At 49.3% G+C, this 64793-nt stretch overlaps 5 protein-coding genes and 1 pseudogene across 6 annotated transcripts; 1 reads left to right on the top strand and 5 right to left on the bottom strand.

Moving 5' to 3' along the window:
• Positions 1-12388: 12388 nt before the first annotated feature.
• Positions 12389-15905, bottom strand: MOGAT3 (monoacylglycerol O-acyltransferase 3). The gene is made up of 8 exons (XM_054589160.1): positions 15823-15905; positions 15333-15658; positions 14978-15085; positions 14820-14890; positions 14336-14540; positions 13881-14055; positions 12633-12835; positions 12389-12543 (listed from the first exon to the last, which is right to left on the bottom strand). Exons 1-8 carry the CDS (start codon positions 15903-15905, stop codon positions 12389-12391), a joined length of 1326 nt encoding a protein of 441 aa, XP_054445135.1.
• A 118-nt stretch (positions 15906-16023) lies between these two features.
• Positions 16024-17826, bottom strand: LOC129083445 (2-acylglycerol O-acyltransferase 2-B-like; annotated as a pseudogene).
• Positions 17827-20746: 2920 nt separating this feature from the next.
• On the bottom strand, positions 20747-28249 carry PLOD3 (procollagen-lysine,2-oxoglutarate 5-dioxygenase 3). Of its 2 annotated transcripts, XM_054589773.1 has the most exons (19): positions 27766-28249; positions 27316-27407; positions 27032-27168; positions 26764-26927; positions 26508-26620; positions 26276-26339; positions 25697-25794; positions 25265-25366; positions 24966-25091; positions 24657-24778; positions 24288-24392; positions 24049-24174; positions 23622-23763; positions 23424-23537; positions 23166-23234; positions 22567-22671; positions 21913-22059; positions 21527-21652; positions 20747-21175 (listed from the first exon to the last, which is right to left on the bottom strand). In XM_054589773.1, exons 1-19 carry the CDS (start codon positions 27902-27904, stop codon positions 21020-21022), a joined length of 2247 nt encoding a protein of 748 aa, XP_054445748.1. In that variant the 5' UTR covers positions 27905-28249; the 3' UTR covers positions 20747-21019. The 2 variants fall into 2 exon arrangements, with proteins under 2 accessions (XP_054445748.1, XP_054445747.1); XM_054589772.1 differs by having other exon boundaries at positions 23424-23763.
• Positions 28250-28868: 619 nt separating this feature from the next.
• Positions 28869-39885, top strand: ZNHIT1 (zinc finger HIT-type containing 1). Its single transcript, XM_054589771.1, has 5 exons — positions 28869-28932; positions 37477-37647; positions 38107-38186; positions 38315-38484; positions 38582-39885. The coding sequence occupies exons 1-5, from the start codon at positions 28911-28913 to the stop codon at positions 38601-38603; spliced, it is 465 nt and encodes a 154-aa protein (XP_054445746.1). The 5' UTR covers positions 28869-28910; the 3' UTR covers positions 38604-39885.
• Positions 39886-43900: 4015 nt separating this feature from the next.
• Positions 43901-48791, bottom strand: CLDN15 (claudin 15). The gene is made up of 5 exons (XM_054589282.1): positions 48543-48791; positions 45690-45854; positions 44507-44588; positions 44301-44417; positions 43901-44215 (listed from the first exon to the last, which is right to left on the bottom strand). Exons 1-5 carry the CDS (start codon positions 48757-48759, stop codon positions 44089-44091), a joined length of 708 nt encoding a protein of 235 aa, XP_054445257.1. The 5' UTR covers positions 48760-48791; the 3' UTR covers positions 43901-44088.
• Positions 48792-50781: 1990 nt separating this feature from the next.
• On the bottom strand, positions 50782-54521 carry FIS1 (fission, mitochondrial 1). The gene is made up of 5 exons (XM_054589281.1): positions 54363-54521; positions 53349-53481; positions 51939-52015; positions 51409-51514; positions 50782-51083 (listed from the first exon to the last, which is right to left on the bottom strand). Exons 1-5 carry the CDS (start codon positions 54405-54407, stop codon positions 50986-50988), a joined length of 459 nt encoding a protein of 152 aa, XP_054445256.1. The 5' UTR covers positions 54408-54521; the 3' UTR covers positions 50782-50985.
• Between the last annotated feature and the right edge of the window lie 10272 nt (positions 54522-64793).

Raw genomic sequence — 64793 nt, 5'->3', positions numbered from 1 at the left:
AAAACCTTATGATTCATTAGCTGGCTGTAAATTGTTCAAATTATTTGGACTTGTTTAATTATTTTGTCTCAGTTTCACTTATTACACTTGTCAAGGAATCAATAGCCAGCTGATGGGCAAAAGCTAAAAATGTTTTCCCTAAGATCAGGAACAAGACAAAAATGTCCACTTCGCCATTTTTTTTCAACATACTATTGGAAATCCTAGCCATAACAATCATACAAGAAAAAGAAATAAAAGGCATCCAAATTGGAAAGGAAGTAATAAATTGGTCATTATTTGCAGATGACATAATGCTATATAGAGAACCATAAAGATTCCATCAGAAAACTACTAAAACTGATAAATGAATTCAGTAAAGTAGCAGGATACAAATTAATATTTTTAAATTGGCTGCATTTTTATACAGAAATACATTATAGGAATAATAAACTAACAGAGAGAGAAAATAAGGAAAAAAATCCCTTTTTAAATTGCATCAAAAAGAATAAAATACCTAGGAATAAATTTAGCCAAGGACGTTAAAGACCTATACTCTGAAAATTATGACATTGAAGAAAGAAAATGAAGAAGATAAAAACAAATGGAAGCATATACCGTACTCATGAATAGGAAGAATTACCACTGTTAAAATGTTCATACTACCCAAGGCAGTCTATAGATTCAATGCAATCTCTATCAAAATACCAATGGTATTTTTCACAGAGCTAAGAAAAAATAATTCTAAAATTTGTATGGAACCACAAAAAACCCTGAATGGACAGCAATCTTGACAAAAAAAAAAACAAAACAAAGTTGGAGGTATCATGCTACCTGACATCAAACTATACTAGAAAGTAATACAATAGTAATGAAAATGAAATGGTAGTGACATAAAAACAGAGACATAGATCAATGGAACAGAATAGAGAGCTCAGAAATAAACCCATGCCTATATGGTCAATTAATCTATGACAAAGGAGGCAAAAATATACATTGGGGTAAAATCAGTCTATTTAATAAATGCTGTTGGGAAAAATTGAACAAATACATGCAAAAAGAAATAAAACTAGACCACCTTTTTACACCATATCCAAGAATAAACTCAAAATGGGACAAAGACTTAAATGTGAGACCCCAAACCACATAACTCCTGGAAGAAAACATAGGCAGTAAAATCTGACATTGCTCCTAGTAATATTTTTTTTCTGATATATCTCCTTGGACAAGGAAAACAAAAGTAAAAATAAACAAATGGGACTACATTAAAAAGTTTTTACACATCAAAGGAAACTGTCAACAAAACAAAAAGACAACCTACTGAATACAAGAACATATTCCCCAATGATACATCTGATAAGGGGTTAATATCCAAAATTTATAAAGAACTCATACAAATTAACACTAAAACAAAAAAAAAAAATTCACTTAAAGAAAGGACAGAGTACCTGAATAGACATTTCTCCAAAGAGGATATACAGATGGCCAATAGACATATGAAAAGATGCTCAATGTCACTAATCATCAGAGAAATGCAAATTAAAACCACAATGAGATATTGCCTCACACTTGTCAGAATGGCTATCATCAATAAATCAACAAATAAGTGTTGGTGAGGATGTGAGAAAAAGGAACTCTAGCATTGTTTGTAGGACTGCCAATTGGTGCAGCCACTGTGGAAGACAGTATGGGGTTTCCTCAAAAAATTAAAATTGAACTACCTTATGTCCCATCAATTCCAAAGAAATCCAAAACACTAATTTGAAAAGGTATATGCACCACACACCCCTATGTTTACTGCAGCATTATTTTTCATATTTTACTGATTATGCTATTATAGTTGTCCTGGCTTTTTCCCCTTTGCCTCCCTCCACCCAGCATCCCCCACTCCCTCAGGCAATCCCTTCACCATTGTTCATATCCATGAGTCATACATGTAAGTTCTTTGGCTACTCCATTTCTTATACTGTACTTTACATCCCCATGACAATTCTATAACTCCCTATTTGTACTTCTTAATCCCCTCACCTCTTCACCTCTTCCCCTAAACTACCCTCCCGTCTGGCAACCATCAAAATGTTCTCTGAATCCACGAATCTATCTCTGTTCTTGTTTGCTTAGTTTGTTTTTAGATTCAATTGTTGATAGATACGTAATTTTTTGCCATTTTATTGTTCATAGTTTTGATCTTCTTTCTCTTAAATAAATCCCTTTAACATTTCATATAATAATGGTTCAGTGATGATGAATTCCTTCGGTTTTTTCTTGTCTGGGCAGCTCTTTATCTGCCCTTCAATTCTAAATGATAGCTTTGTCGGGCAGAACAATCTTGGCTGTAGATCCCCGCTTTTCATGACTTTGAATATTTCTTGCCAATGCTTCTAGCCTGCAAAGTTTGTTTCGAGAAATCAGTTGACAGTCTTATGGGAACTCCCCTGTAGGTAACTAACTGCTTTTCTCTTGCTGCTTTTAAGGTTCTCTCTTTATCTTTAACCTTTGGCATTTTAATTATGATGTGTCTTGGAGTGGGTCTCTGCATGCATCTTGTTTGGGACTCTCTGTGCTTCCTGGACTTGCATGTCTATTTCCTTCACCAAATTAGGGAAGTTTTTGTTCATTATTTTTTCAAATAGATTTCCAATTTCTTACTATTTCTCTTCTCCTTCTGGAAACCCTATGATGCAAATATTGGGCCTCTTGAAGTTTTCCCAGAGGCTCCTTACACTATCCTCCTATTTTTTGGCGGGGGGAGGATTCTTTTTTCTTCTTGTTCTTCTGATTGGTTGTTTTTTTTTCCCCCTTCCTTATATTCCAAATCATTGATTTGATTCTCAGCTTCAACCACTCTATTGTGTTTCCCTGTAAATTGTTGTTTATTTCAATTAGTGTATCCTTTGTTTCTGACTGGGTTTTTTTTTTTATGCTGTTGAGGTCCTCACTAATTTCCTTGAGCATCCTTAAAACCAGTGTTTTGAACTATTTGAACTATCTTTTAGATTGCTTATCTCCATTTCATTTCATTCTTTTTCTGGAGTTTTGATCTGTTCTTTCATTTGGACCATGTTTCTTTGTCTCCTTGTTTTGGCAGCCTCCCTGTGTTTGTTTATATGTATTAGGTAGATCTGCTTTAACTCTTTGTCTTGGTAGTGTTGCCCAATGTAGTAGGCATCCTGTAGGGCCAAGGGGCACAGCCTCCCCTGTCACCCAAACTGAGTACTTGAGGTGCACCTTTCATGTGGGCTGAGTATACCCTCCTCTGGTAGTTGAGTTTTGGTCCCTGTTGGCAGATCAATGAGGGGAATTACCCAGGCCAGTCAACTGTATGGATTGGCTGTGACCCCTTACCACCAACCTCCACCCTCTGTGAAGGATCAGCTGTGTAGGGGTAGAGTAGTGGTGCTCCGACGTGGTCTGTAGCTGTCCACTAAGTGTGCTGACCCTGAGGTTCCCAGGTGGTACAGGCCCGGGTCAGCCCCAACCTGTGTTTTGCCCAGGGCCACATTGCCTGAGTTATAAAGCAATCTGAGATGGCTGCTCTTTGCGCTGGGCTTGGAGAATACCAGGCGAAGCCAAGCCATGAATCAAGACTGGCTGCTGCTAGTGCTGGGTCTGGGGCTCACTGAGGCCAGCTGTTGCCTGTTTGAGAGGATTTAGGAAGTTTTGAAGCATGAGCTAAGATCAGCCATTCATATGGAAAAGCAGCTTGGGTGGGCCTGAAAGTTGGGTGGGGCAGAGTCTCTGCGGATCTTCAAGGCTGGTCAAACAGTGTTAGCCAGGTTGATGGAGTCTCAGATATGGCACCAGCTTGTTGGCTCTGTGAGGGTAAGGCCCAGAAAAGGGACAATGGCCTCAGCTTGCCTTGATGCCAGGTGCTTCAGTCTCTCCCGGTATGCCACTTGTGCCCCTCAAGCTGCCATCCTGGTGCCAGAGTCCAGAGGGAATGAGTCTGAGTAGGTGGGTCTATATGTGGGTTTTTTAAGAGGAACTGCTTGCAGAAGTTTCTTTCACCGATTCAATCCCTGCTGGTTTTTGCAGTCAGAATTTGTGGGGACTTATGCTCCTGGCAATGGAATCCTGGTGCAGAGGGGGTCTGGTATGGGGCTGGGACCCCTCACTCCAGACATATCCCTCCCAAATTTGTATCCACCACACATGGGTGAGGGACCAGCCCGTTCCACGTCTGTGCCCCTCTTACCAGACTGGATGGATGTGGTTTCTTTAATTCTGTAGTTGTCAGACTTCCATTCAACTTGATCTCTGATGGTCCTGAGTGATGGTTGTTCTATATTTTAGTTGTAATTTTGATGTGGCTGTGCTAAGAGATGGGCCATGTCTACCGAAGCATTATTTACAATAGCCAAAATATGGAAGCAAGCCAAGTTTTATCAATAGATGATTGGATAAAGAAGATATGATACATATATTCAATGTAATAGTACTCAGTCATAAAAAGAATGATATCTTACCATTTGCAACAACATGGATGGACCTAGAATGTATTATGCTAAGCAAAATAAGTCAGACAGAGAAAAACAAATACCATATGATCTTGCTTATATGTGAAATCTAAAGAAGAAAATAAACAAACAAAATAGAAACAGACTCATAGATACTGATAACATAGATACTGATACTGAGTGTTGCCAGATGGGAAGGAGATTGGGGGACTGAGTAAAATAAATGAAGAAAGGCCCTGGCTGGCTGGTTGAGTTGATTAGAGTGTCATACTGATACGCCAAGGTCGAGTTTTCCATTCCCAATCAGGGCACCTACAGGAATAAACCATTGGGTGCATAAATAAGTGAAACAACAAATTGGTGTTCCTCTCTCTCTCCTGCTCTCTCTCTAAAATCAATAAATAATTTTTTTAAAGAGGTGAAGGGATTAGGAGGTACAAATTGGTAGTTACAAAATAGTGACAGGGATGGAAAGTACATCATAGGGAATACAGTCAATAATATTGTAATAACTATGTATGATGCCAGTGTAACAGTGGATAATTGTTAACCTACCCCATTCTTCTTACACTGTTTATGTAAGTGCAGACTCTGACTAATATGTAGCTGTTTCTATAAGTGCAGACTCTGACTAATATGTAGCTTGCATATGAACAGCATGTTTGTATAAGAATTCTAGGAACTAACTTTAAAAGATACAGACTCTGACCTTTAGGCATCCCAATTTCAGGAGATTTGCTGACCTTCAACCATGGAGTCAGGATGATGTGAAGCCCAGATGATATGAAGCCAGGATGACATGAAGCCAGGATGACTAAATCACGATGACGCACACTGGACCATCACTTGCCTTATAGGGATGGACTGTGTTCATCTACATGTAGAGAACTTTTCAGCCCCCTTCCTTGTTCTTTTTGTTCTGTTCCCCTCTCCCACCTTATAAAAATCCCTGCTTCCACTGAGATGTGTAGATGGGATTTGAGACATGAGCCCCCCATCCTTCTAGGAGATAGGCTTTGTGCTGTGAATCCCCCATCTCCTAGACGGCCACCAGCTGGATAAACCTCTTTCCTTTACATCAGCACCTGCCTCTAGAATACTGGCTTTTGTAGCAGCAGGGAGCCAGACCTGCTTTTGGTTACACCAGGTAAGTGCAAGAATTATCAGGGGATTACTTTGTAAACTATATCATTGTCTGACCACTATGCTGCACACCTGAAATTAATCTGAAATAAATTGAATGTTAACTCCAATGGAAAAAAAAAGTCTCTTGTAAGTTGAATTGTGTCCCACAAAAAAGATATGTTGAAAGCCTAATTCCTAGCACCTATGAAAGTGACCTTATTTCAAATGGGTTCTTTACAGATATAAACAAGTTAAGATTAAGCCATAGTGAGTAAGAGTGGGCCCTAATCAAATATGACCGGTATCCTATAAGAAGGGGGAAATTTGGACACAGACATAGAGGGAGAATGCCATGTGACAACAGAGGCAGAGATGGGGTGATGCAGCTGTAAGCCAAGGATTGATGACCAACTCCAGGAACTAGAAAGGGAAGGAAAATTTCTCTCCTAAAGATTTCATAGAGAACATAGCCTTGCCAACACCTTGATTTTGACCTCCAGAACAGTGTGACAATAAAATTTTGCTGTCTTAAATTTCCAAGTGAAATACTTTTTTTATGGCAGCATTAGGAAACAAATTTAGCACCCCTCCTTCACAGGATGGATGCAGCCCCACTTCCAGCTCAGTGAAGGTAATGCCTATTCACTCCCACCCCCACTGGGTATCTGAAGCAGGGCCCGACCTGCAAACTGCATTCCCTCTACTCTACGTCTGTTGGACTCATTTCATTTGTTCAGCACTTACCATGCACTAGGCATCAAGATCCCCAAGACACAATCAAAATGCAAAAACATACAAGGCCCACTTCCTGCCCTTAATGTTGTAATTTAATAAGAGAGATGGTAATAAACAAGCCATATGTTGGTGCTGCAGAACAATGGCTTGCATAATGTGAGGGTTTGTTAGGTAGAAGTCAGGAATGAGTGGTCAGAGGGGAAATGAAGCAGGACCCTACCCAGTACCATCTAATAAAGAACTTAAAACAGTAGGCTAGGAACAAAAGGGAGACATTTCTCACCCATTGATTCAGCATCCCTGACCCTGATCCAATAAGATTGTCAGGTGTTCCAAACATTACAAGCAAAACTATGATAGTGCAGGAGGAAGGGAGCCCTTGAAATTCTGTGTGTATCATCTCCACTAGCTGGGAAAGAAAGTCTTTGTAACTGTCCCAAGGTCTGGCAGGGAGAGAAGGAGAGGGAACCCAGAAACTGATTAGGGTATGTAACTCCTAGGCCCCAGTAGTCTGTGCACTCAGATTAGCTGGGTACCTACTTGCAGCTTTGAGGTCCAGTGTATAGAACAAACTTACTGAACAACTTTATTTCCTCTACACATGAGGCATTTAGACTAGCCGGTGTCTGCCTGTAGTTTCGTGCTTGTGTGTATTTCATAAGTATACTTGCGATCTCATTTCCACTATAGGTGCTGTCTCTCACCTAAATTCTTCTCTTGCAAGCAAGGCAAGAACCCATGAGGGGGAGTCCCCTAACTCGGGTCTCCCCGGTAACAGGTTCACATAATGTGATTACATAATGTAATTCTTGTAATATGGCCATGGTTAGGAAAAGATCTTGTGGAATGATAGTGAAAATAGCTAAAATTTATTGAGCACTCTGCCAGGCACTGTGTAAAGCTCATGGTGTCGGTGACTAAGGCTTAGAGAAGTCAAATAAGTCTAACAAAGTCTACACCTATTAAGTGCTGAACACTGAAGATGAGCCGTGACTTGATGGTAGGAGTTCCAAGGATGGTGCACTGAACTCCAGTTAAGGAAGGAGAGTCACGTTAAGGGTGGATGGGAAATTGGGCAGGGCTCCGGTTGTGGGATACCTCAAATGCCCTGCTGGGGAGTTTACACCTTCTAATAATGAGGATCCTGTGACAGCAAGTAGGAAGAATGACATGATGAAACTGTTTTAAGAAGAGCATCTTGACAGCATGAGAAGGTGTTAGATAAAAGATGAGAGGCAAGACCTCTGACCTCTGAAGAGTAGTCCCAGAGGGAGTCCATGGGAGAGGGAAGGGGTGGAGGCATGGAGTAAGGGAAGAAGCTAAAAAGAGCTTAGAAGAAAAACAAGAGGCTAGGAAGTCTGAGGGTGGTTCTGAAAAGTGGGGAGAGAGGAAGAAGGTACAGGTGATTCTAGCATCTCCAACATGCAACTGGGCAGTGATAACCACTGGTGGCGGCAGGCAGTTCAGGATACAGAGCTCATTGAATACACAGATAAGATAGGATGCGTCTTCAGTGCCAGAGGGATGAGCAGGTGGGGAGGACCCACGGGGTGGAACTTGGAAGGAAGGGCCAGCAGGACTGGGGAGGAGCCCACCTCTGAGAGGTTATGGTGGGAGTCCCAAAGCACATTAGGGTCAGCATACGTGGCAGATGGATAGGAATGGCACAGGGCTCAAGTCTGACCCCAGCAGGAGTCTCACGGTCTGGTCTGGATCTTCCAAAACAGCGACAATGACCTGCTCTAACCATCTTTGGCCTGCTGGGTTGACTCCTCTACCAGTCCTGAGGGCTCCTCCCTACCCCAGCCCTCTGTGGTGCTAACTTTTCTCCTCTTTCTCCAAAAAGGCTTCCAAATGTTCTCTTCCAGCTGCATTGTGGATGAATGGGTACCCACCCAGCAGAGAAATTAAGGGTAGGGAGTGGTGGGAAGCCAGTGGATGACAGTCTTCCTCAACCTAAACACAAAGACATTTGTGCAGCTGTCGCATGAGTTTGCGTGCATCTTACTCACTTCCCAAAATAACCCTGTGTATATTCAGTTGGTGAAAATTCAAGCTGTGTCTTATGATCTGTATACGTGTCTGTGTTGTGTTTCAATAAAAAGTTTTTTTTTAAAAAACCCTAACTCTGAAATAGTTAGCCCCATGTTACCAGGGGGAAATTGAAGTTTAAAAAGGTTGAATGGCTTGGCTAAGGGTCAGGGTCAGTAGCTGAGAGTCAAAGCCAGGTCTGTGGGTCCTTCTCCCTGCTGCTCCCCTGAGGCGCTAAGATGGACATGGACAACGTTGGGTCTTTAGACCCAGGTTTTCTGTCAAGCCTCCCCTTGAAATATATGCCTTCCAACTCTGTCCTACTTCTGTTCCCAATAAATGTCCGTTGTCACAGCACCAGGGCAGCCATGTGGCACATTTCTTAGTCAGAACCCAGGACCTGGAGGCAGGAACTGGAAGGGACAGTCCCCCTGATTTGGGGGCCTGGGCTTGAGCTCATCCTGTTTTGAGCCTTGATTCCTGCTGGGGGCTCCAGCGTGGCCGGTTGGTGTCTGAGGCTGACCCCCATCAGCCAAGTTTAGCTCAACGGCCAAGCTGACAATTGAGTTTGGGGGATTTAGTTCCAATATGAGATTTAGTTGGAATCCGTATGACAGCAGCTTTGGTGAAATAGTTGATTGATGTGCAAAAGGCCCTTCTGAGTGTCTCACCTGGTAGCTCAGCCTAGCAGGCCGTACCCATTGTCCGGACATCGTGGTCTGGGGTCTGCACAGATTGGTGAGAGGGCTATGACACGAACCTGGCACCCGGACTCCACTCTCCTCTTTATGAGGCTCCAGCCTCTTAGACCAAGTCTCACCCAAAAAGGTGCTTGACGAAGGAAGTCTAGAAAGCAAAATGACAGGAGGAAAATGGGGACCAGAGGACCTTTGCTTCAGTGAGGCTAAGATCAGAGCATGACAGCAGAGGTCACCTGGGGAGGCTCAGGGAAGCGTGGGAGTCATGGCAGGAGCTTCCGACGCCTAGGGCTCCCTCCCAGTCTGGGCTGGATGCCCGGAGAGGACAGCACCCTCAAGAGATGGATGATGGTGGGGCGAGGCTGCTTGCGGCCTGTCACATTGGTCAGCAAGGATGCCAAGGTGGCATGACTGAACAGGGAGGTGGCACTCACCTTGCCCAAGGGACCCTGGAGGAATATTAATGGAAGGGTACACCAGTCATTGTCCAGGGCTGTCATTTTTGTCTCCTTCTGCCCTGCAAGTCTTTCCACAACCCTCAGAAGTAACAACACATTCTACTGGCCACATTCCATCCCCAATACTCATATATGGGTGCCAAGTCTCTCTCCCAGAGATAGAAACCTGATCTAGACCTTCCTATACCTTTATAGTTTGTTTTGTGGTCTCTCCTCCAACACAGATGTTTCCACATGGAGGATAATGTCCCCTCCTAATTCTTTCTCTCTCCAAGGTCAGACCTGGCATATTTCCTGAGAATCTTGCCCTATTGGCTTCACAGGAACTGGGAGCACTTTGTCCTTTTGGTCATATCTCTGGCCCCTGAGCCAACACCATTTCTTAACTGAGCTTCTTGGCTGCTCTCATTCCTCTCCAACCCCAGGCCAATTCGCTCCCTTCACCGTGATTTTACTGATCTTGGATTTCGGACAGGGACCTTTCCCTTCTTCCCTGTCTCCAAGTCCCACACAAAGGTCCCATGACTTACCTACTATCCAGCCCAAGCCCACCACCCTAGAGAGAAGCACCCACTGCTCATACAGGAACAAAAGAGCAGGTGTCTTCTTGATGAAAGGCCCAGAGTGATCTAACCCCTGCACCCTTAGCTCTTAGTGGCCAGTTTGTGTCTTTGCCCCTCTGGGCAAAGTTTGTGTCTCAGGAAGAACCCAGAGAAAAACACACATGATGCTAACACTAAAGTTTGGGCTGAGGCATGGAGATGCAGTAAATAGGTCCTCTATTCCATAAGTGTCCAGACAAGACCACATGCCACATTTTTCAAGCAAATGATTGAGAGGTGTCCCTTTAGCCCTTCATCCATAACAAGAATCAGTTTGGAGATGGAGGGGAGGGTTGGGGAGGACTTTGAGATTGCTTCAAGCCGTGCCCTCACAGGGAAGGATTACTTCAACAAGGTCTGTCACAAAAGGCTTCAAGACACAAAGAGTTTGATATGTCCCAGCGTGTGGGGGATGTGTCCATCAGAGAAATCCAGTGGCCAGATTGTGGCTTCCCTCTTCCACCCAGGCTAGAGGGAAAAACAAGTGGCTGCCTCAAGGCTGGCCTGCAGTCTAAAGGTGTCAGAGCCAAGGATGCTTGAGGCTGGAGCTGTTTTTTCCCATTGCTCTTCCCACACTGCAAACTAGAAGAGTAAAGAACTCCTACAGATAAACATATATCGAGTGCATGGGCAGAAAACTCAGGACAGATAATAAGACAGAGAAAGTGCAGAAGCTGGAGAGGGGCCTTAAAGGGAAAACTTCAAAGAACCCTTCCCCAGCTGGCGTGGCTTAGTGGGTTGGGCATCGTCCTGCAAACCTCAGGGTTGCTGGTTCAATTCTGAAGAGGGTACATGCCTGGGTTGCGGGCCAGGTCCCCAGTTTGGGCTTGCGAAAGGCAACACTCTCTTTCTTCTTCCCCTTCTCTCTAAAAATGAATAAAATCTTTAAAAAAAAAAAACCCTTCAAATAATTCATGAGAGTACCAAGGGGGAAAAGACTTTGAAGATCTGGAGGCCCAGAGAGCACATTATTATCTTATGACAGTGCAGTCAAGAATTTGTGGGCCCCCTTTCCCTCTTCCGCACCACACTTCAACCCCATGAGGATCAGCAACAGTAGCGAGCAAGGGAGGGGGAGGGAAGAGGTTGATTCAACCCCTTTCTACTCTGCTGTCTCCAGCTGCCACTTCTGGGCAAGCAGGAAGCCCACTTGCAACCAGCCCTTGCAGGAGAGGGGATTGTTCCTACCCCTAGATGAAGATCCAAGTGTTGATTATGAACTAATTATTTCTATGTACTAAGTTAAAGTGAATATAGAATTTATCACTTGAAAATGACCCAGATAAGTCATGGGACTACCAAAATTTTTATCCAGGGACGAGAGAAACTTCTTCCACTGAATAAGTTTTAGGAAAGTGGGAGATTAAATATAGTTATATTCCAACAAGTTAATGTTGTTTAAATCCTAGATACAGACACAAAGCCAGTCAACCAATAGGACTGACAAAAGTCAGTGGATGCTATGAATACATAAGGACCCTTAGGCTGTTTGACCCTCTCATTTGACTGGTGCTATATCTATAACGGTGATGATGATAACAAACTCTCTTTGACTTATATTTTGCCAGTCTCTGTTCTAAGCCCCTAAATCTTAATTCTTTAATTTTCACTGCAGTCCTGTGCTTATTAAGCAAACGAGTAAATGGTGACTTAATGCAGGCTTGCGGTAGGGCTTAACGCTGGTAAAACAAATCCTTGCTTCATCTGATCTCCCAGCTCCAAGGAAACTTAAAGGATGAGGAGGTCGTACAGAAGCAAGCTATGTACTTAACTATCTTTTCTACTACTGGGATCATTCTACTCTCCATACTGTCAGGTATCCTTGACCAAGCTCAGCTTTTCTCACAGTATTCCACTATCCATGCCATCTTTTCCATTTACCTAAATCCTGCTTCATCTTCAAAGCCTACCCCTCCTGCAGCCACCTTGCCCAACTCAGTCCAAATGCCTCTTAGCTAAGCAGATGACCCCATTTACAGAGGGAGAAGGGGCTCAGCACAGGGGAGAGACTTATGCAAGTTCACGCAGCAGAATTAATTCTCACTGGAAGAAGAATTTGGGGTCCTGATACCCAATCTAAGGCAGCAACTCTGGAGCACGTTAGCATGGGAGCTGATTATGCCTGGGCATGATCACTCCCAGGGTGAGGGCATCAGCCCCGAAAGCATCCAATTCCTCGAAGTAGTGGTGGGAGAGAACTAGCTTTTATTGGAGGACTAGATGTGGCAATAGGTGATGGAGGCAGTTCTCAGTGCACTGGAGTCAGGAGCTCAGGGCTGGTGGGGGGAGGGGCAGGGCTAGGGCTATATGATGGTGAGGTGAGTAGAAGCAGGGACACCACAGCTTTCCTTGTGTTCCTCAAACAGTTGCTGCAGAGCCTTCATGTAGAGCTCATGGTAGTGGTCAACCTCCTCTTCAGTGGGGTGGAAGCGCTGGGGCACCGGGATGGGGCGGCCCACTGCAGGGAGAGGGGAGATAGGTGAGGTGAGAAGCCTCTGCTGCCCATACAGCTGATGGCAGCTTTCTTCCCTGGAAATGAGGACTCACCCACAGTAGTGATGGGCACAGGGAAGGGCAGCAGGCCCCAGGAGTTGGCAGAGAAGAGACCGCGGCCCCAGAAGATGCAAGGAGAAAAACCCATGATCTTCTTGAAGGTGATCTGCCACAGATACTGCCAGGAGTCTTTGGCAAAAACCTTAAGTCTGAAGACATCATTCTCCCCAAAGGAGTACACAGGCACCAGGGAGGCCCTGGAGGGGAGGCAATAGAGGAGAGGGGTGGTAAGACCAGCAGCTCTTGGAGCCCCAGAGAACAGCATACCCCTCCCCACACCTCATGATTCCACTCCCCAAGGTCTTAAAAAAATGACAATGGCTACAAAGAAAGATATGGAACATGGGACTCACATTTCTTGAGAAATGGTTGTATACTCAACCTCCATGTACACATTTCCTCATCTAGTTATTACAACCACATCATTGCAAGACAGGTGTTAACTATTTCATAGGTGAAGAAATGTGCCTATGCTTGCTTTTCAAATAGTGTCAGAGAAGGATTTGAACCCCACGCTTCTGATCTGAAGAGTCTGCTATTTGCACCATGACCTTTACTCTCTTGGAGTGAGAGGAAGCCTCAAAAGTGGTCAGAGTGCTTGGCACAGAGTGAACTCAAGCACTAACACAAATGCCTCTGGTTTAGGGCACAGTGTGAACTGTAGGAACACACAATCTGACCTACAGGGACCTGGATGTGTAGAGACAGAGAGTGTGCACCCTCAGGCACACTGTGGAGTTCTAACCATTAAAAGCAGACTTGACCTTGGCTGGTGTGGTTCAGTGGATTGAGTGCCAGCCTGTGAGAGTCAATCTCTCACACACTGATGTTTCTCTCCCTGATCTTCTCCCTCCCTTCCTCTCTCTCTAAAAATCATAAATAGTCTTGACTGGTGTGGCTCAGTTGGTTGGAGCACAGTCCTGCAAACCAAAAGGTTGTGGGTTCAATTCCCAGTCAGGGCACATGCCTGAGTTTTGGGCCAGATCCCCAGCTGGGGGTGTGCAAGAGGCAGCCAATCGATGCTTCTTTCCCTCTCTTTCTTCCTCCCTTTCCCTCTCTCTAAAAAAATAAATAAAACCTTTTTAAAAATAAAAATAATTTAAAAATCTTAAAAAAAAGAAGAGTAGCTTTGGTCCGGGCACCAGCACCGCACTCCCCTATGCCTCAGTGCCAGGCGTGTGCTCCCCCAGCCTCAGTGCCAGGCGTGCGCTCCCCCAGCCTCAGTGCCAGGCGTGCACTCACCCATGCCTCAGTGCCAGGTGTACAAAGCCTTTGCGATTCCGGAGAACGAGGTGATGTTTTCCTGGGATTGCACTCAGGGACTCCTGGGCACCCCCAACCAAGATGACCACAGCCTGCCCAAGCTGGGGCCGTGACAGAATAAAGTCCAGGCTCTGGCGCTTCACAGAACATATTCCTGCAGGTATGAGGAGGTGGGGAGTAGTCACCACCTCCTCCTTGGCTCCCCAGCCCTTCACCTCATCCTTTAGAATCTGAAGGGGGAGCCCCACATCCCATTCCTTCCAACCTCCCTATCCACCATGCCCATGTCACTGTACCCTGTGGTATCTGTTCCAGCAAGGACATTCAGTGATGCCCTCTGTGGGCCTGGCCAGTGTTCAGGCCAGGTCCCTGAGCTGAGTGGGTGGGGTTACCCTGGCCAGAGGGTACCTCCTCCCACTCAGCTGGAGGCTCACCGCTGGACATGATGTAGTCCCGATAGATTGGGACGTAGAAGAGAGAGTTCAGCGCAGTTAGTGAGGGCCGAAGCCCAGGGAACTTCTGAGAGAAATTGGTGCTCTCAGTGGAGAAGTTACAGACGCTTCCGATGCTCATGATCCCATGTGGGTGAGAGCCAAACACATAGTTCCGGTCAGGGGGCAGCTCTGCTGTTTTCACCAGCTTTGGGGTGTTGGGCAGAACGAGAGGAAGAAGGCATAGACGTCAGGACACCTGTGGAAAAGTGTTTTCCCTCCACCCCAACAGACTGCGGAGTTCAAAGTCCTAGGATGGGGTCAAGGGCACAGGGGGTCCACTCTGGAACACCACTCCAGCCCCTGCCCCATTGCCTTAGCTTTGGCAGCTGGGGCTCAGGCTCCAGCACAGGGAGTGGTGAATAGGTGGGAGAGAAGGGAGGGAGAGGGAGGAGGCAGAGAGTCTCTCTCTCGAGTAACCAGTCACCTTGATAGGATAATAATCCCTTAGGTGTTTCCACAGGGCCCAGTTCCTTATCCACTCACACCGCCTTCCACCTGGGGGCAGAGAGACAGGGGTGGAAGAAGCCCTGGGGCCTCCGAGCTGCCATTTCTCATCACACAGGCCCTCTTTCCAGCACTCACCTTGGTGGGGTGTGTCCCAATCTAGGAAGAGCCATGTCAGGTAGAGAACAGAGAATAGCCAGAAGGATGTGAAGAGGAGGTAGAAGACAAGAAGGGATAAGAAAAGACCTGGGTGAAAGATAAGAAAGAAAAATGAATTGACTTCTGAAATCAGTCATTTCATCCAGCTTCCTTTCCTCCACCCTCAGGGAGCCTATCCTCCAACTATCTCCCATCCTTACTTACATCCACCCTCTCCCCTTCTCTTTGCCCTTGGGCATCCAAGTAAGTGGAGCTCCAGCCTTCCCCCCCGCCGCCCCCCGACCTTTCTCCCCCTGCAGACCCCAGGCACCCATGCCTCTCCCACTCCTCGCACCCATGAAGAGGAAAGTGAGCACGAATTGGTAGGCGAACACTGCTTCCAGCCACCGCTTCTGCTGGGTTTTCATGGTGCAGGAGGGCCGCAGGAAGGTGGAGACTCCTATCCCAGTAGCTGCCCTCTGCCAGCAGGGCTCCAGGACCCAGAGGACAAATGATGAAGGTTTTCCGCAGGCGCCTGGGTAGGCTTTCTCGCCCAGGGGTCGAGCCTTTGGGACCTCCCGGGATGCGTGCGTGTGCGCGCACGGGGAGTTGTGGATGAGGAGATCCTTGGACCCGGAAGTCTCCAAGCTGTTCTGAGACTGATCTTTGAGCTTCCAGAGTCTGCTCAAAGACGGCAGGGCGGCAGGGCTGGTCTGGGAGAAGGGAGGGGCTGTGCGAGGAAGGTGAGGGAACTATTGTGCAGAGAAGACAGAAGACGCTGGGCAGCTCGAGGACTGGGCCCCAGCCAGTGTCTGATCTCTAGTGAAGCAGAATAGGCCCTTGACGCGTCCCTGGGATCTGTTTGAAGGTCTCCCGGAGTATCAAGGCCACCAGGAGCTTCGGCCAAGAGCGGCGGGGGCGCGCGCATACCTCCCCTGCTGTGCACAAACACACACAAACACCAACGGTCTGTTTCGCCTTTAATATCAATATCCCTTTCCCCAGTCACCGATGGGTCCGATAAGTGCTGAGAGGCGGCGGCGCGCTTAGGTGAGGACGAGACGCCGGTAGGCCGGGACCCCGTAGCGCCCCTTGTGCTCTTAGAACAGCCGGTGAGCCTCTCCTTGTACAGCGCGTGCGGCGCGGCCACCTGCGCCGGGCTGGGCCGGGGGCTCCGCTGCACAGGGATTGGGGCCCCGACTGTGTGCGGGCCTCCTTCCCGCCCGCAGCGACCGTCCGGAACAGAGGTCACGGCCCCGGCTGCTGTCAAAGGCCAGCCGCGGGGGCGAGGCCGGTGAGGCCGGCGTGGCTGACAGGCGGCGGGCAATCGGGCCCCAACCAGCGACCTTCACCACCCGGCGCGGGAAGCATGCAAGGGGGCTGAGCACCAGAGGATCACCAGGCTCACCCACGGAGTAGATGAGCCTGCGGAAAGGCAGGAGGAGGCCCAGGCAGCCGTGAAACTGTGGCAGGGCCACGCTCCGCACCCGCTGCAACCCTTCCTGAGCCCTCCACACCCAGGAGCCCGATGGGTTTAGAAACTGCTGGAAGACCTCGTTCTCTCCAAAAGAGAAGACAGGCACCAGAGAGGCCGGGGAGGGGGGGGGGGCGGGGAGGCAGAGACACGCCTGATTCCGGGCCCAGGGAGCACGCTATTCTCCTCCTGCACAGGGCGTTCCGGGGCGTGCCCCGAGGGCCACCTGCGCTTCCTCACCCGTATTTCAGCGCCAGCTTGACAAATCCCTTCTGATTTGTATCCGCAGACTCAGCGCTCCGGGCTTTGCCTCCAGCACCTCCGGGGGCCCTCCTACCTCCAGGACTGCCACCTGGCCGCCCCCAGGCCGCGGCAACAGATAAGCTGCGCTGGCCTTGGCAGAGGACACCAAACCTGGGGAAAGGCAAAGGCTGAGGAGGGGTGAGGGGCTGATGCCTGGGTCCCCCAGAGGAGAGGAAAGGGAGAGGAGGAAGGTAGTGCTGGGACCAGGAGCCCCCAGAAGGAAGGAATGCAGGTAAGAGGTGACAAGGGATTACAGCTCCAAGCTCTGGCTCCCCACTCCTCTCCACTACACATGATGTAGTCCTGAAAGAGAGGAAGATGAAACCAGCAGGGCAGCATGAACTGGTGCAGGCAGAGGCCGGAAAAGATGCACGAGAAGCCCGTGGCCTCTGTGCAGAAGTTGCTGAAGCCTCCAATGACCAGGATGCTGTGAGAGTGGAAGCCGAAGAGATAGTTGTGGGAGGGATCCAACTCTGTGGTTTTAACCAGCTGGGGAGCAGAGGATGCACACTCAACCCTGACGACAAGATTGGACTTTTGGGGATGATGATCGGAAGGGTCTATTCTGTATCCCTGACCCCAACCCAGCACCGGGTTCCTGGGGACCCTCCCTGAGATGGGGAAGTAGTCCCGGAAATGTCTCCAGATGGCCCAGTCGCAGACCCAGGCAGATAGGCAACCTCCTGTCTGCAGAGTGTGCCTATTTCCATAGAGCCAGACCAGGTAGAGGACCACTGATATCTAGGCTCAGCCTAGAAGTGCAAGGAGCAGGAAGGCCAGGCACACCTGGGCTGGACAATGGGGAAGGGGTTTCAGGACCCAGGTGTTTAAGTCCCAGGTTTCTCCTTTGTCCCCCTTTCCTGTCCCACCTAATTCCTCCTCACTCCTTCAAGGACCCCAGAGATCCTGCCCCACCTCCCTCCTTTGTAGTAATGGGGAAGCAGAGCCCCGGGTGTGCGTGAGGAGGTTAGGTCCAGTGCTTCAGGGACTCACCTAGTCCCAAGAAGAAGACCCATTGCAGGACAGCGAACACTTGGAGACACCTGCGGAAGCAGCTGGAGGAGGCTGGCATTTTTTGAGCAGAGCCACACAGCGGCCACCATGGGCTCTTAAACACACTTCTTTTTCGCCCAACCCATTGTCCTTGACCCCTAGCCCTGGTTCCACATCACTTCTGTCCCCTTTGCTGGTTTGCACACTAGGCTCTGACGAGCCCCAGCAAGGAAGGGTTAACCACTACCAGAGCTCTTGGAAAGAGCAGGGTGGGGGGGGTGGGTTGAGGAAGATGTTTGGACTCTGTGGCTGTCAGGGCCTCCCCCTCTGTGAAGAGCCAGTGAGCAGAGGTCTGGGCAAGTGAGGGGTTGTCAGAGTGCGGTGCACAATGAATGGCGGGGCTCCCAGCGCGAGTGAGAACGGCTTGAAAGCCTAAGACTAGGTGGGGAAAAGCTTAGTATCCACTCCAGAGCCACTCCAGAGGGCCCACTGTGCAGTGGCCACGCCCTCCAAGTGGGCTGGAACCGCTCCTCACTATCACCACGGCCCTAGCAACAGTGACCAGCGGCCTGTGGGAGCTGGCACCTTCTCCAGGTCAGGGAATGTCACTTTTTTTTAAAATTCCAATTGTGCTAATGCCAACATCACTACTATATTTGAGTCTGGTTGTGATGCTTGCTGTCTCTTCAAGCTGTGCTTTTTGCCTTTTAGTATGTCCTGTATTTTTTAAAATTTTTGTTTAAAGATTTTAATTATTTAATTTTAGAGAGAGGAGAAGGGAGGGAGAAAGAGAGGGAGAGAAACATCAATGTGCAAGAGATACATCCACCAGTTGCCTCTTGTTGCCCCTAACTGGGGACCTGGCCCGCAACCCAGGCATGTGCCCTGACTGGGAATCAAACTGGTGACCTTTTGCTTTGCGGACTGACACTCAGTCCACTGAGCCATACCAGCCAGGGCCAGTCCTGTATTTAAAAAATTTTTTTGCTGTTGTTGAAAGCCAGACCTCATGTACTAGGTAAAATAGGCCTTTAGCGATGTGGTGGGAAGATGTGAGGAAGGGGAAGCATTCTATAGTCCTCTGACTAAGGTCCCAATCATTTAGTGAGCCTCTATTCCTGGGCCATGAACTCCACACGTGCTTCTCAGGAGAGTTAGAAGGGGCCGAGTAGGACATTTTCCTTTCTCTAGGTTTGTCAAGCTCTGATAAAACTCCACTATATTAAGCTCTGGTAAAATAGTTTCTCTTGAGGTCAGGCCTTGTTAAGGACAGAATGCACTGGCATGGGGACTGTCACTTCTTTAGGAAAGTCTGACACACAGCCTATCAAGTGCCTCTGCCGCATACTCTCCTAGCATGAAACATTTCCCCTCCATCATGGTGATTTTCTGATTAAGGTCCACCCTAAACTAAGCAACAAGAGGCAAGTAATGTGCTCATCATTGCAGCCCTGGGATGGGTGCCTGGCAGTGGGAGATGCTTTGTAAGTAAATGGACCCACTGTAGGAGACAGGATATGCCAGCTTGCAAAGCCCAGGACCAACTGCTCAGGCTGGCACACCCTTTCTGTCCCACTCTTGTGCGTGCTTCCTCATCCAAGGACCTTACCAGGAGGTATGCTGTCCCTGCTTAGCCCACTTTCATCTACAGGGCACGTGGTAAAGCCAGTGGGGATCAGGGTGAGATGAACTTAAGAGTCTGCCCAGAGAAGTGCTCAGTCCACATGGTAAGGTGACCCACCCACTCAGGTGGCTTGCCCCACCCCACAGGAAAGGCTTCTTAGGGAAGTTTTCCTGGGGTCTAGGCAAGAGGCAGGAAATGTCCTGGGACGACAGGCCTTCTTGGTTTTTAAAAGGCTTCTTCTGCAAGGGAACAGTTGGGAGTTAAGTTCAGGAAGGTGGGCTGGTACAAGGCTGGGAAAGACCAAGCTGAAGGGGCAGGCCCAGCCTGCTGTCCTCAGGGTTCCTGGGTGGAGGGGTCTTGGCAAGAGCTTGACAGCCCCCTAGAGGCTGGAAGCAAGACCTGCTCTCAGGAGGTCTCGGGGTGGTGGGATATGGTTCCAACATTTTATTTGGGACACTGAAATTTGAATGTAGTATCATTTCCACCTGTGACAAAATATGATTCTTCTGTTTCTTTTCAATCATTTAAAAATGTAAACACTTTTGGCCCTGACTGGCGTGGCTCGATTTGTTGGGCATCATTCAGCAAAGCAAAAGGTAACCGGTGCAATCCCAGGTCAGAGTGCATGCCTGGGTTGCGAGTTGGGTCCCAGGTCGCCCCAGGTTGAGGCTTCTGTGAGAGGCAGCTGATGGGTGTTTCCTTCTCACATTGAAGTTTCTCTCCCTCTCTTTCTCCCTCCCTTTTCCTCTCTCTAAAAATAAATAAAATCTTTAAAAATAATAAATCAAAATATAAACTTTTGTTAGCGCACAGGTTGTGAGGAGGTCTCTTTTCCAAAGCTACTCCACATTCCTCTTCCAGGAAGTCTTCCCTGGAATGACCCACCAGGGCTTTCCCTTTCCTGATACGCCCCAACTACAAGCTCAGGTCCCAGCAGTGGCAGGTGAGGCCCCTGCCTGCCTTCCCTCATAGGGAAGCCTCCAAGGAGCCTTCCTTCTCTGAGCACTGTCCCTGGAGCTCAGCTCAGGGATATGCTACCCCACCCTTAATGTAAAGATGCCATCACGTGATGAGAGAATCAGGGAGAAGAGTGTGGGGGCTGGGTGGGGCGTGACTTTCAACTGAACCTGACAGAGAAGTCTTTTTGGTTTGGCCCTTCTAAGGTAATTCCCCAGCTCAGTCAGTAAAAGGCAGTGAGAAATGCGACCCAGGGAAGCTTGCAGGTTCCCATACATTCTGCTTCTGCCTTTTCCTCTTCTCTGTTCTTTTTCTTTGGATTAACTCCAGTCTCTCTGCTCTGGGTAGCAAGAGGGGTACAAGGTCAACAGGTCCATGAAAGACAGTAAATGGACTCAAGAATTACAAATCCTCCTTTATTGGGAGTGAGGCTAAGAAACAATAAGTTATCACACGGGGAACCCCCCGAGAAATTCTCTCCTCATGAACCCTTGGGGGCTGAGGGAAGGTTCGAGGGGGCTCCAGGAGCTTCCTGAGAGAGCTGTGTGTGTGGGGAGACAGTGGGGGGAGACATTCAGTCCCAGACACACTGAACGTACACTCAGTAAGCGAGGAGCCAGACAGACCCCCTCTGAGGAGTGGGGCACAAGAAGGCACAATGGCAGGAGACATTTGGCAGAAGGGTTGAGTGTCAGGGGTCGACAAAAGACACCATGATGTAGCGAGTACCCCTCGTGGTGGGCAGCCCCTCATGGTAGTGGGTGAGACGGCCAGGGTGCAGGAGCCCCCAGCCCTTCCGTGGGGCCGAGATCACACAGTCATAGCGCAGGAAGCGGCAGCCACCTCCCTGGGAAGGGGACAGAAGGGGAGAGTGAAAAGACATGGGGTTGGAGGCAGACAGATACAAGGACATAAGAGGCAGACCAAAAAGATAAGGGAGGGAGGATGCAGGGGGCTTGGGGTGTCAGCAGACAGGGAGACACAGGAGGAAGGGGAAGGCTGCCAGCCTAGAAGAGACCCAAGAGAGGATACCAGCAAAGTAACTGGGAAATGTGCAGAGGACAGGCTCGGGGCAGGCAGGGTGACTGAGGGCTACGTGCAGGGTTCTAAGAGGGCACACACAGGGTTCCAGGGGAAGAGTGCGTGCATGTGTAGAGGCCTGGTGGTGCCCTGAAATGGGAAGACACTAGGGGCTCACCTCATAATCCAGGCCCTTGTGGTTAAGAGCAACATTGAGAGTAAAAGTGGATGAGTCATGATGTGGCCGTAGAGAGGGCTGTTCATCTGGCCGGTAGCGGACCACGAAGTTCATCACTGCCCGGGTCTGAGGGGACAAGAGAAAAGAGGCTGCAGGGCTGACCCTCAGGTCCAGAGTACCTTCTAAGGAGGTGACAGCCCCTGTCCAGGGAGTGGGAGGGGCTGCGGGGGTCAGGCCAGCTCCTCCAAGGGCTGCCTTCCTGTGGTGTCTCTTTCCATGGGGCCCCAAAGGCTACAGCGGCTGAGAGGGTGCTGCGTGGAAACTTCCAGTTTGGACTGAGGTGTGGGAAGGCTGAAGGGGCAAGGGTGGCAGGAGCAGCGGCCCACCTTGGTGTGGTAGCCTGGGAAGAGCTTCTCAGTCATAGGCCCCACGTACGTCCTCAGCAGCTGCAGCCACTGGTCCTCATAGCCCACCTGCTTCATGTGGATGTCCACAGTGGGCACGTTCTCATAGCCTCCAGCCAGTCTTGAGTCCTGTGGGCAGTGGGCACTGAGCCCCTGACAGCACTGCCAGCCTCCCCTCTCCTCTTGCTCCCAGGCCTTAAAGCCTGTGTTCCCTCATCTGGAGCAGCCTCAACCACTTCCTAGCTTGACCCACTCTTATTGTCCCTTCAAGTCTCAGCTAAGATGTCACCTCTTCTGTGAAGCCCCTTGGTCCCCCACATCACATCTGCGCCAAGGGCCCTCCTCTGGCTCCCACAGTACCTGGGCTAATGACAGCCACAGGTGACAGGGCAGTTTGGCCTGCACAATTCATCAGTGCGCCTGCACAACCTAGGTCAGTGGCTGGCCTCTAGGACTTGCCCAGTAAGGATTGCTTGAATGATTTAGTGAATGCAGTTGTGACCCTTATGGGCCCCTTCCCCCTTGGGGACCCCTCTCTGTCCCCGCTCTCCTGGTAATATTTTCCCTCCATCGGACCCAGCACCTCACCCCTCCTGGACGGGGCCCTCCCTCCTCCCTTGCCCCCGCCCCTCTCACCTCATGCCGGCCTCCTGACCACTGACCATAGTGCTCCATTTCCTCCACCAGCTCATCACACATTTGGTCTGACAGCAGAGGGAACCAGTATACATCTGGGCATGGCTGAGAACAGTCAGGGGAAGGACACCGGGCTGGGTGACACTCAGGGCTGGAACAGGCAGCCAATGAAGGAGAGGAAAAGCAGGGAGCAGAAAGGGAAGCCAGGAGATGGAAGGAGCTAGGAGAATGGGGATCCGACTGGAGACGGGCCATGGCAAGGGCTCGGCCAGGAGAGACGGGCCAGACACAGAGGGAGCAGCACTGGGAGCGCAGCACAAATAGCAGGAGAGCCCTGGGCCCCAGATGCTGGGACAGAGGTTTTCAGACTTCTTTACAAAAATGTCACTTTGCCTGTGACACTCATAAAACCAACAGACAAGAGAGGCTCACTGACTAATGCTGGAGTGGGGTTATCTGCTCAGCCTTTGCCTTCATGTTGCCCGAGCAGGAAACCCTAAGCCACCTGGGGAAAGTCAGTTCGGAAACCACTAACCCAGGCAGTGGACCCAAGGGCGTGACAGCCATCAGAGCGATCAGGGATCCTGAGTGGGGCTTACCTGTTCCACGAGTCCCTGCCCTTCAAGGGCCCGGCTGTAGTTCTCGTGAATATACTGCTCCTTCCAGTCCTGGGGAGGAAGCAGGGGAGCACAGCCTGATGTGTCTTTTTTACTTCTTCTGGTCCCACCCAGGAAGCCCCAGCACCTGGACGGCCCCTCCCCGGGCAGTAGCAGGTCCTACAAGGGCGTGCATGCCCATATGCGTCCCCCTGTAGAGAAGGGCATTCACATTTTTTGACCAAGGGGCCCACTACTCACGAGGGGGTTGTCAAAGATCTGCCAGAGGTCAGGATGCAGGTGGTCTGTGTCATAACGGGAAGTGGCGAGGAGTCGGCCAAATTCATGCTGATTGCTGAGGTGGAGGAAGATGCCCTGGAGAGGGGAGAGGATGTGAGAAGAAGGCACAAGGTGGCTGCCTCCCAGCAGCCCAGCATTGGGTCCTACTGCCCTGCTCACCTTCTCCCGCAGGCTCTTACAGAAGGCCATGTCCGGGTCGGTGTCGCTGCCTGAAAACACCTCCTTCTGGGGCAGCTCCGTCCTTAGGGTCTCCCCTCGGATGACATATGCCTGGGAAATGTAGGGCACATTCCACACGCCCCTGGAGGTACCCACACTAGGGTCAGCTAGGCGGGTGGCCCCCACAATTCTGCCCAGTTCAGCCTTGGAGCCCCTCCCCTCAGGGTACCCCACTCTGTAAGCCAGGAGGCCCTTTCACTTCCTCTGCCAGACACTGCTGGTTACAACCCCCTCATGTCCCACTCCAGTCAGTTCCCACCCCACAGCCACACCAGATCCCTGAGGCTGAGGCCTTGGGAGAGGGTGCGGGCATCTGTTCAGGCCCAGGCGGGAGGAGGAGAGGGGCTGTAGCCCTCGCAGGACTCACACTCGCTTCCGCTGCACCAACTCCACGTAGTCCTCGGAGCGTGCGTAGTACTCATCGGGGCTCAGGGCTCCCCAGAAGTTGGACCACAGCTTCCCGTGGCGGGACAGCATGGGTGCTATGACCTTCCTATGAACAGGCAGAGGTGAGGACTGCGCAGAGGAGAGTCCCATGCCCAAGGAAGGAGCTGGGGGCTCCCGGGGGACCACTTGGGGGCCCTTTGGCTGAGCCAGAAAAGCAACCTGTTCTCCTCAATGAGAATGCGCAGAGCCTGCTGGTTGGTAATGACGGCATCAGCGTCCAGGCTGAAGTAGAATTCACACTCAGGGTCCTGCCGACAGCTGTCCCTGGTGGGGAAAGACCAACAGAAAAAGGAACTGAAATTGAAGCAGATGGGGGGAGACAGGGACTGTAGAGTGAGTGGAACTCCCCCTCCCTGGGACTTCTAGGTTGTCTCGTCTGTGAGAGGGGCATGCAGGGTGCGCAGCACTGTGGAGGCCATGGAAAAGCCGGATGGTGGATGGACAGGGAAGGGTGGTGCAGCGGGTGGCAGCCTCACCGCCTCCCACCCCTGTCCCCTCCACCAGCCTCCTTGCCCAGGTCTCACTCACATGGCCATGTCCCTGGCCTCGCCTGGGGTCAGGGCCTCCTCTGGCCCCACCAGCTTCACAGCTGAGAAGTGGTCCTGGAGCTGCGGCCAGGAGTCTGCAATGTGGGGCTCGTGGTATACCTCCTGGAGATGGGAAGTACCGGGAGAGGGTGCTGAGAGGGCAGAAAAGTTGACACCAGAGGGCTGGGCTGAATAGGAAAGGTGGTGAGTGAACAGGGTGTAGGGAGCGATCTGGAGAGCAGGGAGCAGGAACTCCATCAGGGAAGTCCCTTGGGAGGGACCACATGGAGAGGCTGCCAGGGTGTCTTACGTTGTTATGCAGGAAAAGGGTGATCCTGTCAGGGGGATAGTCCAGGAGCATCAGCCGTTGCAGGAAGCGGGGCAGGAATGGGGTAGGTTGTTCTACAAACACAGCCAGAAGCACCCGGGGGGGAGGCTGGAAGATACATGACAGGGCTCAGAGGAAAGCCCAGAACCCTCACCTGGTCTGTCTTCTACAACCCAGCCAGACCTGAGGGTTCCGGAGCTCTGCCCCCCTCCCATTGCTGTCCAGCATGCTCTCCCTGCATCCCCTGCTTCAGTGTGCTCTCCTGCCCTGCCCCTCCTCACCTGCCCCCCCGGGAGTGTCCTCCGGTCCCGGTCACAGAACCCACAGCCTCCCCCAGGAGTCCAGCCATTGGGGACATAGTTTCCCAGGTAATTCAGCTGGAGCTGTTGGGAGAGACAGAAAGAGAGGCTGAGGCAGAGGAGTCCAGGACCAGACATGAGTTAGGTCAGGTAGATAGACAGGAACAAGGAAGTAGGGGGAGCAGTGGGCACTTAGAACCTCTCCTGGCACCTCTGCTGCTGGGGTTGGGGAGGACCAACTGCTCAGAAGGGTTGGAGGTACATAGGGGCTGGGACTAGGTCTGGGGCAGAGACAGAGGTTGCAGAGCCAAGCCTGGCACAGGGATAAGGGGCTGGGACCAGGTATGGGACAAGGATTGGAGCCAGGTCGACTAGGGCAGAGGCCGGGGCTGAGGGTGTTAGTCATGGGGGCACCTTAGTGGGACCGTTTCCATGCACCACAACAGGAAGCGTGTCATAGGCCACATTCCGTATACGCACACGATTCCGATCAAACTTTAAAACCACCTCATCTGGGGAAGAAAGATCAGGATTTAGACTCCCTTTCTCTGGAAGCTGCTGAGCAGCAGGTGCTTCTAAATATGGGGGAATCCAGCTTCTCTGATACCTCCCTGGGGAGCTCCTCCACTTACTACTGGTGTGACCTGGGCAAGTCACCTGCCCCTCAGAGAGGCAGTTTCCTCATCTGTAAGAGGTAGAGAACCACAGACCCCAGCTCCCCTTTGTAGGATTGTTGTGTTAATGAAATGACAGACATAAAGCCTTTGGCCCAGGGCCTTGACACATGGTATGTCCCACAGATGTTAGGTATGACGGCCACTGCTTTTACTACTGTTAGCACCATGCAACTTTATCTCTCAGCCATTCAGATGTTAAAGTTAATGTAAAGGTGAGTTGAAGATCACCCGAGGAGCCCCTCCACCAGGAGCCCCTCCCTAATTCAGGACCCCAGCAGCCTCTCTTATCTCCCCTTCTGACCGCCTTTCTCCTCACCTAAAGCCCCATTGAGGTTCTGAAAGATCCGAGATTTATGATCCAGATTAAGGCTGAGTTTCTCCTGGATGAGATAAAATGGGGCAGTTAATTCAAGAAGGGGTAGGACATCATTTCTCACTTCTTTCTCTTTACATCTTCCCCCAAACCCCTTTATCCCTCTCTCCCATTCAGCTTGAGGTCTGCCACCCCATAGGGCTGCAAGTGTTGCCCCTCTTCTGTCCCTCCCTACCCTCAGTCCGGGGTCTAGGTAGAGTCGAGTGTAGAATAGCTGATCATCATCATCATCCTTGTACTTCCACTGGCGGACAATTTGGTGGATGGTGGGGGCAAAGCCAATGAATCCTGTGGGGGGAGGGGAAGTGCTGACTCCAAGACGCCCTTGGTGCCATGAACCTGTCCTCACTCCCTCTCTGGCTCCTAAGGCACCTGGAACACTCCAAACCCCACACTCGCAGTCCCTCTGCTTCGGGCACTCTGCCACTCACCACCAGAGTTGAGGAAGCGCTTCCCTGTGCCCACCTCAGGGTACTGCTCTGCCAGCCCCCACTCAGGCCAGCAGAAGCTCTCGGCAGAGAACAGCAGGCGGCTGCCACTCTGAACGAACTTCTTCAGCAGCTCTGAGGGGCTGCCAGCCAAAATCACATCATAGCTGGCAAGGAAGGGCAGGATGAACAGACAGCCACTACGAATCTCAGTATCCTCACCTCCTTCTTGTTTGCCCCACCCATTTCTCCCCATCCCCGGCTCCTTTACCTGTCCACAAACATGATGACCATATCCTCCTGGTCTGCATATTTCTCCATTTCCTTCTTTAGCCACCTGACTTTCTGTCCTCCACCAACGGTTCGGGCCACATCACCCCCTCGCCACTCCTCTCCCAGGCCCAGAGTCTGTGGGCGAGATCCGTCATGCCAGGGAAGGATTCAGCTGGCCAGGCTCACCGTGGGGCCCCAGGCATCCAGCCCCTAGCCCACTCCTCCAGCTGGAAGCCACCCACCCCTACCTCGTAGCGCCCAGGAGGGCATTCCTCTCCTCACCCGCACTGTGTAGTTGAAGAACTCCGCTGATTGCAGGAAACGCTGGTATCCCTCTGTCTCGGCTGTGGCCACGGTGATCACCAGCAACTTCTCTGTCACCAGTCGGGAATTGGCAGTCGGGACCTACTCATGCAGTTCACTGCCTCACGTGCTCCACTCACCTCCCTCAGACTCTGCTAGTATTCCTTCTTTTTTCCCCATTCCCTCTTAAAATCTTCCCCCCGAAAAACTACGACCCCAGTGGGAGCTATGGGAGTGACACCCAGGATTTCGGGGTCAGTTAGCACAGGGAGGATGGAAACCTTAGCTCAGAGTCGGGAGCGAGTGGTTCCGTCCCAAGAAGCACGCTGGGCCGGGGAGAAACCGACTCCCCTCCACCCCCAACTTTCCCCGAGCCCCAGCCGGCAGACATTTCAGCCCGGAGCTCACGGGGCTCTCTGGGTTTTTCACCTGGGTTGACAGGGTGGCCGCTCCGGGCACGGTCGGAAGCCGAGGCCGCCGCCGCGGCCGCAGGAGGCGGCGGCAGCAGCAGGAACAGCAGTAGCAGCAGCAGCAGCAGGAGCAGGAGTCCCGGGCCCCAGGCGGCCATCGCGTGGAGCTGGCCCAGACGGCACACAGGCCGGCACCGGGCTCCGGCTGCGTTCCTCGGTCCCAACTGCAGAGCGGGGCGACTCTAGAAAGGCGACCGGGGCTGAGGAAGAGCAGGGCCGGGGCTCCGCCCTGGAAAAAAAGACGTAGCCAGAGGCTACAGAAACTCTAGATGCTGGCTCCCCAGACAAGGCGAGGATTGTCTCTGGACGCGGGCGCGCGGAGTGCGCGGAGCGGGCGGAAGGGCCTCTGGGCCGCGAGGCGAAAGAGGGGCGGGGGCTCGAGCGAGTGAACCCAAGCTGAGGACTTTGGTCAGAGACAGCCCACCCCACCGCTAACCAAACACTTGAGGAAACTGAAACCCCGAGAAGGGAAGTGACTACTTGCAGGGCCCGCGAGACGCGGAGGCGGGTCTCCGCCACAGCCCTGCCCCGGCGGCGGCGGCGGCGGCGGCGGCGGGGCAGAAGGCTGGAGAGCGAGGCTGTGAGGGCGCGCAGAGCGGGGACGAGTCGGGGAGCGAGCGGAAGGGAGGGAGAAAGCCGAGGAGTGTGAAGCTCCAGGGGATCTAGGGGTTGAAATATCTGCAGAGCGTCATCAGTGACCTCTCGGATTGCCCACTCAAACTTTCCCACAGTCTTTGGGAGTCCCTTCAGTCATCCTTACTGCCTGGGGAGAAGCTCCAGGGGTTGCCTTTGTGATAATGGCATCAAAGGACTAAAGGAACAGGATGTTTCCCGAAAGACGGCTGGCACATCTTTAAAATGATCCATTTCAGGGCTCCCCCAAAATACAAAACTACACTGAAGCCGGAAGTGCTTTTGCCCCTATAAAATATGGCAGAAAGCTTGCTCGTCTCCAAGGGAACGCACGTAATTAATCTAAGCATTGGAATTACCGTGCGCGCGCGCGTGCCAAAGCACACGCCGCCGGAAGTTACGGAATCGTTACCTAAACGGACGGTTTAGCAAGCGTGCGCAGTAGGCTCTTCCGTCAGCTGTATTGTGGAAATGGTGGAGAAGAAAGCTTCGGGTATGTGAGCACCTCTGGGGTTGGCTCCCTGCTTCCTCTCAAATCCGAACCTAGCCTAAGATATCCTCACCCAGTTATTAGTCTCAAATTCCTTCCCCGGCCCTCGGGTCCTACCATCCGGGCAGCTCCCAAACCATTCATTTACGTTTTATTGATGCCTGCTCAAAGCCGGCGCTGGAGATGGAGAAAGGAAAAAGATCTTTATCTTCCTGGAAATGGCTGTTGCGGGGGCCGGGGGGCGGGCAGACATGCAGACCTACTATGGCATTTCATACGCGCCATGGCAGAGGGATGCACAGCGCCTGGAAAGGAGGGGGCCGTGAAGGCTTGGAAGGGAAGATAACGCTTGAGTCTTTAAAGTCGAGTTAGGTTTCTCTGGATGTAAGTGCGCAGGGACTCATTCTAAGCTGCGGAAACTGCACTTTCAAAGACAAGAAAGCAAGAAAAAGCGAGGCATTTAGGAAGCCCAGTTCACAGTTCGAGGCTTGCGGAAGAATAATAGTAAGAGAGGCTGGAGGACTAGGGGAAGACACACTTGAAAAGCATTAAATGCACTGCCGAAAAATTTGAATTCTGAGAGCGGTAGAGACCCATCAAGGGCTTTTAAGCCAGGGGAGTGACCGAAACAAATTTATCTTTTAGAAAGTCATTTCTAGCTTCAGTGAAGAGGATGGATTAGAGGGACTACAGCTGCACTGTCTAGTAGTACTTACGGGATGACGAGAATGTTCTTAATCCGCACTGCTCATCATGGCAGCCATTAGCTACATGTGGCTATTGAGCCCTTGAAATGTGGCTGGTGCAATCGTGGAACTGAATTTTAAATTTTATTTCATCTTAATCTACATCTAAATTTATTTTTTAAAATCTATTGATTATGCTATTACAGTTGTCCCAGTTTTTCGCCCTTTGCCCCCCTGCACCTGGTACCCCGATTCCCTCCAGCAATCCCTCCCCCCCTTAGTTCATGTCTATGGGTCATGCATATAAGTTCTTTGGCTATTCCATTACCTATACTGTTCTTAACATCTGCCTGTCTATTTTATATCTACCATTTTGTGGTTCTTAATCCCTGCACTCCCCCTTCTCCTGCTTCCTCCTCCCAACTGACAATCCTCCAAATGATCTCCATTTCTAAGCTTGTTTGCTTAGTTTGTTATTTGGATTCAGTTATGGATAGTTGTGAATTTATTGCCATTTTAATGTTCATCATTTTGATCTCCTTTTTTTCTTATATAATTCCCGTTAGCATTTCACATAATAATGGCTTTGTGATGATAAACTCTTTTAGTTTTACCATGTCTGGGAAGTGCTCTATCTGCCCTTCGATACTAAAGACTGCTGGATACAATAATCTAGGTTGTAGGTCCTTGCTTTTCGTCACTTTGAATACTTTTTGCCAGTCCCTTCTTGCCTGCAAGGTTTCTTTTGTGGAATCAGCTGACAGTCTGTGGGATCTTCTTTGTAGGTAACTCTCTTTTGCCTTTCCCTTGCTGCTTTTCATGTTCTCTCTTTATCTTTAACCTTTGGCATTTTAGTTATGATGTACCTTGGTGTGGGCCCGTTTGCGTCCGTTTTCTTTGGGACTCTGTGCATCCTGGACTTGCATGTCTACTTCCTTCACCAAAATTAGAGCAGTTTTCTTTCATTGTTTTTTCAAATAAGTTTCCAGTTTCTTGCTCTCCCTCTTCTCCTTCTGGCACCCCTATGATTCAGATTGCTGGTATGTTTAAAGATGTCCCAGAGGTTCCAAAGTCTGTCCTCATTTTTTTTGAATTCTCTCTTCTTCCTACTGTCCTAATTGAATGCATTTTCCTTGTGTTCCAAATCGTTAATTTGATTCTCTGCTTCATCCGCTCCATTGGTGATTCCCTGTAGATTCTTCTTTATCTCATTAAATGCAACCTTCATTTTTGCTTAGGTCTTTTTTATGCTGTTGAGGTACTCAGTGAGTTCCTGGAGCATCCTGATAATCAATGTTTTGAATTCTGCATCTGATAGGTTGCTTATCTCCATTTCATTTAGTTCTTTTTCTGGAGTTTTGTTCTGTTCTTTCACTTGGGCCGTATTTCTTGGTCGCATTTTGGCAGCCTCCCTGTGTTTGTTTCTGTGTATTACATAGACCTGCTTTGACTCCGTGTCTTAGTAGTGTGACGTATTGTAGAAAAGTGCACTTGTTAAGTTGAATGGGGCAGAGCAACCCATGTCATTGCTCTGTGGCTCTGTGTGGAGGAGGGCTCGGAAAGGGGACCATGCCGCTGCCTGGCCTCTTGCATTTTGCCCAGGAGGAAGCTGTCTCCTCTTGCCCTGTTGCCAGTCACTTCACTCCCTCCCCATATGCCACTGGTGCCCTTCCAGCTGTTGCCCTGGTGCTGAATCCCAGAGAGGGTGGGTCTGAGTGGGTCCCTCTCAGACTGAGTGGTTCCTACTCAGACTGAGTCCCTCTCAGACTGAGTGGGTCTGAGTGGGTCTGAGAGGGTGGGTCCGTTACAAGCCCTTTATGAGGAGTCTCTTGAGAATCCCACACTTTCTTTTGGCGCCCTAAGCCCAACTGGTTTTTACAGCCAGGAGTTACGGAGACTTATTTCCTAGCACTGAAACCCTAGTTGGGTGATCCGGTCTGGGGCTGGGATCCCTCACTCCCAAGGTACGCCTCCTGATATTTATCCACCACACATGGATGTGGGACCACCAATTCCTGTCTCCACTTCTCTCCATGCCTTTCCACCTTTCCATGTCTCTCTGCGTCTCTCTGCTGTCTCCCTACCTCCGCCCCTCCTACCCATCTGGATGAATGTGGCTTCTTTAAATCCTTGGTTGTCAGACTTCCACGCAGCTAGATTTTCTGACAATTCTGGGTGATATTTGTTTTGTAGTCAAGTAGTATTTTTTGCTATAGTTGTTCAAGGAGGCGAGGCGTATTTACCTATACCTCCATCTTGACCAGCAGTCTACATCTAGATTTAAATAAGCACAGGTGGATAGTGGTTACTCTATTATATAGCACAGGTCTAGAGGCTGGAAGTCCAGTTAGGAAGCTATTGAATAGTCCAAATTAAAAAAAGATGAGGGTTGGAACACCTCCAGATGGACTTGTAATAATCTCAGTCACGTCACTCATTTCTTAAATCCTGTCACTGGATTTCTACCACCCTCACCGTAAAATCCCCAAATCTAAATTCCTATAGACACTTAAAAGAAATAAATTTTAATGGTCTGCCTGACTTCATACCCCACCCCCCATACACACATACTTTATATACCAGCCATACAGAACTTCTTTTAATTCATTGAAGGCACTGCAGTCTCCCATCCAGTCCTCCTCTCATTCTGGTACCAAAGTCTGAGACACTCTCCCCTTACCTCCAACCAGGTTAACTTTAATTAGTCCAGCCTCAACCTAGACTGACTTTCCTCTGGAAAGTCTTTTTGATTACCCCAAGGCCAAGCTAGATGTTTCTGTCATGCTCTGTAGCAGTATGTACTTCCCTATATTAACATATATTATGATTTACCATTCTTTTTTTCTTTTTGGAGTTTATTTTTTAAATATATATTTTATTGATTATGCTAATACAGTTGTCCCATTCTTTTTCTCCCCTTTATTCCCCTCCACCCTTCATCCTCCCTCCCACCAGCATCCCTGCTTCTCTCCTCCACTTAGTTCATGTCTTTGGGTCATACATGTAAGTCCTTGGCTTCTCCATTTCCTATACTATTCTCATCCTCCCCCTGTCTATTTTGTACCTACTATTTATGCTTCTTATTCCCTGTACCTTTTCCCCCATTCACCCTCCTCCCCCTCCACTCTGATCTCCATTTCTATGATTCTCTTCCTGTTCCAATTGTTGGCTTAGTATGTTTTTGTTTTTGTTTTTATTAGGTTCAGTTGTTGATCTTTGTGTGTTTGTTGTCATTTTACTGTTCATAGTTCTTGATATATTTCTTTTTCATAGATAAGGCCCTTTAACATTTTATATGATAAGGGCTCAGTGATGTTAAACTCCTTTAACTTGATCTTATCTGGGAAGTACTTTATCTGTCCTTCCATTCTAAGTGATAGCTTTGTTGAATAGAGTAATCTTGGATGTAAGTCCTTGTCTTTCAAGACTTTGAAAACCTCTTGCCGGCCCCTTCCTGCCTGCAAGGTTTCTTTTGAGAAATCAGCTGCTAGTTTTATGGGAACTCCTTTGTAGGTAACTGTCTCCTTTTCTCTTGCTGCTTTTAAGATTCTCTCCTTATCTTTAATCTTGGATAATATAATTATGATATGCCTTGGTGTGTACTTCCTTGGGACTCTGAGCTTCCTAGAGTTCCTGGAAGTCAATTTCCTTCACCAGATTGGGGAAGTTCTTATTTTTTCAAATAAGTTTTCAATTTCTTGCTCTTCCTCTTCTCCTTCTGGCACCCCTATGATTCAGATGTCAGAATGTTTAAAGTTGTCCCAGAGGTTCCTAAGCCTCTCCTCATTTTTTTGAATTCTTGTTTCTTCATTCTGTTCTGGTCGAATGTTTATCTTCCTTCTGCTCCAAATTGTTGATTTGAGTCCCAGTTTCCTTACCTTTATTGTTGGTTCCCTGTATAATTTTCTTTATTTTACTTTGCATAGCCTTCATTTTTTCCTCCATTTTGCGACCATACTCAACTATTTCTGTGAGCATCCTGATTACCAGTGTTTTGAACTTTGCATCTGATAGGTTGGCTATCTGTTCATCCCCTAGTTCTATTTTTGGAGCTTTGATCTGTTCTTTTATCTGGGCCATGTTTCTTTGTTTCAGCGCACCTGTTACATTGGAAGGGGCGGAGCCTTAGGAATTTGCCAGGGCTGGGCAACCCAGGTCACTGTGACGCTGTATGTAGGGGAGGGGTCAGAGGGAACAATGCTGCTTGCTGGACTCTCAGTTCCCCTTCTACCCACAAGCAAATTGGGCCCTTCTAGTGCTGATCCATGGGTGGGTTGGTTTGTATACTTTCTAGGACCCTGTGCATGTCTCCAATGGATCCTCCTGTGAGGCTGGGAGTTTTTCCCGCTGCCACATCCCCCACAGGTTTTTATGTCCAGAGGTTTTGAGGCTTGCTTTTCCCACACTGGAACCCTGGATCACTTAGTCTGTCTCCCTCCCCAGCTGTTCCTCCCGGTTTATCTGCACACAACTGCGGGACCGCCAGCTGCCGTCTTGCCCACCCGGTCCTCTGGCCCCACCTTGCTGCACATCCTCTTCACCCCTCTTACCAGTCTGGATGAATGTTTTTTCTTTAACTCCTTGGTTGTTGGACTTCCATATAGTTCAGTTTTCTAGCAGGTCTGGTTATTTTTTGTTTTTAAATTTGCTGTTGTCTTTCTTTTGGTTTTGCAAGGAGGTAAGATGTATAAACCTACGCCTCTGTCTTGGCTGGAACTGATTTACCGTTCTTGTTTGATCATTTGTATTCCCTGCTAGCCTGTAGGCTTTGGTTGTATACTAAGAGCCTAGGGTACAACCTGGCATTTGGAAGGGAGGCAATATAATGTAGTTCCACCCAGCATGAGCTACAAAGCAATCTGTGGATGGCTGCTACTTGTGCTGGGCTTGGAGGTCCAGGCAAAGCAAAACTGTGATCCCAAACTGGCTGCTGTTAGTGCTGGACCTGGCACTGCTTAGCCAAAGGTAAGGGGGTTGGGGGCTCACTGAAGCTTGCTGTTGCTTATTTGAGAGGATTTAGGAAGTTGTGAAGCCTGAGCCAAGTCCAGCTATTCATGTGGAAAGCCACTGTTAACAGCTTGGGTGAGGAGCCTCTGGGATTCCCCAGCACAGAGCAAAGTGTGTGAGCCAGGTTGATGGAGTCTCAGATTTGGTCCTACCTGCCAGCTCTGTGGCTTCATACGGGGAGGGCTGAGAAAAGGAACAACGGCTCTGCCCACCCTTCTGTCTGGGAGAAAGCTGATCTCCAGCTGTCACCCCGACACCAGACACTCCAGCATGCCACTGGTGCCCCCCAAGCTGCCACCCTGGTGGTGGTGCTCAGATGGGGTGAGTTTGAGTAAGTCTGTATGCGGACCCTTTAAGATGCACTGCTTGGGACTCGAGTAGTTCCTTTTTTCTGAATTAAACCCACTGATTTTTACAGCCATAAGTTATGGGGGCTTTTCTTCCTGGCACTGGAACCCTGGGCTGGGGGGCCTGGTGTGGGGCTGGAACCCCTCATCCCTGAGATATCCCTCCCTAATTTTTATCCACTGCCTGTGGATGTGGGCCAGCCCACTCTATGTATCCGTGTCTCCTACCAGTCTGGATGGATGTGGTTTCTTTAGTTCCATAGTTGTCGGACTTCCATTCAACTTGATTTCTGGTGGTTCATGGCGATTATTCTATATTTTAGTTGTAATTTTGATGATGGTTGTGCGAGGAGGCGAGGCATGTTTACCTATGCCTCCATCTTGACTGGAAGTCCTCATGAGTATGTTTTTTGATGCTTGGCAGTTCGGGGTTGAATTCTGACCCAGCCATATGCTAGCTGCAAAATTCATCAACCTGGAGATGATAATGATACCTGTTCCATAGAGTTGTTGAAGGGTTAAAGGATTCCATTTATGCAGGGCTTACTATATAGTACCTGCCCAGTAAGTGTTAGCAACTGGAACTGATGCTATTATTATGGGTATAGGCACTCAATAAATATTTGTTTAATGAATAAAGAGATAACGTGTAGAATTATTAGGACCTAGTGAAGAGTTGATATGGTAATGAAGAAAGAGGTTTAAAATATGTCCTAGGTTTCTGGTTTGAATATCTGTGTAGATGGTTCTAAAGAAAGCCTACAGGAGGGGAATCAGACTTGGCTGGGAAGACTTTTAATTTTGAGTTGCAGCATCCATGGGATCAGCAGGTGATTTCCTGCAGCCAGTTGAATAGTCAGTTTTGGAGCTCAAGAAAAAGTTCTGGATGGAGAGAATCACTTTTAGACTCATTTGCTTGTGGAGGAGAGAGCCCTGTGTTTGGATTAGAAATATCAGGAAGGGTTTATAGACTGAGAAAGAGAACAGGGATAGCCATCCCCTTAGAGGGAGAGAGAGAAGGCAAGGTTAGAAACAGCCATAGCCAGAGATGGGGAAGGAACACCTAGAGCCATGTCAAAGAAGCAGACGAAGGGACTCTTTCAACCTGAGTGAGATGGTCAACACAGTCTCAGAGTGTTGAGAATTCAAGTAAAATGCACCCTGGGCTTGGCTCAAGGAGGTCACCAGCGTTCTGAGTGTGAGCGGTTACTATCAAAAACCAGCCAGTTACTGCAGGTTGAGAGATGGACAGGAGATGAGGAAGTGAAACATCATAGGGACCGCTCTGTCAAAGAAGAATAGATATGAAGTTGGGCAGACAGAGAGAGCTTAGTAGCCCTCTCCATTTCCATTGAAGGGAAAGTGTCAGTTGAGAAGGAGAGATTGAAGATACAAGAAGGAGGGGAGGACCAAGCTGAAGATCAAAGATTGGGGTTAGCAGTGGGATTTGGTGTGTGCAGGTTAGGTGTCCATGCAATTATAATTGAGGGTGGGCTAAAAGATAAGTGTCTCTTTGTGTCAGTAGCCCGTTTCCTTTGAGGTAGGAAACAAGATAGCTGAACATGAAGGCCAAGTGCATTAAGGTCCTAGTGGAACCTGGAAGCCTTGAGCATACAGTGGTCTCATCAGCATGGTTCTGTGATTTGAACCAGCAGTGAGAGGTCTCCAGGAGGCATTTCATTGGTTAGGTCTTGGATTGGGAGGGAAGACTGAGGCCAAGGGGGTAGAAAACAGGCATGGGTGACTGAAATAGCAGTCTTAGTTAGCTGGGAAGGAAGCAAACCAGATGGGCTGATATACAGTCCCCTTTTATCCACATGGGAAAAGTTCCAAGATTCCCAGTGGAGCTTGAAATTGCAGCTAGTACTGAACCCTGTACATACTATGTTTTTTCCTATACATACATATGTTTTACAGCTTCTCTTTGGCATATCTTTGGCACGATTACTCTTGTGTTTTGAGTTCATTGTTAAGTAAAATAAAGGTTACTTGAACACAAGAACTGTGATACCATGACAGTTGATCACATTAACCGAGATGGTTACTTAGTGGTTAACAGACAGGTAGTATACACAGCCTGGATACTCGGACAACGGGTTGATTCACATTCCAGGTAAGTTGGAGTGGGTTGGCATGAGATTTCATCACAGGCTCCTGTTCTGAATGGCCCTGGATGCCGTAACTCCTGTGTGGTACTAGAGCTTCTTATACCCACATCTACTCAGAACAGTGCACAATTTAAAACTTATGAGTTGTTTATTTCAGTATCCCTATAATGTTTCAGATCACGGTTGACTGCAGGAAACTGCAATTTGGGTAAATAAAACTGCAGATAAGGGGCAACTACTGTATTGGTAGGCGATACAGGGACCAAGGGCTTGGTGATTAGGATGGGATCAGAGAACTGTGGCCCCGCACCGCATGGACATCATCCACATATGTCCAGAGCCAGGGTCACCCTAGCTTCTCTATGCCCCCCATAACTCTTCTGACCCTGCCCTGTCTAGTTCGCTCCCAGGACCCTGGACAGCGGCGGGTGTTGGACCGGGCTGCGCGGCAGCGCCGCATCAACAGGCAACTTGAAGCCTTGGAGAATGACAACTTCCAGGATGATCCCCATGCAGGACTTCCCCAGCTTGGCAAGAGACTACCTCAGTTTGATGACGATGCAGACACCGGTGAGGCGGGTGGGGCTGGGGAGACAAGACTGAAGGCAGGGGAAAGAGTCTGCCTAGGTTAGGGCTGTGGAAGGACATCAGGTTGGGGGAAGGATGACCCAGGAGCTTCTCTGGCTCTCCCAGGAACGGACTGGCTCCCGTGACTTTGAGCTAGTTGCTGTCCCCATTCTGTGTCTCAGTTTCCTGTTGTTTATATAGAATAAAGAAGATGGAGCAGATGAGCTCTAAAATCCCTTCCAGCTCTGATATAAAGTCTTAGATTTAGGGAGTGTGGAGATGAAGGAAGGCTGGGATTGGAGACATTGGGGGAAGGGAAGAGGATAGTAGACAGAGACCTGCCTAGAGCCCAGGCGGGCATGTGGGCAGGGAATGGACATGAGGGCATGGAGAATGACGGGGCGGAGAAAGATGGTGTCTTTCTTGGAAGGTGCCAAGTAACTCATTGCTCTTGACCTCTAGGAAAGAAAAAAAAGAAAACTCGAGGTGATCATTTTAAACTCCGTTTCCGAAAAAATTTCCAGGCCTTGCTGGAGGAGCAGGTGAGAAAGGAGCTGGCAGGGAGGAACCCACAGGGAAGGGCTGCGCCCACAGAGACGCTTGTCCCCGGCGAGTGTTTGCTGTGCAGGTGGGCAGAGAAGTTGTGGAGCCCGCCCCCTTGTGTCTGCAGAACCTGAGTGTGGCTGAGGGCCCCAACTACCTGACGGCTTGCGCAGGACCCCCGTCCCGGCCCCAGCGCCCTTTCTGCGCTGTATGCGGCTTCCCCTCCCCGTACACCTGCGTCAGCTGTGGTGCTCGGTACTGCACCGTGCGCTGTCTGGGCACTCACCAGGAGACCAGGTTAGCTGGGAATGTCCCCCAGGTCCACACCCTCTTCCTCCTGTGCCCCACAGCCTCCTGGTCCCTCTCCTCATCCCTGGGTTTCCTCTGCTTTTAGGTGCTTGAAGTGGACAGTGTGACCCTGGGTGACCCTGGAGAGGAAGGCCCTCCATGCAGCATCACTCTGGCCTCAGAGAGGGCATTGAAAGGGAAGGTGCCCCCCTGGACCAAGAGAGGAACCGTTCACTCACCCAGCAAACCTCATGTCTTATTCCCAAGGGAAGACCAGCCTCACTCCCAGGGACGGGGCAGGGAAGTGGGCCAGCCCTCAGGGCACCATCTGATAAAAGTCTCATGTGAGGGGGCGCATGCCTTTTGGTCACAGGGTGTTTTGAGGGGTGAGGATGATTGGTCATCTCTTTCTCCTACTCATTACTCTGTGTCTTTTTCTCCTACCTGTCCATCACACCCACACCGTCTGCCCCTGTAGGTCCCTGACCAGGCAAGATTTTGCCCCATTCTCCTACCGTTCTCATGTCTCTGCATTCCTTGACTGCCTCTTTATATCACTTTTTTGGTTATTGATTTAGTTCATTTGTTTTTTGCTTTTTGTTTCTCTAGTTCCTCTGAGTTTTTTTTGGATATGGTAAAGTCCCAGGAATGGCCAGTCTGATGGAAGAATTGTCCTAAGGAAGCTCTTTTTAGCAGGGACTGTGGTACATGCAGTTATTAGCAGAGAAAACCCCGGAAGTTCCTGGGAGGCATAGAGGAATTCATCGTGTAGAGATTCCTGTTCTGGGTGACCCTGGATGCTATAACTCTTGTGTGGTACTAGAGCTTCTTACACCTCACCTCTTCTGAGTGGGTTGTGAGCTATAAGCACCTCATGTCCTTGGAGTTGCTGTCCTAGTTGCCCACTACTCTCTTGGAACATAGCCAAGCAGGTGCTTAGGAAGTATTTTTTGAACATATGACCTCAATAAGATATTATTGATATCCAGCAAAGTCAGTGTTAGGCACTTTCTTAGGCTCTTCTCCCCATTTTGGGGAACTTTCTTGGGGCTGGCCCAAATGTCCCTGGTGTCTTCCTGAGGAACTGCTTGCTTTTTCTCTGCAGACTTGCAGCTGGGAAATGGCATTGGTGACAGCCTTGTGTTGAATGGTGATGAGAACAGGGTTTACAGACAGTCTCAAGGGCGGTGGTTTTAGAAGATGGTTGTAGGCCCTGGCTGCTGTGGCTCAGTGGATTGAGTGCTAGCCTGCAAGCCAAAAAGGGTCCCTGGTTCAATTCCCAGTCAGGGCATATGCCTGAGTTGTGGGCCACATCCCCAGCAGGGGGTGTGCGAGAGGCAACCACACATTGATGTTTCTCTTCCTCTTTCTCCTTCCTCTCTCTATAAATAAATAAATAAAATCTTAAAAGATGGTTGTACATTTTTTTGACTATTCTTCCATTGAAAGTGAACCTTTGTCCCTTTCTTATAGGATCTGGGTAGGCTTATGACTGCTTCAACCAGTAGAGTGGCAGAAGTGAGACCATGTGCCCTTAAAGCCTAGGTGGTAAAAGGCAGTGCGGCTTCTGCCTTGTCCCTAGGACGCTTGCTTCTGGAGCCCTCAGCTGCCATGTAAGAAATCCATGCTCTGAGGAAGCCCAGGCTACATGGAGAGGCCACGTCCAGATGCTCCTGGTGATAGGTCCAGTTGGCCAAGCCTTTAAGCCATCCCAGCCCAGACTTCTATCCTGGGAGTGAAGATACAGTGACTTCAGTCCTAAGGCACCAAGTCAGCCTCAGCCATTTGAGTTCCTAACTGTGGCCTCGATAGCATGGAGCAGACACATTTAGTTGTTAGAAAAAGAAACATACAGGTTCTGCTTGGTGTAAGATTTGTCTGCTTAGTGACACACTCAGCCTTCCCCAGCTAACCTTGACAGGACAGAGCTGGGCCTGAGGGGCTTCCCTTGCTCTGATGCTGATCACCTCTGTAAGTCAAACACTGACATTCCCTAGGAAGGATCTCCAGACCCCCATTTAAAACCATAGCTCCATCTCTGCTGTGCCCTGTCGAAATCCCTGACCTACAGAATCCATGCCATTGAGTTTTGGGATGGGTTGTTAGGTGACAGTCACTGGGGGATCAGGAACCCAGTTTGCCAGGTGCTAACTCCTGCCTTAGGTTTATTGTGTCCCTCAGGGAGGGAAAGTTCCCTGGGTTCTAACCTTTCTTTTTGCCTCTCTACCAAGAAGTACACTCGAGAAAGAAATGTGAAGAAAAGACTATTTCCTTGCAGAGAAGCACCACCTGCTCTTCACTGATCCACCTGCACTGGAAATCCTGTCAGTTCTACTGAGTCAGCATAATGTCTTTGGTTTATTTCCTAAATTCACTGACTTTATTTCATATTTCATTTTTTTTTTTTGTTACAAAAAGAATCACATGGGTTCTGCTTGGTGTAAGATTTGTCTGTTCAACGACACATTCAGTCTTCCCCAACTGACCTTGAAAAGACCGAGCCAGACCCCAGGGGCCTCCCCTTGCTCTGATGCCGATTGTCTCCACAAGTCATCCATTGATACCCTCTAGGAAGGATCTCCAGACCCCCATTTAAAACAATAGCTCTTCAAGAAAAGCCTTGGACTACTTTTGCCAGCTTCCTGTATACTAGGGGAGACTTCTTCCCCACCTTGGGAGACACCCAGGCCTTTGGGAAATCTGCACTATACCACAAGCTTCTAGGCTAGAGCCAGTGCTATGTGATGGGGCACCAGAAGAAGTTAATGCTACGGTCTGGAAGGCTAGGAACTTGGGAGGCTCAATGCTAAAGACTTCAGTGAGCACTGAATTTAATAGACACAAGCTAGTTTGGAGAGCCGGGAATTCTGGGAAGCAGGCCAATGTGTCTTCAGTCTTGGACAAATCTTGGTCCTACTACTCACTAATTGTGTAGCTTGGATAGATCACTTTTACCTCTTATTCTGTGTAGCCACCTGCCAGACATTGTGAGGATTAAATGAGCCAGTGCACCTGTCCCAGTGTCTGGAGTTATGGAAAGTACTCAGTAAATCATAGCTGTTGACCTCATTGCCCAGGACCTAAAACAGTTCGTTGTGGACCTTTTTCATGGCTAGTTCCCTCAAAAACGGGGATTCCTTGGAGTAGCCCTAACACCTTGCCCATTATATGGTAACTACCTGTTTACATTTTTGCTCTCAGCTTGTGAGTTTTTTTGAAAGCAGCGGTCATGTCTTAGTGCTCTAACTTCTAGAAAAGAAGAACATGTTAAGAGTGGTGTATCAATAGCCCTTTAGAGCCATGTGACTGGTGGACAAATTAATAATCTGGTGATCATATTAAATCACATATTTAACTGCTCAAATATGAGACCTGGCTAAGGCTCGTTTTCCTGAAAAGAGGAGAAGAGGCAGGATGAAGTTTGGGAAAGGAGGTAGAAGTTGTGGGTGGAGCAGAGGGAGAATTTGGGTTGGAGGTGCCTGAGTGGCAGTATAAGGAGTTGTAATTGGCTTCTGTCCTTCATTGTGGGGTACACAGGCATCCTTGTGCTTTCAGAGCCTTTCAGAATTTTAAGACCCTTTTTGGGATACATGTCTTACCGGTTCCATTTGGTGTAAGATTTGTCTGTTACGCCATAGAAACATACTATTGGTTTGCTAACAAAGAAAGTCAGGTGGCTTGGTATTTGCCACAGTAGATTGTTACACTAAGGGTCCCCGCAATGCACACTTCCCAGTGTCTGTGCTCTATGCAGTCCCTTCCGTACAGGCTTTGGACTTAGCCAGGGGAAATGTCTTGGCCGTGGGACATTCACAAACTGTCCAAAACCAGAGTATGAAGGGTGTAGGATATACAGAATTTTGTGGACTTATTGGCGGTGGAAGCTCATGTAAGGGAACAGCTCAAAACACACCAGTGTTTCTGGGTGGAGGCCAGACGGAAGCCCTGATGCAAATGTGTGTCCCAGGCCGGTGGAGCAGTCCCGCTTGCTGGGAGAGCACGGCTGTGCAGAGGAAGAGGAAAACGTGGGGCTAGAAAAATGGGCTAGGGCCGGGCAGTGTGTCAAGGCCTTGTCTTTCTGTTTTTTCTTCCTGAGCCACCGGGGAACTGCCAGGGCAGGACAATAAGTGATGCTCCAGTAGAGAAATACGGATAAGAAGCTCAGTTAGGGAAATCCTGTGATGACTCTGGGCAATGAAAGATGAAGGCCTGACCCAGCATCAGGCAGTGAAAGGAGAGAAGTAGGATGTGAAAACTGGAGGGAGAACTGAGGATTTGGCAGCTGAGGGGAGAGAGTGGTGGAGGGGAAGTGAAGAGAGATGACTGAAGTTGTCAGGCTGCTGACTAAGAGATCGGGGATGATGGTAACAGGAATGACAGGGACTGTGGGTGTGGGGGACGGTAACGAGTTTGCCCATCCTGTGAAAAGACACAGTGGGCGCTTATACATCCGAAGCTCCAAAGAGAGGGCCCAGTTAGAGTGCAGATGTGAGTGTCTTTACATCCCAGGAGCGGATGGGATGAAAGGGAAAGGGGAAGGGGCGGAGGTCAGAACCGAGGCCACCCCCAAGGGACTGGTTACTCTAGTCAGTGCTGCATGGGAAGGTACCAGCATATCACCTCCTTCCACTAGACTCCCGGCTTCTTTCTCGTGGCCTCGTTTTTCAGTCTTAAGTGGGTACCAGGTCTGCTCAGTCCCCTGTGCCCATCCTGTCCATGACCCAGTGCTGTGTCTGAGCTGGACACCATATCATATGCATGCCACTAATAGGCAGGCCTCTGTGAACAGGTCTTCAGCGCCTTTTCTGGAAGTTATTCAACCTTCCCCAGAAAAATCTACCTGTACCAGACTCTTGGGTTGACAGAATTTCAAAGGGCTGGCCAATTTCTGCTACCCACTCTCAGGCCCAAGTAAAGAAACTGCTCTAGGCCACCCGTATCCTTGCACAGCTACGAAGAAAGGTCGAAAGTAAAACAAGTGACTTATCTCAAGCTGGCCAGTTTCCTCGTGCTTGGTCTTCCCAGTGTGATCCTTGATGACCCTTATCAGTAATTATAAGAGTGCCACGCTCTTGAAATCACTGGCAACCCTGCCTCTGTTTTGCTGGATAAGACAGTCCAAAGGTGATGGACCGGGGCAGGTGACAGTCTGGTGTCCAAGAACTGAGATGACTCTGGGTGCCTCCCCAAGTCACCTCGTGCTTAGCCAGCTGCTCCATGACACTCTCAGCCCCTGAACAGTTCACAATACAAATTTATTTATGCATGTATTTATACAGAATGCAAACGCTCGGGGACGCCCCTGCCCGCCTACCCACCCACACCCCAGACTCAGAAGATAAAGAGGGTTCAGGTCCAGCCTCAGGAGTCCTAAGTGAGTCCTCAGGAGATGGGCTCTTGGCGCGAGCAGGGAAGCCTGGCCGGGAAGCAGCTCCGACTGAAGAGGCGGGGCCTGCGCTGGGTGTGGCTTCCAGGCCCTAGGTGGAGCCCCGGGTATGGCTTGTCCCCGAGGTGGTAACACCAAGCAAGGGCCTGTGTCTGCTGCCCTGGGTTCGAGGGACCCCTTTCCGCTGGGGACAGTGGGAAGGGAATAGAGCCTACAGGCCAGGGCTTCTATACGTAAGCGTTTTTCCCGTATTTGCCAAAGCTGTTGTTGCCTTCTCCATCCGAGGCTGCGGAGGGCAGGTGGGTAGCAACGGCAGCGGGCCGCACTGCGGAGGCCTTGTAGGAGAGCCGGGCGCTGGTGAGAGAGGGGCCTGTCAGAAGGAGGTGCAGCCCTCGCTGCTTCCCCTTACCCACGTCCTGCGCCCCTCCCCCTCCCTTACCTGGCTGCGGGGTCCTGGTCCGAGGCCCTGCAGCAGTTGGAGCAGAGACAGACACCGCCCAGGATGGCCAACAGGGAGGCACTCCAGCCCAGGTAGAGTGCAGGGCCCAGCTCATACCTGGGGACAAAACAACGCAGGGCGGTGCTAGCTCAGGGACGTGGCCGAGTTCCACCCACTGCCCCCAAGGGTGAGGCTCCCAAACTCACTTGGTTCCTGGATATAAGGGGTCAAAGAAGTCCCGGGTGATGTTGGAGGCATACCAAGTGATGGCCACCATCCCGCAGCAACCTGGAGTATGGAGAGAACTGCACTGGAGCCCTAGGCCCCTAGGGAACTAGGGGGAGGGCCAGGCAGGAGCAGCCCCGACAGTAGGATGTGGGGCATCAATTCCAGAGCACATTTCATTCCTTCCCTTTCTTTTCCCTTCCCAGTTCATGACTCTTCTGTTTCCTAGGGTCAGCTGTAAACTTCTCTATCTAGCCAGAACCGAGGACCCAACAACCGCAGTCCACCTTTCTCATCTTGTCTCCCATACTCTGCCCCTCAGCCAGCCCTTGTCCCCTCTCTATCCCTGGCCTGCCTTGTTTGTCCCTGGCCTCTAGTGCCTTGATCATTTAGTTTCCTCACTTGAACTGTGCCCCATCCATCCTGGAAAGCCCAGCTGCCCTAAGCAGTCTTCTCCTACCAGCTCTGTCTGTTCTGACATCCCTGTCCTTTGGCCTCTCAAAGCCCTCAGAACCCGTGACACACCTTTCCCACTCAATGAAATGAAGGCCTAAAGCTGGCGAGGTCCCTGGACTATAGGCCTGCCTTGCTACTCACTGTGGGCTTGTCTTCCAGTAAGTCACCTGACCTTTCTGAGCCTTTTTCCACATCTGGAGAGCAGGGTGAGACTCTCCCTACCTCACAGGCTTATGAAGTGACATGTGTAGGTATGTTTTATAAACTGAAAAGGGATGGTCAGTTGTACAGAAATGTTCCCATACGTACTGCATGTGTGCGTGTGTGTGTGTGTGTGTGTGTGTGTACACATACCCTGATTCTGATCTTCCCAGCCAGGCTGAAAGCTCAGGAGGGCAGACCGTCCCTTTCACCTTTGGAATCCCTCCCATGCCTTGCCTATTGCCTGGCTCCTGTGGGGGCTCAAGAAACACTGCTAATGGACCGATTCATAGCCAAGGCATCCGGTGAGTATGGGGGAAGCTGGAGTGAGCAGGGAGAGGAGGAAGAACTTAGCCTGGGAGGGCAGGTGTCAATGCAAAGGGGAAGGTGAGGCAAACATTAGGAGCGGGAGCTGGAGAAGACAGAGAAGCATGGGGTCTGTTGCCTAGGGCCACTCCCAACCCCCCACCACAGCGCAGGGCTCACCCATCACCTTCCCTCAATTACCAGCCAGTATGTGCAGGGCCCCTGCAGTGGCCGCCAGCTTGGCCTTCCTGGAGAGCACGATGCCCCCAATGTTTGTGCAGCGCAGCCCCACCATGCCCAAGAAGAGGCCCAGGAAGCCCAGGAGGATGGCGGTGATCATGAGTGCCCGGCAGGCCTGGATGTATCCTGGGGAGGTGGGTTGCAGCCATGGGTCCCTGAGCCAGACCCTTACCCCTCCATCTCTCCCCTCGATGACAGCCAGGCCCTTACAGCCCCTGCTCAGGCCTCAGTCCTTGGAAGTCCTCAAATCCTTTTCTTCCCCTTTGGGCCCAATCCAGCCTAGAGGCTGAGGGGTCACACACCCTCCTATTCAGGAGCTCACCTCAGTCCCAAGGAGTCTCAGCCCCTCCTTCCCTGTCACCTACACTGGTGCACTTAGCCTGTACCTGTTATAGGGTTTCTCCTCTGCACTCCTGACAGGCTGGATAATGCTTTGTTCTGGGGCACCAACCTGTGCATTGTGGGATGTTTAGCAGCGTTCTTAGGCTCCACCACTAGATGTCAGTAGTCTCCCCAGGCAGGACAATCAAAATGTGTTGACTGTCAAATGACACTTGGGAGCAAAATTGCCTAGTTGAGAACCACTGCTCTGTTAGATCACCACTAAGCTCTGCTGTGTATTACAGAAGCTGCACCTGGGCACCCCCAGCCCTTTCTCCACATCTGCCCCTCTCCAGGTCCTACCTAGTGCCTAGTACTGTGCCAGACATCCAGACCTGAGCTTCCTGCAGTGAACGGTAGGGGGCAGCAGTGGCCTATAGGTCACTGGGTCCAGGGCACTTTCTGATCTGGGAGGTGGGATACCTGGGCCCAGGACCAATCCAAGTCAGTCTTGTTCATACTCTTTCAGTGCCTCAGTTTCCCCCTTTCTCAAAGCTGAAGGAAATGGCTGCCTCCCTTCCTGGCCCCCTTCCCTCTTCTCTGACTTTGATAGCTGCCAAGCACCCAAAGGACCTTGCACCCCTTTCCCAGGCGGGGCAGTGCCATCAATGCTGGAGGGGGAAGGCTGGGTCCCTGCCAAGAGGATGTTTAGTGGCTTGGAGCTGGGGGGTAGGGAGGAGGGACAAAGTTCTCTGGGAGCACTTTCTCACTCCCAGCCATTCCCTCTGGAGTTCCCGCCCTCTTTCCCTACCCCATTTCTTATCTCCACCCATCCATCTCATGGTCTCCACCTGGGAGAGCACGGCCGAATGGCTGGAGGCCGGGGGTGCACAGCTGGAAGGTGGCTAAATGACAGTCAGGACCCCTCTCAGGGCCAGCACTGGCCTTGAAAGTTAGCCCGCTCTGGACTCAGAAACGTGAGGCAAGATTCCAACTCCTCTACCACCTGTGTGATTCAGGGCAGGTTAACGCTTATCCCTGCATTTTTCCGGGTTCTATAAAATGAAATTGCTAATGCACCCAACAGCAGAACTATTGTAAACAGCCTTAAAATGGTGTGTGTGAAGTATCCAGCACCACACCTGGAACCAAGACGCCCCTCAACACTGGGCAGCCACACTCTTCCCTTCCTCCGAGCCTGCTCTTGCCCTTTCATCTTTCCTGCGCACTCATGGTCCTCCCTCAGGCCAAGTGCCACCGTTCCAAGTGGGGGTAAGTGAGGTGGGGATGGCCAGGGTTGCTGAGCTGGCTACCTCCCATGTCCTTTCTGGCCACCCAGTATTCTAGGCTTCTGGCCCAGTTTCTACTCAGCTTTTATAGGGTTTTGGTGGGGCACTTGCCTTGTAAATCCTAGAGAGAGAGATAAAAGCATGAAGCCGCTGCAGCTGCCTCAGGAGATTCTGGGAATAGTGCGGGCACAAGAGACCCACCTGTACACCCTAACTGCTCAGAGCATCTTGGATGTTCCTGGGGGATTTTGTAGAGCCCTGCTTCAAACCCAGTTTGACCTCTGTTCCCTCCCCTACCTCCAGCACCTGCACAAGGGGACCTAGAAGAGCCAGAGGGCTCTGTAAGGACGCAGTGAGGGCGAGAGAGTGGCACCGCAGACGGTTCCTGGTGCCCCCCTCTTGGTCTCTGGAAGGGGCTGAGAGAAGGAAGACTCCCCTAGGGAATAATGGGGGGCTACTCATAGGGTGGGCAGGAAGCAGGAAGACACTACAGCCGCCAGGGAGAATCTTCCTGGGCCAAAAGAGCTGTAGGCTGCAGCTCACCAAGAACTGAAAACAATACACCACCCTGAGAGCCCCTAAAACACATGCACACCCCCTCACCTGTGTACATTAGACACTCAGACTCTATAAAACAGCCTTTTAGAATTCGCCACGGCAGTGGCGTCCCAGTAGAAGCCTGGTGAGGCTACTGAGATAGTCTCAACTTCCAAGAATCCAAGATGGAGCCTCCTCTTCACCCCACAAACTGCAACACTCTCAATCCAACACTAAAATGCTAAAATTGTTTGAGTGCATATAGGTGTTAACATTTTGCACCTTTTATTTCATAAAGTCCCCATGACTACTCTGTGAATGAATTTTACAGATGGGTTAAATAAAGCTCATTTTATCACCTGCCCTAGGCATAGAGCTAGGACACAGCAGGTGCTGGACCCGGCAGTCTGACCCTGGTGCTTGCGCTTGTAACACTGAGAGTGTCACATGAGGGCAGGGGGCCACGTGTGACTAGGTCACCACTGTAGCTGCACACAGGGGTCTACCCCCAGCACTCCACGCTGCAGGGGCCAGTCTCTGGGCTTGATCAGGCCATCAGTCCTCCCTTGTCTGTATGGCACCCAAGTCCAGACCAAAGCACCCACACTTGCCGGAGCTTTCTCCAACCTCCCACCTCCCTCTGCCCCCTTCACCCTCCACCCTGTACCGGAGAGGGCCAGCATGGACGGGAACTCCCAGCAGTTGTAGACTCCCAGGGAGTCGGTTGCGCAGCTGTGCCAGAGGTTCTCGAAGATGGTGTTGGTGGTGATGACATTCCCGTGCACAGTGGACACTCGCCAGTAGCTGTGTGGCAGGGTCACCCCCAGCATCAGCAGCCCTGCGGCTGCCATGAAGAAGCCAAAGGTCTCCACAGCCACTGACATGGTGGGATGCAGGCCCTGAGGGGCACCAGGGGCCCCGGAGGGAGAAGGGCTGAGCCCTGGGGGACCTTGAGGAGCTTTGGCTAAGGTGGGAAGAGAGAGAAGAAGGGCGGAAGACCAGCTGCAGCCCTGGCCTCTTCCTCGGCCTCAGGTCTCTCTCCAGGTTTCTGCCTTCCTTCCCTCTTTCTAGGTTTCTGCTTCCCTGCAGGTCAATCAGGGGAATGAGGCAAGAGCCCGCGGCAGATGTTGATGAGATGTAGGGAATAAACGAAACGGGCCAAAAGTCCACTGCCTCCGGGCTGCCCTGGGTTCCCCGCCCCACAGGGGTGGGGGGGGGGGCACTAACCAGGGAGTGACTAACGGATGCAGCCAAGGAGGGGCCCCCATGGGAGGCATTGGGAGCCAAGGGGAAGCGTGTCTCTGACTCAGCTTTCATCGGGGGCCAGGGAATGGAATAAGAGGGACAAAAAGAGACAGAGGCAGAGAATATCCATGGATATTCCACTGCAGCCTTCAATGGGAATGAAACGAGGGAGCAGAGCCACTACCTCTAGGTGTTGGTAAGAACAAGTCAGGAAACTCCAAGACCTAGGGGTTGGAGCATGGAGTCATCCAGGAAGATTAACGTTAAAGAGGGAAACAGGGTCTGTGGGGGAAACCGATGGCTCTGGAGTCCAACCAACCTAGATTCAAACTGAACCCCATCATTTACCGCAGTGACATAGGCATGAAGTTTGAACCCTGAGTTCATTTCTGCTTCTGTGAACTAAAACTATTACTACATACCTCAGAGGACATATTAAGAATGTGACCAGAGATCAAAGCTCCCCACGTTATGAATTACTCAATACTTGGTGACTATCCTGGGTCTCCGTGCAGCAGACCCATTGTGAATCCACTAGGAGTTGCTTTCTTCCAAACTTCAAGTTTATGAACCTGAACTTTCCCCTTCGGTGTGTCGATCTTTGACCCTCAGCAACAAGCCTGATTTCGAGGTCAAGGGTCCCCCAGAGGGGTAAATCTCAGGCCCAGGTAATCCAGTGGCTAATCTAAGTGGCTCATTGTTATCAGAAGTGTCACCAGGCTCTATTAATTGTAATGGATTAGAGACCTCTGGGTTGCTACTCCTAGCCAAAGCCGTGCTCCTGTCCTGGTATAGACGGTCTTGTTTCCTGCTCCAAAGCCAAAACAGGACAGCCCTGGTTCTCTTCTGGCAAGTGTGGCTGGGGCTGAGTCTCCAAGGGGCTCATCCTGCACCCAGGCAGTCACACAGTACAGCTCTGAGCTGAAGCAGAAACCCCATTCCCCTCCTTCGTGTGTCTGGCTGCTCTGTGCTCCTCTCAGGGGCCTCCTGCCCAATCCCCCAGCTGGGCTGGCTTGGCTGTGGAATGAGAGGTATGCAGTGAAGCAAGACAGGCCCAAGCTGAGCCTGGCACAAGGCGGGTGTGGGGCAGAGCAGGCTGGGTGGGGATCCCATCTTCCATCCTGGAGGCTACAACTGGCATGTACTGGGTTCCTAACCTCTTCCAAGACTCCTGCCAACTCCATGCCAAATGCCTGTTTCCTTCCACCCACCAGTAGCACCCACCAGCGGCACCCCCTCTCCTAAGAAGGCTATGGGAGGAGGAAGGGGAGGAAGCAGGAAGACAAAGGGTGGGGAAGGGCGGAGGTTTTGGAGGAAACTGAGTGGGGGGGCCTCATGGTGTGGAAAACTCCACATACTTAAGAGTCAGCTGAGTGGGTCAGAGGAGACAGGAGACATAAATCCCAGCCTGTCCCTTCAGCTCTGCCTTCCCACCTCTAGTTGCTGCTTTCTCTCAGGATCCTAGGGCTGTGCAAAGGCCATGTGGCTTTGGTGGAAGGCAAGAAGGGTGCAGGATCTGGGCAGCTCTGCAGACAAAAGAGAACCCCATACCAGTGTGGAGGTAACAGAAGAACACAGAGCAGGAAAGGACCATGCGTTACCCCCACCTTCTGGGACCAAGGGAACCTGCCCCTTCTTCAACACAGACACGGAAGTTCCCAAGTCAAAGCCCAATTTTATTTACAGTCATCCTAAAGGAACATGATTTGAGGCGAGAGGACAGGTCTCAGGGGAGAGGAGGACGAGGCCATAGAGGACAGTGACGGGGTGCAGGAGAAGTGACAGCGAGGATGGATAGGCCCCTCCCTGAGTGTCCTCCATGGGCTCCCACGTATCCCTCAGCAGAGGCAGAGATGCAGTCTTGTTCAGGATTTGGACTTGGATACAGCAAATCCGATGAGTCCAGCCAGTCCTGCCACACCCAGGGCCATGCCCCCAACAATGGCCATGCCCACCAGTCCATCTGGAGAGAAGAAAGGAAGATTGTCAGGAGTCGATCTCCAGCCCACCAGGACCCTGGCTACTCTCTTTCTGCCCACAGCTCCTCAACAGATGTGCCTTTCCACTTGGGAGTCCCAGGGTGAGGGACTCCCAAGAGCTGGACAAAAGGGGCTCCTGGGGGTTTGAAAAGGAACTGCTGGCAGTGGGGAGTCACTTACAGAGAGACCAGAGGGCCCAGGCATGGGGTGGGGGTGAGGAAGAGGACTGGATTAATAGTTGAGAGGGACCTGGGGATGATGGGGCCCAGGGAGACAGGGGTGGAGGGAAACAGAGGGGAAGACATTCACCTTTCTTCATGGCCTTGTCGATGAGCCGTTCCAGTTCCTTGGCCTGGTTGTTCTGGGGCTCTGTCTGCAGCAGCCCTCGCACGTACTTCAGGGCCTTTTCATATTCCTACACACATACACACACCCCTCAGTATTTCGGCATTCCTCCTGCCCATCAGAGGGGCCTTCCCTTCACTTGCCCTGGGGGCTCCTCCCTCAACCTCTACCCCCTTCCTCACCCTAGCCCCACCCAATGGAGTAGAGTCCACAACCCCAACTGTGTGGGGATGATAAGCTAGGGGAGATAACAACCCAAGGCTCTGGGGCTGCACCCCAATCCTGACGTCACCTTTACCCCACACCCTAGGCACCCTGATCCTCTTGTCTCTCATCTTCCCTCAGCATCCTGATCTGCTATCACCTTGAACCTCTGTACCCAATACCACCCTCTGCCTACTGCCCTCTTCAGGCTCTATCCTGGAGGACAGCACGGAGAAGCTGCTGTGGCCCATCCAAGTAGGATGGAGTAGGAAAGGAGCTCTCCGCCTTACCTTGAGCCGGTAGTTCCCCACGGCCAGGTAGAAGACATAATCCCGCTGCTCCTCTTTGCTACCTTTGGGCAGTAGCTCTGGGGAGGAGAGAATAAGGGTAAAAACCACTTTTCTCTTTTCCTAATACTTGTGTTCCAGAGATCCCTTCCACTCTCTGAATCCCCACATAATTCTGGGAGAAAGTCATTGTTCAGAGCCTCCAGTTCTGGGCTTCCTAGTCAGAACTCAGGGAAGCATGAATCCAGGTTGCTCAAACACCTTGGTACTAATACTACAGTCAACTATGGTTCATCCAAGTGAACTGAAAGGAAATCAAAGCACTGGAAAAGCCGAGAGGCATCTCTGCTCAGTTTTGACATCTGTTATGTTTCAACTACAGTTGCAAGTTACCCAAATAAGTGTTAAAAATAAGTTTGTATTCCCCATTCCCTTAAAAAAAAAAAATCAGCCTTTCCTGAATAACCCTACCTATTAATTCAGTGACTTCCCAGAGGCTTATGTGTTCAGTTGTACTCTGTGCACTAGAATTTGTTGCTAAGTAGTTTTGTGGATGTTTAATCTTTGCAAGTGTCTGGACTGTCTCCTCAACTAGACTGGCAACTCTTAGAGACCACTTCTCCTACAGCTGTGCCCTGCTATAGAGGAAACCTGATAAATCTGAACTGGCAAATTAGACAAATGTAGAGTGAGATTATTTGCTTACGCAAGATTCTTATTTTTAAAGATTTACAATAGGCATCCTTTACTAGTTCACTGACTTGTTTGCTTATATAAAATTACTTGGCCAAGAGAAAGAGAGTTCAAAGAAATTTAAAGTCAAATATTGTGGCCTCTGACAAATGGTACCATAACCCAAAACAACAGGAAATACGATTCCTATAAAAAAGGCATCATCCGCTCACAGGTTTTCTAGGACTGTCTTCTGCACATCTCCCACGCCACCCTCACAAAAGGTTTGTTGTTTCAACAACAGCTGCTGAATAAGCAACATGATGGGGGTGGGGGGTGGGGACAAAGAACACAGAACTGGGACACACAAAACAGCAGGAGCCTGTAGCCCTAATTCAGCCATTAGTAACTGCGGGACTTCAGACAAGTCACTTTCTTCATGGTTAGACTACCAGATCACCAAAGTCCTGTGGAAACTGACATGGTCTGCCTGTTGGGCAAAACAATGATGAGGTGGTAATCATCCCAAGGTACACTGGGAAAAGCTGGGCTAATGTATACAGTCCTTTGTTACAGTAAATTTACTGTAAAATAACTGAGGTAACTGAACTACAGGGTCCCATGTTGACCCTATAGTACAACAGGGGACCCTATGGAGGGATGGAATGACCAATGGCAGTAGAGAAGGGCCGACCCTGATTGCAGTTGGGAAGGGGAGAGTCGGGTAGCCTAGCACCTCACCCTCCAGCAGTACAATGCCTTTACGGATGTCATCGTTGTACTTGCTTCGCACCAGGCACCAGGCATACTCAAACTGCGTGCTCTTGGACACCGAGCCTGCTGCCTTCTCAGACTGAAATTTCTTTTCAAACTTCTGCCATAGGAGAGGAGAGGAGTCATTTAGAAATGAAGGGGGTAAACCATTCTCTATCAGGACCTAGGTGTCCGTTTCCCAGTTACAATACATATTCCCCAGTCTCTGCCACATTTCCCTCGCGGGTCTTCATACCTCTCTCCACAGGTTCTATCTCCATCTCTGGGACCTGGCCTTCTGATTCTTGAAGGTATGATGTCTCCCTGGACAGTCCCCGCTCCTTCCACTCCCTCCCCCTGTTGGTACCGAGTGGAGATGCCACCTGGTGGCGGCTCCAGGCACCGCTCCCAGAGCATCTGATCCCGAGTGGCTTAACAGTAAACATACTGTTCAACAACATTCAGAACTGCTCAACAGCCCAAGCAGTCCCTCCTCAGAGACTGGTACCCCCATCCCGCCCCACCCTGCCGGGTCTGGACTTTTTCCTATTTCTAAAACGGTAATTCAAGAATAGTGCCTACCTCTTATAACTCAAAGATTGAGATATCGCCTGCAATGCACTTAGCACCGTGCCGGATACAATGGGTAATATATGAAACTTTATGGTGGTCACTACAGTCCCCCGCCACTGAGGGAGCACTCAAAAACAGCTTAGGACCCTGACCAAACTGTTGCACGCACCCAGAACCCGTCAGTGTTTCCACTCCAAACTCCAGGCCTTGGGTTTGAGGCGTGGCGGCACAGGAAACTACTATTCCCACTAGCCTTTGGGGTAAAGTGGAACCTCTCGGCAAGAGCCGGACGCTGCAAAGGCTGCCGGGAGCAGTAGTTCGGCTTCCCTAGGCAAAGCTGGTGATGGGAAGAGTTTGGCCCCTATTTGATTCTTCTCAGGACCCGCTCGCCCAAATCTTTCCTTTCCCTCCCTCGGGGCCAGGCCTCACCAGTAGGTCCTCCGCAGACACCAGCTCATTTAGCACGGCCTCCATAGCCGCTGGCCCCGCAATCCTTACACCTCAGACGTTACAGTGCCATCGACTCCATGGCCCACTGGCAGGGGCGGAAAGCCACTTCCGGCGAGCAGCGGAAGCGGGCCCCGCCCCTGATGCAGAGCCAACCGCCTCCTGTAGTCAACACCCAGGCCCACAACCCCCGCCCCCACCCCTTTGGAGCCCCGCCCCTTCCTCCCGAACTACAGGCGCGCTGGTGCGGTAGGTCCCACTTTCTATGCCACGGCCCGAGGCTCGTGTGTAATGCCACTCCTGTCCACACATTCGTCTTCCCGGTTGCCCTGCGTGTGCTCTCTTCCTCCACGGAGGCTGCCTCAAAATGTCTGAGGCTACCTCTCCTCTCAGTGGTTAGTTCCTGGGACTGAAAATAGCAGAAAAAGAAAGGTGGATAATCTGTATTGAATCACGTAATTTTAGGGACCCAGTCTTAGGCTACCTGTCCCACCCTCCACGCTGAGATGAGCCATAGGACCCTCTCAGAAATCTGAGACCCTGGAGGCTATGTAAGTTTTCAGTGTCTACAAGTCAGAATAACTACCACAGGGTTTCCAGGACCTCTGCTACTCTTACAATGCAAGAGGACAGAAACTGGATCTATTAACCATACACCCAGAGACTGTAATACATAGATAATAAAAGGAGATACTACTTGGAATTTAAAGAAAAGCTGTTGGCATTACTTGCAGAGAGGGTCCAATCTTCTACATATTATTTAGAAAATATTCCCGCCCCTCACCCTCAAAGGGGAAGGCTGGCCTGCCTGCCATGTGGGGTCAAGGGCAATGGGGAGCTAGGCAGTGAGGAGCAAAAAAGCATGAAAAGGGGACATGCTTCTGGCTCCTTTAGCATCTATTCTATGCAATGATGGGACTGGGTAGGTAATGACATTCAAATTCTTTTTACCTTATTAAACAGAAAACCATGGGCCCAAAATAGCATCACTCAGTGTAAAAGCCATATCATACCTAGATTTAATACCTAATTTAATTGTAGTTTCAAACCTCCCCCAGAAATGTAATCTTGATAAATCTAGAATTTTCTGGTCAAGCACCAATAAGATAAATCTGTCACATGGACTCTCTACATTCCCCTCACCTCCCTAAAGAAAGAGGCAATCTGTGTGATAAAAACCCTTGCCATTCCTTCCACCTAACGGGTGTTCAACCTGCCCACGGGGCACATGCAGCACAGGATGTCTGTGAATGTGGCCCAACATAAAATTGTAAATTTACTTTAAAAATTATGAGATTTGTGTGTGTGTGTGTGTGTGTGTGTGTGTGTGAGATTACAAGTGGCAATGTATTTAATGTGTGGCCTACGACAACTCTTCTTCCAGTGTGGTGCAGAGATGCCAAAAGTTTGGACACCCCTGCTGGATGTCTCCATCTAAAAATAATACTTTATTTTCTTTTGTTAATAGTTCCATTTCATACAATGCGCAAGGAGCACCCTACTAGTTGATATGGGATGCTGCCCAATGAATTGTTTAATGAAGCCAATTAGATCTTTAAATTTACTTGGTTGAATTTTTTTTAACAACCTTGGTCCACAGTGCTCCTGTACACATTAGAATATAAATTCCATGAAGGCAGAGATTGAATCTTGTTTATCCGTGCATCTCCAGCTCCTAATGTGGTAGGCAGTTAGACAGGCATGAGCAGAGTAGGAACGATAGAGCAGATACAGAAGGTCAGCAGGGTAGAAAGCCTTTGGTGCCTAGCTAAGGGCAAAACTGGGGTGGGACCTTGCCCTCCAAGATGACCTTTCCTCCCCTAGCATGTTGCTAGTCTTGTTGTAGACTCTCCCTCACAAGAGGGACAGGGGGGCCAGAGAATAGCTTCATATGACTTCCTTGCATAACCACTCCCTTAAGCATTATGCCCTAGAGATAACATGTAGGCCACAATTCTGTTTCAGCTCCAGGCCCAGAAAAGCAGCAAGGCCAGGATAGGTGATGCCACGACTGACATCAGGACCAGCTGTGATAACTAATAACCCCCTCCCTGCCTTGGTGCCTATCAGTGGAGACCACGGCCCTGAGAGGACATACTGGGAAAGTTGATAAATATTCTACTGAGAGCCTCTCCTTGAGACCTCCCCTAAAAACCCTGACTTTGAGAAACAGATTAAACCTAAGACAAAGGACTCAACCCAGTATCCTTCTCCTTCCACCTCCCTTCCTCCTTACCCTCTCACCCAGAACCATGCCATGCCTTGCCCTACCCCCATCCTTCCCCACGACTAGTTCTCTCTGACACAATCCCAAGCTTTTCCCCCTTCTCCTTCCCTCAGGTGCATATATCATTGCTTTCTTTCTCCTACATTCCAAGGGCTCACTTTTTCTACCTCTGTGACTTTCTTAATAAACTTGCTTGTATTTGAGTCTTGGCTCTGAATTCTTCCTTAGCTAGAACTCAAGTACTGAGATTGCTGAACCAAGGTCCAATTCCTAGTAACATTCTGGTGTCATTTTTGCCACTAACACTAGCACGAGGTCAATGTTCAATAAATATCTGTTGAATAAACATGAAATAAAGTCAACACTAGTACAACCATGCCCTGCTTAATGATGGGGATGCATTCCAAGAAATGCATTATTAGGCGATTTCCTTGTGCAAACATCACAGAGTGCACTTACACAAAGCTAGATGGTATAGTCTACTACACACCTAGGCTATATGGTTTATCCTATTGCTCTGTAGGGGAAAGAAAATAATTTTCCCTTTACCCTTCTGGCTTCTCAAATGAGATATCCCTGTAATAAAAGACAGATTAGTAGTATAAAACAAACAGAAGTTTAATAAAATGTATACCTCCACTTGGGCGAGGCCCACGAAACCTGAATAACTCACCAAAATGGCTGAAGCCACCACCTTAAATACTGCTTTTAGTTGAAGAGAAGCAAGTTGGGGAGGGGGAGGAGTCAGTTACAGGAAGTTACCAGGGAAAGCACAGTAAAAAGGGTTAAGTTGTTATGCAGGTTTAAGTCTTGGCCTTTAGCATAATAAGTTTCCATAGGTAAGGTCATCCCCTCTTCCTGGTATAGCAAAGGAGACACGCTTAAAAGTTTAGATTCCCCTAATAATGTAAATGTCTTTTACACAGGGTAACTTCTACTTGGCTTTCTGAGTTTATCCCATGTCTGCTGTTCCTTAAAATTAACTGAAATAATGCTGATGCTAAATATACATATTTTAGGGTAACAAATTCTGTCCCCTACAGTGTAGGCTACAAACCTGTACAGCATGGCAAGTTACTGTACTGTATACTGTAGGCAACTGTAACACAATGGTATTTGTTTAATGCATTTTGCTATGACATTATGACATCACTAGGCAATTGGAATTTTTCAAGTCCGTTATATATGGGGCCACCTTCAAACATGCGATATAGCGCATGACTGTAAAGAGGGCAACTCAAATTGAAGGATTACCACTCATCCAAACACCTTTCACATTTGCAAATCCCCTTACATTTCTTTTTTTTTCCTCTCATAATAGCCTGGGTTAGGTAGGCATTTATTCTCTTATTTGACAGAAACTCCAGTTTGGAGAACTGGCTCCTTTATTACCACTAGCATAATAGTAAGGAGAGTAATTCCTATTCAAATTTGCATCAAGCACCTAATTTTAGGTTGGGGTAAGAAGAGGGCATAAAAATATGTACATAATATGAAGTAGACCTGACCAAAAAACAGAGAGCAAGTACTGACACGGCAGGGCATGCAGGAAGGCCAAAGGGTACTATTTTTATTATGTTACTTCTATGGGATGGCCTGCTGCACCTTAATCATCTCTATCTGCTGAAGCTCTTGACACAGGCCTAAAGCATGGCAAAAGCTCCATCAGAGTTTGTTGAATATGCAAAAAAAAAAAAATATATATATATATATAGCCTCAGTTGGCTCAATTCTGTGCCAAAGAAGAAGAGAGCCTAAGTTTGATTTCATGTCTTTTTGGGTCTAGTTAGCATAACTATCCACTTTGGATCTCAGGGATAGGAAATATGCCTGTTTATTTAATTTTATTTTTTAAGGATTTTATTTATTTTTAGAGAGAGGAGAAGGGAGGGAGAAAGAGATGGAGAGAAACACTGATGTGTGGGAGTAACATCAATTGGTTGCCTCTCACGCCCCCAACCAGGTACTTGGCCCACAACCCAGGCATGTGCCTTGACCAGGAATCAAACCAGTGACCTTTCAGTTTGCTGGATGATGCTCATCCCACAAAGCCATACCAGTCATACCATGCCTGTTAATTTTTTATACAAATTATGTTTGTCCATCTTCTTCAACCAGAATCCAAATGCAAACCACTGTCATCTCTGCCTAGGTGACTTTGACAGCCACATCACTGGTCTCACACATCCATTCTTGCCCCATTACCATTGGATTTACCACCCAATAGTCAGAGGGATCTTATAAAAACACAGTTCTCGATTTACCTGAAACCTTTTTAACGGCTGATCTCACTGCTCTTAAAACGAAGGCCAAAATATGTAACACGGCCTACAAGGTCCTCTACAATCTGGTCCGTGCTTAACTCCCTGGCTCATCTCTTCATTACTACTGTTAAAAAAAAAAAAAAAAAAAATTAGCCCTCGCTGGTGTGGCTCAGTGGATTTAGTGCCTGCTTGAGAGCCAAAGGGTTGCCAGTTCTATTCCCCGTCAGGGCACATGTCTGGGTTGCAGACCAGGTCCTTGGTAGGGGGCACGTGAGAGGCAACCACACACTGATGTTTCTCTCCCTCTTTTTCTTCCTCCCTTCTCCTCTCTCTAAAAATAAATAACATCTTTAAAAAACACACACACACACAATTCAACCGAGTAAATTTGACGATCTAATTGACTTTATTATGCAATTCATGAATTGGGCAGCATGCCATTTAGCAACTTCAAGGGGCTGTACAAAATGGAAGGCTTTTATAGGAATAAGGGTAGGCAAGGGAGCTATTAACAAAAGGAAAGATTATTTTAAGACCAAGACATCTTTTGGGGGTGGTGGAAGGACATGGCAAGGGTTTTTAATGTGCAGATTGCCTCTTCTTTCTATGGAGGGTGAAGAGGGTCCAAATGGCATATTACCTTAATGGTGCTTGGTCAGAAAGTTCCAGATTTGGTTTATTAAGATTAAGTTTCATGAGAGAGGTTGAAACTGCAATTATGTCAGGTATTAAATCTAGGGTTGGTATCATTGGCCTTAGTACAAATGACACCATTTTGGGCCTGTGGTTTTTCTCTTTAATAGTACCTCTTCCTGCCTGTACCCCAGTCCCATACATCTTTCAGTTCTGAAAACCCCCAGTGGCCACAGGCCCTCTGCACAGGTAGTCCTGTCTATTTGGAACCTCTATCCTCTCTCTCTTTTTCTATTTGGCTCATTCATTCATTTATGATTTAATTCATTTGACAAATACTTATTGAGCACCAACTATATGCCAGGCACTGGCACCAAATGAAATTAAGTTCCTGTTCTCACAGAGCTTGCATTTCAGTGGGAAAACAGAAAAAAAATAATTGAAAAAATAAGTAACTAAAGACTATGACATTTGGAGTTGAAAGTGCTATGAAAACAAGTAAACCAGGGTAAAAGAATTGTGAGAGAAGAGGAATGCCCAAAGAAGGTCCCTCTGGAAAGCTGACACCTGGGCAGAGCACTTGAGTGAGTGAATGAGCCTGGAAATGAGGAACATTCCAGGCAGACAAAGCAGCAAAGGAAAGAACGTTGAGGGGGGAACAGAGAAGGGTTGTTTGAGGCCCAACCAGGAAGCCAACGTGACTGGAGACGAGTGGGCAAGCAAAGAAAGGAAGAGGTGACAGAAAATGAGGGCAGAGAGGTGGCCAGGGGAAGATCAAATAGGGCCTTGTAGACTTTGTTTAGGAATCTGGATTTAATTCTGTGTGTGATAGGTAAGTATGGAAGGGTCTTGAGCAACAGAGTGAAATGATCCATTGTGAAAGGATCCCTCTGGCTGCTGTTGGCAAAAAGCCTGTAGGGATGAGAATGAAAATGGGAAACCGGTTAGGAGGCTGCTGTGGTGGCCCAGGCAAGACAGTGGTGACCTGGTCTACGGCAACAGTAGTGGAGGTGAAGGGTTTTAGGATACCTGGTCAAAAGGCTCAGTTGGCAGGATTTGCTGATGTACTGGATGTGTGAAAGTACAGTAAGATGGCAGATAGGTTTTGCTCGGATCCACCTGCGTTCTCAGCTCGAAGACTCTTCCTTAGGGAAGACCTTCTTGTCATCCAGACTAGGTAAGGTATCCTGTAGAAAGCGAGAATGTTACCTGTCCTACGTTTTCGAATATAAAACTATAGCCTGCATATTGCTGTCTTGGTTAGCAGTGGTTTTTGTGAGCCATGCAAGTATTGGCTTGGGTACTGTAATAAAGTCTTCCAGGAGCCAGAGCCTCTATCCTGCTCCCATCTATTTTTTCCTGCACAGAGGACATGTGGCCAAAAATCACACCATGAAGGTGCTTTTATTAGTTGCATTTGAAACTAAAGGCTCAAAATAGTAAGTGATCTGTCCAAAGTCACAGAGCTAGAAGTGGAGGAGCTGGGATTCAAATCCAGGTCCTGCTTCAGCTAAAAGACAGAACTGTGTCCTCAGAGTAAAGGATGAGTCAGTCAAAGGATAAATAGGAGGAGAGAAGAGGAAAAGTTCGTAAGTACACTCTAGTTATTCACATTTTCAAAATTTAGGCATAGCCCTGGGTAGTGTGGCCCAGTTGGTTGGGCCTTGTCCTGCAAAGTGAAAGGCTGCTGCTTCAATTCCCTGACAGGGCACTACCTGAGGCGCGTGCAAGAGGCAGCCAATCGGTGTTTCTCTCACATTGATGTTTCTCACAACTAATCGGTGTTTCTCTCTCACATCGATGTTTCTCTTCCACTCTTTCTTCCTCCCTTCCCCTCTTTCTATAAATAAATAAATAAAATCTTTTGAAAAATTTAGGCATGAATTTTTATTTATTTTTTGTTGGTTTACAACAGAGGACTTTCCTTAAGCAGCAGGTGAACTAGGAAGAAACAATTCAGGTTAATTCAAAACCAAAACAGGAAAAGAAATCCTGAGAAACCTTTTTTTTTTCTTCTAGCTAATACAGTAGTAAAATTTAAAATGAAAGCTCTCCCCTCCTCTCAACCATCACCAGTGCTGCTGAAATTGTTGTAAAACCAGTTTCTACTTCTTGGCTAGTGGCCAGTATTTTTAATTTACACTCTTTGTCAGTCTGTAATTAAACTTGTGTGATGATCCAATTAATGCCACCCTCCTGTACTAGACTGGAAGCTGCGTAAGGGCAGGATCTATGTCTATTATGCCCCTAGAGGCCAGCTTAGTACTGAGCACCAGTAGATATTCACTTGTAATTTTTTAATAAATGGATGTTGCTGTTGCCAAGATTAACTTTTTGGAAAGCAATGAGATAATATAAAGTAAGTCCTATAGGATGTAATATTATTTGGCTAGATTCTCCTGTGGGAAAATATTCAACAACAACAAAAAAGACATGAAGATATTCATTTCTGCATTATCTGGAAAGGTAAACAACTAGTCACATAGATTCTATGCATGCGGATGGTAATATTCAAAACAAAACAAAACAAGACATGTACTTCTCAAATTCGGTCACACAGGGGGCAGAAAGGACATTGACAGGTTTCTTGTTGGGCGCTAAAACCTAGAACTGGTACTGGTTAGGCGGTTCTGGGCTCCCGGTCCCTCCCCTGGCTACGGCAGAAGTTGGAGCCCGTTCTGGACTTCTGCCCTACAACACCTTGTCGGGGTCGGCCCAGCAGACGTGTTCGGCAAATAACCGCTCAACAGGATTTCACTATTTCGTGTTTTCCAATCTTTAGTGATCCGCCTCCTCTACTTCCCACTTTCATCTACTATCCATGAGTTAGGAAGTCTCATCCAGGGCAAATTGATTTATTCATCCAACAAACATTTATTTGTTCAGGGCCTACTGGGTGCTAGGTATTCTTCTAAGTGTTGGCTCAGAGAAATGAACTGAACAGGCAGAGTCCTTCCCATGAAAGTTAGTTATCTCTTACTTCGTAGGGGAGACGATGAATAAATACACGATTTCAGGCCACCCCGCCTCCATTCTGTCGCCTTACTTCAACAGCCTTTCGATTTTGTTTTCCCGTCACACGCAGCCTTAATGCTAGTTGTATTTTAAAGTGCAACTATCTCGTATATGAGTGGACCCCGTATCTCCTAATTAAAATACCGTCTAGGCTATTCAGGACAGTGTTTAAATTTTTTATGTACACGAAGCCCCTCAAGCTAGCCTCAGCTTACCTCTCCAGCTTCATTTCCAGGCACCCACACGCCCTACACACGGACACGCTTTCATGCCACCTTTCTTCCGCCCAGAATGTTCTCCATCCTCCAAACACCTGAGTGCCTGAGGGACCACATGGCAGGCAAGTGCCAGGCTCAGGGCCGTCACCTCTCCGGCACAGCCTTCTTCTTTCCGGCCCCGCGCCTCCAGCTGCTGGGAGGCACAGCATTTATCATCCAATCTACTTTCTGCGGACGGGGGCTGTGCCTCGTTCCTCTGTCTGCCAAAGGGCAGGCATCCAAGAATCGTTTGTGGGGTAAATGAACGAGTGAGGACGGGCGTTCTAAAACGGACGCCAGGAACCTCTGAGACGTCTGCACTTCCGGGCGGCGACTCGGTTATCGCCCGAGGAAGGGAGAAGCGGGCGCCTCCTCGGGGGCTGCTCTAGGAGGGGGGCTCGGAGGTCCCGCGGAGACGCGAGAGGAAGGCGCGGCCTTAGCGTCTGCGCAGTAGTCGTCCTCCGCGGGGGGCCTTGGCGGGCCGACAAACCGCACGGCTACGCGGCTGGGGCGGGCAGCGACGCTGCCGGGAGGTGGAGGGGGCGGTGCCCAGGCCTGGAAGTCCGAGGCCTGCTCCTAGCCTTGCCGTTCCCCATCCTGGCCATGTGGCCTGGTGACGACCGAAGTCCTCCGTGCTAAACCTTGCCCCAGAGACACTCTCTGTAAATTAAACTTCACCTGTTGCCTCATTTAGAGTTTATCTCTTCCAAAACCGTGTGATAAGTGCGCAAACAACGTGCACAGGAGTCACCTGGGATCTTGCTACAAATGCAGAGTTTGATTCAGTAGGCTGAGGGTGAGCCTGCATTTCTAACAAGCTCCAAGGGGATGTCAGGGCTAAGGATTCTCTGATACACTTGGAGGAGCAAAGGTGTGAAACCACTCTTTCACATCTGGTACCAAGGTCAAGAGCATTGCCTGAAAATCGTTAGAAATGCAAAATATTGGGCTCCACGCCACACCTGTTGATCAGAAAGTCTGGGAGTGGGGCCCAGCAGTTGGTGTTTTAGGAGCTTCTAGGTGATTCTGATGCACACTAGAGTGTGAGAACCTCTGGACAGGTGAAAAGTCAAATTGAATCCCATCGCTCCACAGACTTGTGGCTTATCTGGCTAAGCTTCAGTTTCTTCAGCTGAAAAATCAGGATAAAAATACTAATCCTCCTTAGTCAATCCAGTAGGAGGAGGAAATGTGAGATATACACTGGCACATAATAAGCATTCTATAAAAATTAGCTATAATAATTACCATTATTGCACATTTACCACAGGATTATTTACAATAACCAAGACATGGAAACAATGTAAATATCCACTAAAGGATGAATGAATAAAGAAGATGGGGCGTGTGCGTGCACGCGTACACACACACACACACACACACACACACTGGAATATTATTCAGCCATATGAAGAAAGAAATCCTGCCATTGATGACAAGACAACATGTATGGACCTTGAGGGCCTTATGCTAAGTGAAATAAGTCAGACAGAGAAAGATACTGTATGCTTTCACTTAAATGTGGAATCTATAAAAGCAAAACTCACAGAAACAGAGAGTAGAAAGGTGGGTGTCAGAGTCTGAGGGATAGGGGAAATGGGGAGATGTTGGTCAAAGGGCTCAAATTTCCATGTATAAAATAAATAAATTCTGGAGAGCTAGTGCACAGCAGGGTGACTGTAGTTATCAATAATATATACTTGAAAGTCGATGAGAAAATCTGAGATGGTCTCATCACACCAAAAAAAATAATTATGTAAGGAGATGAATGTATCAAATAACCTTATTGTGGTAATTATTTCACAATGTATCATATCACCATGTTGTACACATTAAATTTACACAATGTTGTATGTCAATTATTTTTCAACAAAGCTGGAAAAAAGGAATAATATGAGACTTTAGGTGATTGATTATAAGTAAATTTATTGATAGATCAATTAAGCCATTGGCTATAAATGGCTTTAAGTGAATTATCTTTAGACAGTTGATTTTAAGCAAATTGGCCCAGAATTAC

Source organism: Pteronotus mesoamericanus, unplaced genomic scaffold (genome assembly GCF_021234165.1).
Source record: "Pteronotus mesoamericanus isolate MK-2021 breed Mesoamerican mustached bat unplaced genomic scaffold, CSHL_Meso_final scaffold_167, whole genome shotgun sequence".
Classification (NCBI taxonomy): Eukaryota; Metazoa; Chordata; class Mammalia; order Chiroptera; family Mormoopidae; genus Pteronotus; species Pteronotus mesoamericanus.
The sequence above is the reverse complement of the archived record's forward strand: the minus strand, read 5'-3'. Positions and strand labels throughout refer to the sequence as shown.

Excerpts from the sequence above, each read along its gene's own strand:
- ZNHIT1 (XM_054589771.1), top strand. The coding sequence starts at position 28,911 with ATGGTGGAGAAGAAAGCTTCGG. Across the intron at positions 28,933-37,476 it reads GGTGGAGAAGAAAGCTTCGG|TTCGCTCCCAGGACCCTGGA; the intron begins GTATGTGAGCAC and ends TGCCCTGTCTAG. Across the intron at positions 37,648-38,106 it reads TGATGACGATGCAGACACCG|GAAAGAAAAAAAAGAAAACT; the intron begins GTGAGGCGGGTG and ends CTTGACCTCTAG.
- PLOD3 (XM_054589772.1), bottom strand. The coding sequence starts at position 27,904 with ATGGCCGCCTGGGGCCCGGGACTCCTGCTCCTGCTGCTGCTGCTGCTA. Across the intron at positions 26,340-26,507 it reads ACCTAGACCCCGGACTGAGG|GAGAAACTCAGCCTTAATCT; the intron begins GTAGGGAGGGAC and ends TATCTCATCCAG. Across the intron at positions 25,795-26,275 it reads GAACCTCAATGGGGCTTTAG|ATGAGGTGGTTTTAAAGTTT; the intron begins GTGAGGAGAAAG and ends TTTCTTCCCCAG.
- MOGAT3 (XM_054589160.1), bottom strand. The coding sequence starts at position 15,905 with ATGCGCGCGCCCCCGCCGCTCTTGGCCGAAGCTCCTGGTGGCCTTGAT. Across the intron at positions 15,659-15,822 it reads CAAACAGATCCCAGGGACGC|ACTCTGGAAGCTCAAAGATC; the intron begins GTCAAGGGCCTA and ends GTCTTTGAGCAG. Across the intron at positions 14,541-14,819 it reads GGGATTATTATCCTATCAAG|CTGGTGAAAACAGCAGAGCT; the intron begins GTGACTGGTTAC and ends AACACCCCAAAG.
- FIS1 (XM_054589281.1), bottom strand. The coding sequence starts at position 54,407 with ATGGAGGCCGTGCTAAATGAGCTGGTGTCTGCGGAGGACCTACTG. Across the intron at positions 53,482-54,362 it reads TGTCTGCGGAGGACCTACTG|AAGTTTGAAAAGAAATTTCA; the intron begins GTGAGGCCTGGC and ends CTCCTATGGCAG. Across the intron at positions 51,084-51,408 it reads CGACAAGGCCATGAAGAAAG|ATGGACTGGTGGGCATGGCC; the intron begins GTGAATGTCTTC and ends TCTTCTCTCCAG.
- CLDN15 (XM_054589282.1), bottom strand. The coding sequence starts at position 48,759 with ATGTCAGTGGCTGTGGAGACCTTTGGCTTCTTCATGGCAGCCGCAGGG. Across the intron at positions 44,418-44,506 it reads CCCTTATATCCAGGAACCAA|GTATGAGCTGGGCCCTGCAC; the intron begins GTGAGTTTGGGA and ends TTTTGTCCCCAG. Across the intron at positions 44,216-44,300 it reads GACCAGGACCCCGCAGCCAG|CGCCCGGCTCTCCTACAAGG; the intron begins GTAAGGGAGGGG and ends CTCTCTCACCAG.